This window comes from Gordionus sp. m RMFG-2023, chromosome 2 (assembly GCF_954871325.1).
Source record: "Gordionus sp. m RMFG-2023 chromosome 2, tfGorSpeb1-WG-v2, whole genome shotgun sequence".
In the NCBI taxonomy this organism is placed as follows: Eukaryota; Metazoa; Nematomorpha; class Gordioida; order Chordodea; family Parachordodidae; genus Gordionus; species Gordionus sp. m RMFG-2023.
Genome location: NC_088776.1, coordinates 14,543,820 through 14,615,908, shown reverse-complemented (window position 1 = coordinate 14,615,908; position 72,089 = coordinate 14,543,820). Strand labels below are relative to the sequence as shown.

General features: G+C 26.3%; 4 protein-coding genes and 1 long non-coding RNA gene across 8 annotated transcripts; 4 read left to right on the top strand and 1 right to left on the bottom strand.

Annotated features, from left to right (window-relative positions):
• Positions 1 to 15,751: 15,751 nt before the first annotated feature.
• Positions 15,752 to 16,945, top strand: LOC135924105 (pre-mRNA-splicing factor ATP-dependent RNA helicase DHX16-like). Its single transcript, XM_065459151.1, has 4 exons — positions 15,752 to 15,844; positions 15,895 to 16,030; positions 16,077 to 16,229; positions 16,772 to 16,945. The coding sequence occupies exons 1-4, from the start codon at positions 15,783 to 15,785 to the stop codon at positions 16,943 to 16,945; spliced, it is 525 nt and encodes a 174-aa protein (XP_065315223.1). The 5' UTR covers positions 15,752 to 15,782.
• Positions 16,946 to 17,359: 414 nt separating this feature from the next.
• Positions 17,360 to 32,126, top strand: LOC135925082 (pre-mRNA-splicing factor ATP-dependent RNA helicase DHX16-like). Of its 2 annotated transcripts, none has more exons than XM_065460245.1 (16): positions 17,360 to 17,543; positions 18,118 to 18,290; positions 18,438 to 18,579; positions 18,808 to 18,981; positions 19,402 to 19,704; positions 19,974 to 20,206; positions 20,305 to 20,446; positions 20,742 to 20,945; positions 21,365 to 21,484; positions 21,657 to 21,797; positions 22,071 to 22,196; positions 22,999 to 23,234; positions 25,849 to 26,011; positions 26,757 to 26,978; positions 27,709 to 27,900; positions 31,900 to 32,126. In XM_065460245.1, exons 1-16 carry the CDS (start codon positions 17,385 to 17,387, stop codon positions 32,038 to 32,040), a joined length of 2,871 nt encoding a protein of 956 aa, XP_065316317.1. In that variant the 5' UTR covers positions 17,360 to 17,384; the 3' UTR covers positions 32,041 to 32,126. The 2 variants fall into 2 exon arrangements, with proteins under 2 accessions (XP_065316317.1, XP_065316318.1); XM_065460246.1 differs by having other exon boundaries at positions 17,361 to 17,543; positions 22,071 to 22,184.
• A 593-nt stretch (positions 32,127 to 32,719) lies between these two features.
• On the bottom strand, positions 32,720 to 58,781 carry LOC135924890 (zinc transporter Slc39a7-like). 3 transcript variants are annotated; one of them, XM_065460016.1, is made up of 7 exons: positions 58,174 to 58,781; positions 45,890 to 46,132; positions 40,326 to 40,460; positions 39,968 to 40,090; positions 34,410 to 34,504; positions 33,214 to 33,536; positions 32,720 to 33,064 (listed from the first exon to the last, which is right to left on the bottom strand). In XM_065460016.1, the coding sequence occupies exons 1-6, from the start codon at positions 58,727 to 58,729 to the stop codon at positions 33,258 to 33,260; spliced, it is 1,431 nt and encodes a 476-aa protein (XP_065316088.1). In that variant the 5' UTR covers positions 58,730 to 58,781; the 3' UTR covers positions 32,720 to 33,064; positions 33,214 to 33,257. The 3 variants fall into 3 exon arrangements, with proteins under 3 accessions (XP_065316088.1, XP_065316087.1, XP_065316089.1); XM_065460015.1 differs by lacking the exon at positions 32,720 to 33,064 and having other exon boundaries at positions 33,071 to 33,536; XM_065460017.1 differs by lacking the exons at positions 32,720 to 33,064; positions 58,174 to 58,781 and adding an exon at positions 53,754 to 54,069 and having other exon boundaries at positions 33,071 to 33,536.
• LOC135924892 (uncharacterized) lies at positions 51,890 to 52,425 on the top strand. The gene is made up of 4 exons (XR_010571436.1): positions 51,890 to 51,983; positions 52,035 to 52,121; positions 52,164 to 52,235; positions 52,358 to 52,425. It is a non-coding gene; the product is annotated as an uncharacterized LOC135924892 (long non-coding RNA).
• A 460-nt stretch (positions 58,782 to 59,241) lies between the features above and the next one.
• On the top strand, positions 59,242 to 68,894 carry LOC135924891 (DNA-dependent metalloprotease dvc-1-like). The gene is made up of 8 exons (XM_065460019.1): positions 59,242 to 59,400; positions 59,444 to 59,606; positions 59,648 to 59,756; positions 59,882 to 59,926; positions 59,972 to 60,046; positions 67,239 to 67,488; positions 67,531 to 67,842; positions 68,372 to 68,894. Exons 1-8 carry the CDS (start codon positions 59,337 to 59,339, stop codon positions 68,539 to 68,541), a joined length of 1,188 nt encoding a protein of 395 aa, XP_065316091.1. The 5' UTR covers positions 59,242 to 59,336; the 3' UTR covers positions 68,542 to 68,894.
• Positions 68,895 to 72,089: the final 3,195 nt, after the last annotated feature.

Below are 72,089 nucleotides of genomic sequence, written 5' to 3'. Positions count from 1 at the left end.
TATGACAATTGTCATTTATCTAGGGTACATCTTCACTAAAAATTTTATTTAAACATGTTAGCAATGCTTATTTTAGCCCATTTACGTCAATAAAATTCTAAAAACTTAAAAAACAACGATTATGACAATTGTCACTTATCTAGAGTACATCTTCACTAAAATTTTATTTAAACATGTTAGCAATGCTTATTTTAGCACATTTACGTCAAAAAAATTCGAAAAACTTTAAAAACAACGATTATGACAATTGTCACTTATCTATGGTACATCTTCACTGAAATTTTAATTTAACATCTTTACAATATAAATTATATTTTTATGTTATAAAAATTAGGTATATAATCCTTGAAGCCGAATTGAATACGACATGAATATTCTTATTATAATTTTGTACTCATTAATCAGTAACCCAAAATTTAATTTACCAGATTTTATATAAAAACAAATAAATTGATCAGTTCCAGCGAGTCGACTACACGAGCCGACTAAGCGAGCCGACTAAGTGAGCCGACTACACGAGGCGACTAAGTGAGCCGACTACACGACAACTAAGTGAGTCGGCTCATTCGGCTCCTTAATCGGCTTGAGTCGGAGCCGTTTTTTACGACTACGACTCGAGTCGCAAGTCGTAAGAACTGGACTTTTTAGCAACACTAATCAGTAGACTATATTTTATTTAGATTAATTATCCATTTTTTTCTTCTTTATTAATTATGTATGTGCGCCGAAAACGCCGCCGTTTAAGAAAATCCCGCCGGCGCAGAAATTTCTTTCATATTTTATACCTTTTTATTCTAATAATTGGTCAACATCACTCTTGTAATTTTCTAATGTCAATCAGGATTTTGTTGAATTTTTATTTTATTTTAAAATCATAGTTATATTGACATCATTATAGAATTCAATCAATCAAAAATCTAAAATTCCAAAAGTTACTATAATTTTACATATTTTTAAAATGGATGCATCTACATATAATAATTCTGCAAATAATTTTAGTATCCTAACTCTGGATAATAAAAAATCCATAGTCTGGAAATTTTTTGCAAAAGAATTAGAGAAATTATTACTGCTCTAAGATATAAAACTGCAGAGATTGAATTTTAATTCCGGAATATCAAAGAAAATGCCAGTACAATAGATTTAACATCAGACATGTTAGATCTTGACAGCATTGATCCATACTCGGATACCCTTTTTCAAATTGGCAATTCCAATGATAATAATAACAATAATTTTACGCATATGAAAACCTTAAAATTAAATATCCCAGCACGTTGGCATAGTATATTAATTATGATAAAAAGCATATCTGGATTAAATAAGAATTTTTAATAATGTTTTGAAAAGAATTGGGAAGCACTTTCTCCAATTATGAATCTGATCTGGTAGAAGAACTATTAGCATTTCCAAAATTTAAAGAAACTGTCGAATTCAGTATAAAAAGGGCCTACTTTAAACTTGGCGTTACTTTTTAGAAGTGAAATTGAAACATTTTAATAGTAAATGATAGTGATATAAAATTATTTCACTAGGAAAATATGCTAAAAAAACTTGCGTTACGATTTACGGTTTGTAATCTGCAAGTAATATATAATATTCTTTTATTTTTTATTTAAGATCCAAGATTTTAAAAATTGACAATAGTGTCAAAGTATTTAATAGAGCAAAATTGCTCAGCTTCAGAATTTATATTAAAACATCTAAACTTAGAATGATGATAATCAGTTAGTAAATATAGCTAATGAGGATGAAGATGAATTATTAAATTCAAGTTATTTGACAAAATTGGCATATAAACATTTAACAAAAATATATTATGATTCCAAGTTAGGTGACTTAGAACAAGAATGCCACAGTTTTCTTGGAAGACATTCACAAGGTATAGACGTTCTAAATTTTTGGAGAAAAAAGAAGAGTGAACTTCATAATCTTTCCAGGCTCAACAAAAAAATTCTTTGCATTCTGGCGACTTAGCACACCTAGTGAAAGAGTTTTTTCTACCGCTGGATTGACGTTAAATTCAAGAAGATCATCATTATGTCCCAAAAATTTAAATAAAATAATTTTTCTACATGGATTTTGGATATAATAAATTATCTATTAAATGAATATTAAAAAATAGGCCGAGATTGAGATATCTGTTTTAAATTAAAGCAATTAAAAAAATTTATGTTATAAAAATTTATAACTGCGCCGATTTACGCAATGACATATATTATTATATGTCATTGTATTTAAGCCATTGACGGCGGCTAAAAATCGGCAAGCCGCCGGCCGCCGATAGTTTAGTCAGCGCAGTTAATGTATACCTTTTTTCAAATTAAAAGATTAAATCAGGGCTGTGAACCCTCCTTATAAAAAAAGGGTTCAATTGAGTTCTGATTTGGTGAAATATCTCTAAACTAGGTTAGGGTTCAGGTAGGTTCAGGGTACGTGGCCCAGAAAAATATAAAATTTTGTAAAAATCAGTTTTTTATAAACATTATTTTACTATATTTAGTTCTTACCATAAAAATAATTTATCATTATAATTTGAATATAAGTGAATTATTATGATATATTCCAAAATCGAGATGTTAAAATTAAAATATCTATATGACATCATTGATATTTTTATGCCTAACTTTGATAGTGTATTGCAACTTACATTTAATAAAGCTATTTTACATTGTGATAATATTATTTTCTTTGGTCTTACAATAATCCAAGAAACAAGAATAAATATTTTTAAAATATATATTATTATGTTATACACTATGATAAAAAAAGCTACAAAAATATGCTGGTAAAATTTTAAAATTTTTACATAAAATGGAGTACTCTAAAATATAACAAATAGGATTCCACTCAAAATAATTTTTCACCAAAAAATGTTTTTATATTAAAAAATAAAAAAAATCATATGTTTTAAATAATTTGCATGTTTTTTATTTAATATTATACAGTTTTATATATGTTATTTTAAATATTATTTTTAAAAATAAATAAATATTTCATATTTAAAAAATGTTATTGAACCCTGGAACCATAAATAAAAAAAAAAGGTTAGCGTTTGAGTTTGTGTTCAATCAAATATCGATGTTTAGAAGGGTTCTGGTTCACAGCACCGGCTTAAATATACAAAAGTTTATTATAACTAATAGGTCACACATGAAATATTACAATCACTTAAATTATAATAATATTTTCCATTCTTTCCTCTCTTCGGTAAAGAAAGGAACATTTAATAGATAATGTGCAAATTAATTTTGAGTAAATATTTATTTACCTTTAAATTAGCATTTATTTAGCTTACTATTATTTAAATTTTATTGATAATATATTTTTGTATGAAAACAATATTTATTTATATATATCCTTCTATACTTCGATCTCACACTATAGCAATACCTGACAAAAGTGTATACTATTCCATTGCATTGGATATGCTCTCTAGTGGGTGTTAATACTAGCCCATATAGAAAAACACTTGATATTTACTCTTCTCAGAGACGTTAATGGGTGTTTATTTCATGACCAAGCCCGGCTTAAGCCTGCCATAAAAATAATTTAAAAGAAAGAAATAAAAAACAATTTAAACGACTTCTTAACATTGAGAAACAGATGAAACTTTATAAGTAATTTTTTTCTGATTACAAAGTGAAATTATATAACGTAACAATAATCTATTACGCCACATGTTTTTTTACTGGTTACAAAATACTTATAATATTTAAATGAAAAATAATTTGATTAAATAAATAAATAGCTATTTGTATTTAGAAAAAATAGTTTCTGTTCTTGCCATTTCTCCCTCATACTCATAACTATACCTCACTCTAATGCTACAATTGAATCAGACGTACTTCTACTCATTTTGATAACTATATATCTAAGTTACAAGGTTTGGTGGTATTCTTGAGAAAAAAAATCGACATATTATATAGAGGGTGGGCTTTCATATAATTTACGTTAGGTCACTTTGGGCAGATCTGTGAACAACGTGCTACATAAGATAAAGAAGATAGGGCGGGAAAGGAAAATAAAAAATCTCATAGAAATAAATTGTTTAAATTATATTATCAAACAAAAGGAAAGATAACAGCATATTTTAATTGTACATATAGCTTGTAAATGGAAAAATTAGAAGATATAGCATAATAACTTTATCTCATGACGTAAAAAGTAATTACATTTATTTAATTATCTTATCATCATCTTTATAATAATTATGCCAAAGATCCTTATCAAATAACTGGCAAAATAAATGTCAATCTAAAACAGTAATTCTAATACATATTTAAAATATCAGATTTTAGGTATTTATTAATATAATTAAGACATTGATAGTAGAAACACTTAAGGTTATCACAATTCTATTAAAATACTTGTAAAAATTTAATATATCAATATATAATAATTCCAATAATTCATGAAAACATAAAAAACTTTACTAAATTATCGAATTTCTCAATATCTTAAATAAACCTAGTTTATCTTTGTAGCATAGCAACAATAGCTTCACTAGGGTGGTGGAGCAAGGCATATGGCCATGAGGCTGCATTCATAGTGGAGACGGATCCGATTTTTACATCCGTTCCGTCAAAAGTCAATCTCATCTCATTAAAAATGTTATATATGTTCATAGTGCGTCCGTTCCGATACCTTCCGTCTTAAAAACGGATCCGGCAAATTTTGAAGTCAAAAAATTTTGACTTTTTGATCCGGCAAATCTTATAGAGCGTTATAACGTTACTTACAATTTTTTTATAGTCTATGAACATATATATCATTTTTAATGAGTTTGACTTTTGACGGAACGGATGTAAAAACGGATCCGTCTCCACTATGAATGCAGCCTGAAGCGAAAATTTTTTTTTCTTAATGGCTCCCTAATATCCCTTTGAACTATAAATTAGTTTTTGATAGCCCCCTGAACGATTTCTTTTATAATCCTATTAAGTATTATATAAATATAAATTTAATTTTATATTTAAAAATTAATGAGGCTATCTAAATTTTTATTAAATGAGTGCTATTTATATTATTTGATTAGATTAATACATATAAATTGTATTTTATTATTTAAAAATTAATAAGATTATCTGAATTTTTATTAAATGAGTGCAATTTTATTTATTAGATTAGATTAATACATATAAATTTTCACTATATCAACTTGCAATAAAATTCTGTGTTAAAGATGGAATATCAATAACACCAGTGGCGTCGCTAGGGGGGGGGGCGCATGGGCTCGAGCCCCCTGGAAAATTAGAATAGCCCCCTGAAGCAATATTAAAATGAAATCTTAACCCCTTGAACAAAATATACAATTTTTCTTTTATAATTCTATTAAGTAAAATATAAATTTCATTTTTTTATTTAAAAATTAATAAGACTATCTAAATAATTTATTAAATGAATACTCTTTTAAATATTAGATTAAAATAATACATATAAATTTTTCACTATGTCAGCTAGCAATCAAATTTTGTCTTAAAAATAGAATATCAATATCACTCACTAAATATTAATTTAGCATTAACAGTTGATAGAGAACTGCAAAGTAATTTTTTCGCAACCCGAGCCCGACTTGAGCCCGAATTTAAAAATTTTTTTTGTCCGAGCCCGACCCGAGCCCGAGCACACATTTTTTAGTCCAACCCGACCCGACCCGAGCCCGACCCGAATAAAATTTTGCAATTTAAGTTTTAATATTATAATAACCAAAAAAAATTTTATGTGTATCTATTCAGTTCAGCCACCTTAAATAAAAGTTTATTTGACGGCCATAATCTATTCAAGATATATATTAAGTTGCATTTTATTAAATTTGTAAAAAATATTATAAAACGATTAATATACAAGCGAATTTAAAAATTATAACGATTATATAATACAATAAGCATCATTTATGCGAATATAGATATGATATAAAAGTTAATAAATATATAAAAAATATAATGAACATATTATATTATATTGACCTCATCAATATCATTATCAAAATTATCACAAAGTGAATAATTATGATATATAAATAAAGAGGCGTCCAGTTTATCTGGCTTTAAACGAGTCCTTCTCTCCTCAAAGGCCCTACCAGCAGCTGAAAACGCCCTTTCACTGCTAGCCGACGAAGCAGGGATAGCCAGGAATTTAAGAGCTAAAATACTTAAATTTGGAAACTCATAATGGTTTGTTTTCCACCATTTTAAAATATTATCGTCATCAATACATGATTTCGGATCTAGGTATTTTTTTTAGCTCGTCAACTTCGGCGCTAGCATCAGAATACGCATTGTCTCCCATAGAGAGAAGTCCAAAAACGTATCTACCACCTTTGTAGTTTCTTAAGAAAAAAATATTCATTAATAATATTAAGATATATATTTACTTTATTATTTTTTAATAAATAATTTTATTATTAATTTAATAAACCTTTATTTACTACTCTATCGGTTGAGCACGAGCTAGATGGTGAGTTGTTTAAAGACTTTTGCTCAATCACATCTCTGTTGATTTTCTCTGCATTAATCAACGTGTTGATATGTTGACACAAATCTTTATAATGTTCCCGGGATAACATTTTCATATCCCGAAATTTTGGGCACAAAAACATCGAAATTTGGTGGAATAAATCTATTTTAAATTTATCCACCAAAATTTCCCGGCATCTTAATGAAAGCTGGTTTAGCTGATAGTTTAAGCTAGGATTATCTAAAAAACTCAATATTTTATGATAACATAAAATAACTTTGTGAATAGTAGGTTTTAAATCACTCTCAAGTTCATTACTCGCAATTTTAAAAGGCGTCAGAAACTTGATCAGATCCCTCATCATTTCAAAATCAATATTTTCAAGTCTAATCGACTCTCCTCTGGAATTGAGGATTTCCAATATGTCATTAAATTGATTAAAGATCGATTCAATCATATTCAACCTACTATTCCACCTAGTCTCAACACACATGTGGAGAGTTTTATCGAGGCGATTAACTAATCTAAAATGTAATGATATATTTTAATAAAAAGTTAATTTAACATACCCACTCTGTTTCATATACGTTACTAAACTTTTACAGTCATTAAAACATTGATTTATCTCCGAACAAGATTCAATATTTTTGTTATCAAAAGTATTTCTCAATACTGTATTTAATAGATGAGAAGCACAATTTAAACGCTTATGATTTTCAAAAGCTTTAATCATATTAGCTCCTTGGTCGGTAATAATTGGAATTTCCGATAAATAGGCCCTGCTGTATCCTGATACAAAGAATACATGGATTTTTATAAATATTTTTAATAAAATCAATACCTAACAAGGTGAAATTTCTAATAATTTCCTTTTTGTATTTTCCCCTGTCTTTTTTTCCTCTTCAAATTTGCATGTAAACAATACAATTTTATTTAGTTTCCAGGAATCATTTATAAAATGAATTGTTAGAGTTACATATGATATTTTTTTATAATCACCAGTCCAAAGGTCTGTGGTGGCTATAATAAATTATTAATAATTTAACCATATTTTCATAAATTTGTTACCAGCACATCGACCCTTTTTCATATATGAGTTTAATATAGGAAATAATTTATTGCGGATACCATCAGCAGTATCTACTAAATTTCTAGAAATTGTCGTAGGATTTGGAATGATGCTTTTAACATCAATATTTCCATATATTGACCCAATTTTGGCAAAATATTGGCAACAATCAACAAAGCCTTCCCCATGAATTGTATCAAATGATCTCAAATCACGTCCACAAAATATAGTAAGCACCTTTATCCACTCTTTTTTCAATTTTGAACAACTTTTGAGTTTTTTCGGATCAGTACCAAAAAGACTATCATTTGTTAATTGTGTCTTTTTACTCTCTGCTGTTGTACTTGTATTTGTATATACCCATTTATGTCTTTTAAGTTGATTTGTGCCTAAAATAATTTAATAAGATCATATTTTATGTATAAATATCTAACCTGTTGTTATCATAAATAAATTTGCATATAATACAAATGACATAATTAAGCTTTTCTTTATTTTCATCATATATAAATGAAAATTTCTTCCATACATCGGATTTTCCATTAAGATTCTCCCTTACTTCATACTCATTTGTCTTAATCTTTTCACCAATTCTTTTTAATTTTGCATCCATTGAGATAATTTTTTTAATATGGCTGTGTCTAAAATCTAAAAAAAATATTTAAAATGACTTTAATCAATTAGATTGAAATAAGAGTTGGGCAGTACTGCGAATACTTGTATCTAAGATACATGATCCCTTTATATCTTGTACTCAGTATATTTTGACATTTTTAATAAGATACTAATATCTGTATCTAAGATCCTTAATTCTGAAAAGAATCTTGTATCTTTTTTATTTTCTTGACAAAAGATACAGATACAGATTCTTCTTAATATTCATGTTTTAAATTTTACATCTTATTTTCTTTGAGAATCTTGTATTAATTTCCTAATTTTTTTCTGCCATATTTTAAAATATTGACAGACAACCATAATTAGCTGGAAAATTTACAACTCATATTAAGGTAGATAGATAAAAAAAGAATAATTCCAAAACGAAATAAGTAAAGATTATATTTTATATATAAATGTAACTAAGAATATCATTACCAATTTTATATAATATTTTTTAATTTCTAGGATGATTAACATTTATGGTAGTGAAATTTAAATTATAGAAATAAGTTCCCCTGAATCAAATCCCAATCTTAAATTTTATATGGAAATTTTTTAAAACAAATGTTAAAAAAGACAATGTATAGGCTAGATAAATAATAAATAATGAATAAAACTTATCTTTAGTACATAAAATATGTCTTATCTTGTAATTCACGGGAAACACACAATTTAGTGATAAAATAGTTTGGTATCCGGTTGTTAGGTTTATAAAATAATAATTAATAATGACATGACATGTTAATATGATTGACATTTTAATCCTAAAATGTGATAAATATTAAATAATATGATTTTATAATTAATATTATAAATTATACTGACTATTTAAGATATTAACATTATTATTTATTTTCGGTTCGGGTCGGGTTTTCGGGTCGGACAGCTTTTACAACCCGACCCGAGCCCGAACCCGAGAATTTTTTTTTTGATGACCTACGGACAGCCCGTGCAGTTCTCTAACAGTTGAAGCTTAATTGACTAATATTATTTAAATTATTTTATAAACCTAATTAAATAAATATAATCATTTATTAATTGAAAACTAAAAAATTTAATATTGTAATTAGCAGAGTTCAAAATGACTAATCAACTGTATATTTATTTTTAAATTTTATTATCATGCCTATTCCTAAATATATTTTCAAGGTCCAAGTCCAAATAAGTATAATAAAAAGTAAATAAGTAGACATATAGTTTATAATTCTCTATTATATACAGTTGTTTATATAATATATAATAAAATGCCACTTTGATAGACGTATTTGACAGTTATAATATATTACAGCTAATATTATAATAAATTTTACTAATAAATGCTTTTAATAATAAATATAGTAACAATTTGCTTTCAAGTATTTAACGCCATCTATTTATTAAAAATTAAAAATTTTATTATTCATTACAATAGATGTAATAAATTTGATTTCTTTTCTTTTTTACGTTAGGAAAGCTATTTTTTTCTTTTCAAAAAACACTTTTGAGTTAAATTTTTAATACAAGTATATTTTTGATATTTTTAGAAACTACTATTATTTTAAGATAGAATATACCAACTAGAGGTGGTGCGACAATATATAAAATCTTAATTGTTTCATCATATCATTCTGGTCTTTATTTTATAGTTCGAAAATGTTTCATTTCTAATATGGCATCCTTGCCTTGTAAATAACTCAAGGCTTCAATATATTTGCACAATTATTTCTTTCAAAGATTAATTCTGATACTAGTTTACATCGTGAGTGTCATGGCTTTTACTGCAAATTAACTAGCATCTATTATTTGTGTTGCTATGTAATTTAAGATTATTAATACAACGGCTGAGAGCATATGATTGCATATTTTAGATAAACAATAATGGTCAACTGTGTAGTTGTTTATATATTATTATATGATAATCTTTTAGAAATTTAATATCTCACAATAATTATCTCGATTATTTATTTAGCTACCATCATGACAACAAAAGAAAGTTCTAACCACTTAATAGTTTTATGATTTGGATTGGTCTTTTATACTCTCTTCTTTTAGGCCTATAATTTTTCCTTATTAGTCCATTGTAAAATGGTAACAGAGAGTTATATTAGTTTGATAACCTTCTGTCAATGTAAGTTGCTAAGCCGCAAATAAGAGAACATGGGGGCGAAGCTCCCCATAATTTTTTTTTATTTGAGCCCCCTGAGATTGTAAAGGCTAGCGACGCCCCTGATTAACATTCATAATGTCTAAATGTTAATTATGCAATAACAGTTCAAGCTTAATTGATTTTTATTATTTAAATTATTTTATAACCCTAATTAAATAAATATAAGCATTTATTAATTGAAAATTAACAAATTAAATATTGTAATTAGTCGAGTTTAAAATCACTAATCAACTATATTATTCATTTTTAAATTTAATAACCATGACACTTTCTAAAAATATTTTCAAGGTCCAAATAAGTATAATAGATTTCTTTCTAAAAAGTAAGTAGACATATAGTTGATACTCTATTATATAAAATTGGCTATAAAATGTTATGTAAAATGCCACTTTTACCGATGTATTTGACAGTTATCGTATATATTACATTTAATATTTTAATAAATTTTACTAATAAATGCTTTTGATAATAAATATAAAAAACAATTTGCATTCAATTCTTTAACGCTATCTATTCATTTAAAAATATTATTAAAAATTAAACATCTTATTATTCATCCAACAATGAATGTAATCTTATTAGGTATTCTTTACTTCTCTTTTTTACGTGTTTTTAGGAAAGCCATTTTTTTTTCTTTGAAAAACAGTTTTGAGTTAAATCTTTAATACGAGTATATTTTTGATATTATTACAAACTACTACTATTTTAAGATATAATATACCAACTAGAGGTGGTGCGACAATAATATATAAAGTCTTAATTGCTTTCATCATATCATTGGTCCTTATTTTATAGTTACAAAATGTTTCATTTCTGATATAGCATCCTATACATGTAAATAACTCAAGGCTTCAATATATTTGCATAATTATTTCTTCTAAAGATTTTTAGTGTTTTTGGTTTATAAATTTATATAACATAATAAATTCTAAGAGTTTACGTAGTGAGTGTCATGGTTATGACTGCAAATTAACCAGCATCTATATTTGTGTGGCTATTATTACTCCAGCTGCTGAGAGCATTTGATGTATAATTTATACGAGGAATAATGGTCAACTGTCAAATCATTTATATATGATGATTTTTATTTTTAAATTTTAACATAAATGAATTAAAAGATAAATTCCGTTGTTGTTCTCTTTTCATAAACCATTAATACTTAATTTTGTTTACGTTGATCTTTCGTCGATTCTCCAGTGCTCAATAAAACTCTTTAGCGTAAAGAATGAGACCTTACAATACATGGGTCATTACATTAAGCCACACCGACCATACCTAAATATATTATTTTAAATTACTTTTTTAATTTCTCTTTTTATAATTATATATTATTTTATAGAATATATATATAGTATGTCTATTATAAATTTAATATTCTTCTGCGCCATTCTTGTAGTGTGTTAATAGTAATAGAATTCTTGCAATTTTATTTCTTTTATTTCATATCAAAATAATAATATATCTTTTTTGTTATTCAATTTCTTATGATAATATATAATAATGAAATAAACATTTTACAAATAATACAAAAATAAAAAACAATTTGATACATATCATTTATCCCCAATCTATTTGGTTTAGTTCGTATTCTTTTTGGATAACGATTCTGACTTGTCTCTTTTTCCTCCCTCTCCTTTAGATTCATTTCATCGTTATGATTTATTATGTCCTCTTTTTACTCTCTCTTCGGTTCTCTCTTCTACTTAGGGTCTCTCTTTTAATTCGAATTCTTCAGCTAATATATTTTCGGTCTTAATTGATCAGTATGACGTATAATTGTTTTACTCTTTATATTTCATATCGTAGTGATCCGAGTATGCCTTTTTAATGACCTTTTTCTGTTTTTTTTCTTTATTATTGTAAATGCGCGACACATTTTGTCATTTATCTCGAATTTTGAGTGTAGTATTCTAACTTCTCCTTTTTGTTTCGCCGTTCGAATATTTGGTCTAACAATTCTCTAGGTTATTTTTGGTAGTATTTCAGCGGAACTTTGTTAAGTTTCTACCCCTGGTTTATATCGGTAATTGTAGAGAAAAATAGCAAGACTGGTTTCTAAATCCCCACCGTTTCTTTTATTCATGCTCTGTTTAAAAGTTTGATTGTATAAGGATGGTAAGGACTTCCTTGAAATATTTGTAATCCGTTTTTTTTCGCAAAAATCATTGAATTCTTTGCTGAAAAAGTTTTCGTTCATGAATCAACCAATTTTACGCATAAGAACCCATGTCTCGATCGATTCAAACTCATTATAGGCCTTCATGCAGTTGGATTACAGGCGTAGACCACAACGATAGAAATGATAACATATAACATTTCTAATTTTTTTAATTTATCTAATGCATTGTATAATTTTTAGACATTTTAAAGTATCCTGTAAATATACAGGTCATGTCTTAAGAGACTTTTAGACCAGAGGTGGACTGGTTATTTAAAAACATATCGCACCATTTATGAAAATTTTCAGGCTATTGATGAAGTATTATTTTACTTTTCCAATAGAACTTTTAATGCTGAGGTTTCCACTCATGATTCAGTCGAAGCCTCTGGTCTTTTATCTCAATGCGTCAATATAAATTATATTAGCCATTATAATTTATTAACAATAGATTCACTTAATAAATATCTACAGTCAGTAGGTACTTATCTAGTGGATGCTAAAAGTTGTATTGATTCAACTATCAATATATTAAAAAAGAAGCGATAATTCTTTTGATTTGATTAGAATTAAAGCTGAAAAACTTTTAGCAAAATTTAATCTCACCCCACAAATCATCAAGGGTGCATAAAACGCCTATAAATTTTCAAAATTTTTTAGTCGAAACCAAATTATAATTATATTATGAAAAAGATTCCAATTGGAGTTCTTTAAAAAGGAATTATTATAAAATTATTGATTACTTTGTTTGTGTTGATCGTTTTTTAGATAGATTTACACAAGATGACTGTAATCTTCTATTATGTTTTAATACATTGTACCCCTTTTACCCTGATTATTTTATATCAGATAACATATCCCGATTAGAATCATTATTAAACTTAAATATGGAAACGTTACATCATGAAATGAAATCGCTAAAGGATTATTAGTTGCAGAAGTTAAATAAACAGATAATTTTGAAAATATCCTAAATATTATATATAAAAAAAATATCATCATGCATTTAAAGAATTGTAATGCTACTCAGCAGCATCATCATCATAGGATACCAACGGCTACTTGTGTGGCCTCTTTCTCTACAATAAAGAGAGTTCTATCGAGCACTAGAGAGTCGAAGAAAGATCAACGTAAGCTAATTTAGTATTGATGGCTTATGAAAAAAAAATAACATAAAATTTATCCTTTAATTCATTTATTTTAAAATTTAAAAATAAAAATCGTCGTATTATATTTTAGTATTATTTTGTATCATATTATATTAATAAATTTTTGTTAAAAATATAAAAAATTTATAGGAATGCTTAATTATTAGTTTTATTTTATAAAAATAGTGGCCCCTCAAGTAAGCAGGGCCCCCCTTGCTGAACATTTCTGGCTACGGTCCTGTTGATAATGATTCTAATGGGACCATTTTACCTGATAAAATAATCAGTCTAGGATGGGGGGAGGACAATATATTAAAACATGATAGAATAATATAATCATCTTGTGTAAATCCATCTAAAAATCGATCAACAAAATAATTAAAAATTTCATAATAATTCTTTTAGAATTCCAATTGGAACCTTTTTCACAATCAAATTGTAATTTGGTCTCGACTATAAAATCTTGAAAATTTGTAGGCGTTTTACGTACCTATGATAATTTTTGGGGGATAAGATTAAATTTTGTTAAAAGTTATTTACCATCCACTAGATTAGTGCCTACTGACTGTAGATACTTATTTAGTGTTTCTATTGTTATTAATATCTCCTAATGACGAATGTAACATAATTTATATTAACCCATTTAGAAAAGAGGCTTCAACTGAATTATGAGCTCTGAGTTAAAAGTTCTATTAGAAAAGTAAAATAATACTTCACCAATAGCTTCGCCTCAAGTTTTTCATAAATGATGCGAGATGTTTTTAAATGACCAGTCTACATCTGGTCTAAAAGTCTCTCAAGAGTATGACCTGTGTATTTAGATACGTTAAAATGTCTAAAAAAATTATACAATATAGATAAATTTAAAAAAATTAGAAATGATAACAATATAATAAATTTTGAACCACAAGATGCAGCTTGTGATTGTAAAAGGAACTTTATTATTAATATTTTTTTAAAGTAGGATTAGCACTCCTCTATTAGACATGAAGTTTGCACCATATATGCATGGCTTATTATATTCGTTGAATTAATATTTAACTCATTAATTTGCCTAGTAATGCTTTCAGTAGAAAGACTCTGTATATTATAATTCCTATTAAATTTTCTTGGATATATCCAGAAAAAATGTAGCGGATAATTATGCTCAGGCTTTTACAACCTGATGCATCTTTTGTCTCCTCAGTCTTAAAAAAAAGCACTCACGTTATATTTATCAGAGATATTTTAAGCACCATATCTGCCATAAGAGTATTACTTCGTTTTAAATCTGAAGTGATGCATATTGGGCATTTTTGGGTATTAATTTCATTATTTTATTTAATTCAGGATCGTTTTAGATGGTGATTTAAAACATAATTATAGATAGTCCAGGAGAATAAACGTGTTTTCATCTTTTGCAGTATCCATAATTTTTGTTGAACCAGTTCCACGAAAAGGTAGCTTCTATATGCGAAGATATAGCATCAAATCAAATATTGATCAAAGATAATAATGATTACGGTTAATTTTTTGCTTTAACAAAATTCTTGTTATCTTAGTATCCTTATTTATATTATTTATATCATGACAAATTATTATTGAATTTATATTAGCTTTTGAGTTTTCATGTTTTAACAGTCCATTTTGTTTTAAATTTGGGGAGCCGAAATTTTTTATGGGTTAAATACTTTTTCTGGGTTTTTTTGAGGCCCTGGTAATTTGTATATTTAATTATATGATTGATTATTGTAAAAAATAGATTAATAACTAATTATATAATATTATTCCATGCTCCTTTTTTTATCGCTTTATATATGTATTAAATTAATAAACTTTTGTTTATTATTCTATTGTATTATTATTAATTAAAACGTTCCTAATTATATTTTAATATATTTTCCCTATTCTTTTATTTAAAATATATACTATAATAAAAACTAAAACTAGATAGGAATCAGTAGTAATAAGATTATTAAAAAAATATTATTATTAAATATTAAGGAAATGAGGAACACCAACATGTGTGTTATCTCAAGTAAAAGTAGTCCATCGGTACTGAATATTGTCATACATATAGATATTTTTAATTTATGATTTTTGATGGCGTCTATCAATGTAAATAAAAAAAAATATTCGATATTTATGAAATTATTTATCAAATAAATGACTTCAATTGAAAGCTGGATAAATGATGAGCTATATGATATATTGGGTATCAGTGATAGGTAACCTTGAAGCAATTTTATATACTCATAATATAAATTTTTTTGTACAGAGTTATATCTAAATTTTTGCTTGATATGGCGAAATCAAGCTGTAATGCGTCAGAATTTATTGATAAGATTAAAGAGACTAATACAATTGACATAGATCATAATGTTGTTGACTTCGCGCAAACTTTAATCGATAAAGTATACTAATTTTTATTATATAAAACGTTAATAGAGTTATCAATAGTTGGCAACATTCAAAAAACAGAATAATTATAAGCCATCAATTAATGAAGATCATTACTCTATTAATATTCAATACCCATCCAACAAAATCTTGTTAGATCATTTTGACGATAATATAGATAATGATCATTTTGATATCCAGGGATCTCAAAAAGTTATATTTTTAATTTTTTAATTATTAATTTTTTATTAACATTGATAAATATGGATCATTTTTTGTTTTTAGAATATTTTTACATTTGACTAGTATATTTTATTTATATATAAATCAGAGGTATGCAAATGACAGGCCCATCGTGGCCTGGTTGGAATTTAGTTCTTGCCTGGCCAAGCCTGTCCAAATTTATACCAGATCCAGTTCCAATTTTTTTTCCTAAGGTTACCTGGCCTAGCTGGACTTTCTTATTAAAGTAATAAACACAAAATATAGGATAAGGAAATCATATTTAAGAACAAATAATCAGCAGTAGATCATCTAATCCTTAAATTTTTAAGCAAATATGAATTATTTAACAAAATAATATTCTTTAGAATCTATTAAGTACTCCAGGCATTTCTACTTTTTGCCCACTTAGCCCTTTATTTTTTTTTGCCTAGCACATCCCAAATAATTTTCTTTAGATGTTACCCAGACCATTGGTAATCTAATATATTTTCACATTTTTTAAATAAATTTATTTGCATTTACTAACACAGAAAAAATTTAAATCTCTAGAAGATAATGTTACAGCTAGGCAAAAGATTTATAGAAAATGGACACAAGAAAATGAAGATATGGAAGAAGAAAAAGATTTGACTCAAAATTTGTCTGAAGATATTGATAAAAGTGATTTAGACACAGATGATGATGTATTATCTAATATAGAGTAATCTTGAATATATAAAAAAACTATTAATCAAAATTGAGATCAATTATCTTTCTTTTAATAACATATGGGCTAGACTATTTTTTTTTATCCAAGTAATTATATTTGCTATGTTAATTAGTGCTTTAAATCATGAGAAACCACTTAGTATTCCCATTTATTAGATATTAATAGCAATTTTATATTATCAGTTAATAATTTGAATTTTATAATGTCTCCTTGATAGTGTTATAGAATTCTGGGTTTATTTGTTTTTCAATAATTTATTTCAAATAGATATGCACAGTTATTGGGAGAATTTAGATTACATTGAAAAACCATATATTTGCATAAAATTTCCTTAAAGTTGATGTGATGACAACAGTTTGAAATGCATTATTTGAAAACAAATAAATGTAATACAAAAAAACTTAATTTGTATTTATATGTAAATAATTTAAGAAATGAATCAAAAGGAATTGTCTGATGGAAGTGAAAGCAATATAGATATTGAATTATCCCAATTGGACGAAGCTGAAGCAGAAAGGATAAAGGATATCAAAGAAAGGGATGCTTTTGTCAAACGTTTAAAACAGAGGGACATTAAAAAAAGAGAAGAAAAGGTTTAATATCATTGCCCATCATGGAATAATTAAATATATTTATTTTACCCATAATTTTTAATGAAATATTTTATTATAAATTTTACACAATATTTTAATGTGTCATTTGTGCCAAATAACTTATTGAATCTCAAAAAATTGATTTAAGATTTTACCTTTTTTATTGGCTAAAAATTATTTCTTTGTTATTGTTTACCATGATTTTGAGATGACACATAATTAAATATATTCAATAAAATGATTTATTTTATTTTTTTATATGGAATATTGGCTGGATATTAAAAAAAGTATTGATCAATGAATACTAGTTCTAACTGTCAACATTATATTTTTCGTAATTAAATAAAATGCATGAGGACTTGTTTAAAATGACGATTCGTTATTTTAGTATTATAATTTGAAAATAAATTAAATTGTATATTATAATTAATAATTATCTAACCTCCATTTTTTAAAAAAATTTCTTTTTATCAATTCAACTTTTTATAAATAAAGAAAGGGGAAAAATGAGGATTCGGGAAAACTGTGAATTTAAACTATAATTATTTTTACTAACATAATTAAAATTTAAAAGAGAAAATCTAAGCAAAAAAAGGAAGGAGAAGAGTCAATAGAAGAAAAAAAGACCAAGCTCCCCAAATTGAGAATCGAATCGAGGAGGAAATACCTAGAGAAAAGGGAAAAAGAGAAAGTACTGGAGCTCGAGGCTGACCTCGTGGATGAACAGTATTTGTTCGATGAAACAGAGTAATAAAAATAATACTTGAGCATTGTTTTACTGGTAATAGGAAAGGGGAAAAGATGAGTGAAAGGAATACAGAAAAGAGAAATTTACTGGGATATTATATAATAAATTAGATAATTCCACAATATTCATATTTTGTATAATCCAAGATTGACTCTTAAAGAAAAACTGGACATTCAATATAAGAAAAAGGTACTTAAAATAGCCAAAGATTACCAAGAAGCGGATCAGGTAGAAAAGATACAACGTTACTACATTCCACAAGGGAAGGATGAACCCTCTTCCAAAAAAGTAATTTAATAAAAAATTAAAATTGTGATAAAATTTAAACATTTTTTATTCATATTTATACCAAAATAACACTTCAACTTAAAAATTTAAAAATTCAAAATTATTTATACTACCTAATTTAACATAAGCAAATTGCTCATATAAATTTAAGCCATATAATTTGAAATTTATAAACATTTTAAAATATAACAGAAGTATAGTACATATTTCATATATATATTATAAAAGGTCCTCCCTAAATACAAACCAGAAGAAGATTTAACTTTAGAAGGAACCGGGAAAGAAAAAGATAAACGCACCACTCCTTTCGGAGTAACTGATCAAAATATATGGGAAAAGTCTCAAATGGAAGCTACCCAGCTCAAGTTTGGGGCTAGAAATGCCCTCGAACATTACAGAAAAGTATTACCTTTCATCACTTTTATTAAATTGAATTTAATAAATATATTTTTATTGATGTAAAGTGATACCATTGTATTCATCCACCCTAATCCTAGAGAGTAGTAATGACCAAAGTCCAAATGTTTTTGATTTTGCATTGTTTACTTAATCAGGCATGATGCAAGAACTGGCCTTGATCTCTTAAAGTTTAATTTAATAGTCACGATTTAATATGACATTTTATGAGAATTAAATCCCCACTACCTTAAAATGTTTTTAAAGTATGAATGAGCTGATTTACCTTTAATTATTCATCATTTACTTCTTTTTTCATCTTCCGATTTTCATCAAATTCTTGTAATAACAAACTCAAATTTATTTATATTTAAATCTGAGCGAAATAATTTATGATATATAAATTTGCTGTGATCCCACTTCCAGAGTCATCCTCAAAATTACGATATTATAGTTCCAGAGGAAGAAATGAATTTCGTCAGGGGGCTTGAGTTGCCTGGTACCAGACCTCGACCTCCCAAAGACCTTACGGGGGATAAAATATCCCAAGCAAAACCTGAAATTCAGATTTCCAAGAAAGAAAATATCAGAGAGACCCGCAAAAGCTTACCGATTTATTCCTATAGGCAAGAGTTGCTAGATGCCATTGAACAACACCAAATTCTCATTGTGGAAGGGGAGACTGGTAGTGGAAAAACTACACAAATACCCCAATATTTATATGAAGCTGTTAGTTTATTTTTATATTTTATTTTTATAACAAAAAATTTGTTGTTCTAAGTAATACCTATCAATAATTGATTGAGTGTAAATTTTCATTGATTTACTTTCAATGTAAAACAAAATTTGATTATGATAAATCTAATTTAAAAAGAATAAAAAAAATTATAAGCTCATGCTTATAAACTTATACTTTTTAAGTAAAATCCGGCTATCAATAATATTTTATACCTAATAATAGTCTAGTTATTATTTTTACTGGAAAAAATATTTTAAAGGGCTACACTTCAAACGATACAAAAGTTATAGGATGTACCCAACCTAGGCGAGTGGCAGCTATGAGTGTAGCAGCTCGGGTAGCTAAAGAAACATCTTTTAGGCTTGGTAACAAAGTGGGTTACAGTATAAGGTTTGAGGACTGCACAACGCCAGGCACTACCATCATTAAATATATGACAGACGGGATTTTGCTAAGGGAATTTCTCAATACTCCCGATTTAAGCGAATATAAGTTATAATTAGAAGATAAATATTTTGCTAATCTTTGAAGGGAGAAAAAAGCCACAAAACATTTTTTTCATTAATCAATCAATCTTTTTTTGTTATTAGCGTTTTGATAATAGACGAAGCTCACGAGAGAACCCTTCATACCGACATACTATTTGGGCTAGTCAAAGACGTCGCCCGCTTTCGGCCCGATCTCAAACTCTTAATATCCAGTGCCACATTGGACGCCCAAAAATTTTCTCAGGTTTTTTCGTTAATTGTAGTTACAAATTCGGTTGCGTTGCTAGCTTTTTTCATTTAAGCCTGAACATCAATTTTATATAATTAAAAAAAATAATGAAAGTTACATGATCTCTAGATTTAGGTCCCTTATCATGGTTTTTAATAGAGTAATAAATATTCACTTTATTCTATCTTTACTTCTGTCAATCAAACTCATCTTGAGATTTCACAAATTAATTTACAGTCACACTTTATTGAAAGAAAAAATTAATGAAGAAACGATTGTAAATATAATAAACCATACTAAAAAATCTAAGTTTTTCGACGATGCCCCCATTTTCCGTATTCCTGGAAGGCGTTATCCAGTAGATATTTATTATACTAAAGCCCCAGAGGCGGATTATCTGGAAGCTTGCGTTATAACTGCTCTACAAATTCACGTGACCCAACCCGTGCCAGGAGATATATTGGTTTTCTTGTCTGGTCAGGAAGAGATAGAGGTGGTCCAGGAAATCTTGATAGTAAAAGCATCTTAGATATATATTTTTTCTTTGTAAAATATGTTACCCTGAAAATTAGAGTTCTAATTTTCGGAAATTGTAAAATAACCATCTTTTAATATAGATATTATTTTCTTAACCAAGTATATATGGATAAAAAATCGGGGATTTATAAATTATAATATGTTAGTTAGATTTGCTAAATATTTATGAGTTTTTTGAAATTTTTGGGAAAATCAAACCCCAATACATAATTAAAAAAAGGAGTTTACAAATGATATAATTTCAAATGAAATACTATTATTATTTAAAACAGTATTGCAGATTAGTATTCTCCCTATTTATTTAATTGTATAAATATAATACTTTATTAAAAAGAATATAAAATCATTTACTATTTTTATTATATTATAAATCATCTACATTTATTATTTTTACAGGAAAAATGCCGAAAACTAGGATCCAAAATCAACGAATTAATTATACTTCCCATCTATTCCAACTTACCATCCGAAATGCAAGCTAAAATATTCGAACCTACTCCACCTCACGCTAGAAAAGTGCAATATAAATAAATATAATATATGCAAGTTTTTAAATGAGTTTTAATCCGCCAAAAAATATCTGACCAGTTTTAAATTTTCGGATAGGAAGATTTGCTTCTATCGGCGTTTAAATTAATATTATAGTTTGTAATTTTTCTACCATAAGATATATTATTCTTTAAACAAGGTCATATTAGCTACCAATATAGCAGAGACATCTCTAACTATAGATGGCGTTATATACGTAATAGATCCAGGATTTTGTAAACAGAAATCTTACAACGCCAGATCCGGTTTAGAATCATTGGTTGTGATACCTATATCAAAAGTTAAATCTTTCTCAAAAAAATTGCCTAAAAGTTTAAGGTCACGTAACTTAAATAATTATAATATTGAGATCACAATTGGATGGTATGGAATGGAATTCAGTGATTTAATTTATTGTATTTGTTTATTCTATCTTTCTATCGTGAATATTTTATAATGCTAGTAAAAAAAAATATATTTTTATTTGTGCTCGTTTTGAATTAAATAATTGACTGCCAATTAGTTTGGTTTTCAAAGATTGTTACTAATATTCTCAAATTTTTTATTTACAAAGGCTTCGGCTAATCAAAGGGCTGGTAGAGCTGGGCGCGTTGCGGCTGGCAAATGCTTCAGACTCTACACATCTTGGGCTTATAATAACGAACTCCCTGATGATTCTATTCCTGAGGTTTTTTTTATAGTAAAATCTTATTTTTTTTTATTTCAACTATATTCTTTAATTTATTTGTAAAAATAACTTTAGTGTTTAATAATCCTATTCACAATGTGCGAATCGAATAGCTCATTATTCATATTCATACAAATTATGATATTTACTATTTTTATTCAATTCTAATTATTCGAAGAATTTTTTTTTATAAATTGTTTCAAACTAAAATATATTGACAGAATTTTATAATTATTAGCATGTTATTTAGTTTAAAAATTCTATTCAATAAAATGGGCTGTTAACTAAAAAGGTAATTTGAGTGATTCAATTACAAATGAAAAATTTACCTAACATCTGATTTTTAAATATTATTTTATTTACCAACTGTTCCATTTTTTGCAAATGAGTATATTGACTTTATTGATGAATCAGGATAATGTTATTTAGTATTTATATTTATAAAGAGTTAGTTATCTTTAAAATAATTATTTTTTGACCAATCCATTACATCTTTTTAGAAATGAAATTATTAAATAATTGTTTATTTATATTCGAATAATTTACTATTCTTATTCGTTACTGTCTTTTTTGAATAGGCTTAGTGTTTTATAAAGTAAATTAATTCTTAGCGTTATATTTTTTTAGAGAGTAAAGGATAAATTAAAAAAGTTGATTTCTATATGTATTTAAATCATTTACATTACATCGAAATATATAATAATATAATAAAATTCTAATATATTTTATTTTAATATGTAAATATTTCTTTAAAAATTTTAGGCAACATTACAGTATAAGAATATTATTTTATTCGAAATTTTAAATACATAAGATCCAAAGAACGAACTTAGGTAACGTAGTTCTCCTCCTTAAATCCTTGGGCATCGACGATCTTTTACGATTTGATTTCATGGACCCACCACCCCAAGAGTCTCTCGTTTCAGCCCTGGAGCAACTATACGCCTTAGGGGCTGTTAACCATCTCGGACAATTAACAACCACAGGTAGAAAAATGGCCGAGTTTCCAGTGCACCCCATGATGTCTAAAATGATATTGGCTTCTCAGAAGTATTATCATTGTTGTTAATTAGCACTTACACTTTATTTATATGTTGACATGAGTTAATACAATTTACATTTTCCCCCTTTTTCTTTATTACCAATCAAATATAAATTTGGTAAAGAAGCCACATATTTATAAAAGAAATAATATAAAAATAAATGTTTTTGAAATCTTTAAGAGACCTGCAAGCTTGTAACAAAGTGCTCTTGGGTATCTGGTCTATTTCGCGGAATTGTATGATTTAATAATCATAAAAGATAATTAGAAATTCAGGCTGAATTTTTAACCATTGAAAAAATAAGATGATCAAATATTTAGATATTCTATTAAAACATCTGTAAAATTTTTTTGAATGATAAAAATTTAAAACCCAGATTGGGCCATAAATGATTAAATTTTTAAAAAAGGCTAAATTGCCGGGACTAAAATTGGGGATCTCTGATTTATATTTTTTTGTTATAAGTTATAAAAAATGATGTTGATGGCACACTTTCATAATTATAATTTGTAATTTAAATTATATATAATAAATATCAGAGACCTGCAGAGGTATCATTTGTACGGCCCGGCCCGGATATTTAAAAAAAAAAATTTTTGGAGCCCGGCCCTGCCTGGATTTTTTAAAAAAAAATTTTTTAGGCCCGGCTCGGAATTTTTTAAACAAAAAATTGATTATTTTGTATTTTATCATATTTTTCGGCGAGTATTATCATTTAATAAGCAAGTATATTAGCTAATGTTGTTAAACGGCTCGTTTTGAGCCGATTTTTAAAAACTGCTAACTCAATATTTTCGCCAGAGAAATATTGACTAAGCCTCGAAATTTCGATACTATATGTCTAGACTTTTGCTCCTTCTATGAGCAAAATTTTCAGGCTTGCATAATATTTTTCAGCATAAAAAATTGAGTTAGCCGTTTTTAAAAATCGGCTCAAAACGAGCCGTTTAACAATTTTTTTTATTTTTATTCTAAACAGATATTTAGTATATTACAAATTGATACTATAAAAAATTTGTGTAAATAATATTTTAAAAATATACTATGTATTTATAAAAAAAAATAAAAATAATATTTTATTTAATAAAAAATATAACATACATTATATAATAATGTATTTAATCCTTTGCGTATTTATTCCACGGCAGGAAAACTATAATTTTATTATGTAAGAGATACTATGAGTGTTAGCTAGTGTTAACTTTCACCAAACATTATATCAATCATAATTATATATAATCATTATAATTATATCTAATTGACGAATTTAATAATTCATGTTGTATTAATTTTTTAAAAAAATATGGCCTGGCCCGGGTATTTAAAAAAAAAATTTTTTTTCAGGCCTGGCCCAGGTATATTTTAAAAATTTAAAATACGGCCCGGCCAGGCTTAGGGCTGGGCCTGCAGGTCTCTGATAAATATAATACATATTATATCCCCTATCTAAATTTTGTATAATAAATAAGGTTGATAAAGTAACTTACTATACTATCCTCCTTATCTCTATTCTCTAAATAATCCACTTATTTTTTTTGCCTAAACGAATTTTGAGAATTTTATTTATTTAAAAGTTGAAACTATTTTTTTCTTGTACAGAGGGAATTTTATACGAAATAATAAAAATTAGCTTTGTGCTTTTTAATTAATTCGTAGGAACTAGCTCTATTTTTGAATTTAGGAGCGTGAATTAAGTCCTCCTTTTAAGAAGTCAGCGTCTACATGACAGAGTTTTCACTGGATGCAAATTCCCCTCAAAAATCTAAGCCTACCCACCTAAAAAAAATTAACATCTTCGGCGGCAATGTTTCCCTATTATTAATTACATCTTTTTAAATTTCTAACTTAAATTATTTTATCTCTTCTACCAACTATCTAAATTTTGTGAATATAAGGAGATCTTTTTTAGATAATGAATTCAATTAAAACCCTTTCATAATGCATTGTTATAGCATTATGAGTTATGAGATTGCTGAAAATGTCAATTTAAAAGGATGCAGAAAGATTTATTTTGAAAATAATCTATGATTATTTGCAATATAAATAATTTTTGTTCTATTTCATCTCAAAATTTAATAGATAACCCCCCAAAAATTAATCCCACCCCATCAAAGGCGCCTACCCCCTACCCTCTCAAGAAAAAAATGGATGCAAACTGTTCCTACCCCTCCCGCTTAGACGCTGTAAGAAGTGTAAAAACTGTATGGTATATAGAGATTTAATAGGAAAATAGAAGATAAGCAAAAAAAATAAAGTGGATGGGTTATTTCTTAATTTAAATATTTAGCTTTTCTCACAAGCTCTATGATATCTAAAATGATATAGACACTTATTAAATGTGAACCTAGAGAGATATTTTCGGTAAATGTTTAGAATAAGTAAGTGCATAAATAAAAACTTGAAAACTATGCAATTGATAGGACAGTTGGTTTCATTTACCTCCACTATATTCCAATTCCCTCTCCCCCTATCTATGGGTGTTGGGAAGTGACACAAAAGTTGAATAATATAAAGTAATTAATCTTTTAACTAGCTACTAATAACAATATAAGACGGTTCAAATTTATTTTATAAGCAAGAGAGGAATAAAATTTTTGGTATTTTTTTTGTTCATTAAAAAGATACAATTGCGTTGCCGCCATAATAACGATAGCTTCCATGGTTTCCTTAAACAACTCCATTTTCTATAGACCCAAAGACAAAATTTTATTTGCCGATGCAGCCCGCAAAAACTTTTTCTGCCCTCACGGTGACCATTTAACTCTTATGAGGGTTTACAATGAAGTAAAATTCTTTTATTTGGGTTATTACTGTATGGAAATCTTTTTTATTTTAAGCTAAATTATATTTTTGCAAAGTACACATATTTTTTTCCAATATCAATCAACGATTATTATATCAAATTAATAGAAAATATATTATTTTTAAATATTATGAAAAATCGGATTTTTTATACCACTATTAAGAAGTGACTTATTTATTTGTTAAAATTCATATATTTTTTAAAAACCTAAAATAATTTCTTACACCATAATACATTTTTTTATATTGCTGATCGCAATCTGGTATGGGGGTCAACATCTCAAAATGTTGATGATTTCACATCATTAATCTTGTTCACCCCAGACCTGGATTGCAATGGAAATTAGCACAACCTCCTGATAAAATTGGTGGCATCTACTCCTTCCTCCCTTCCCGTCTCATAAACAATTTGCTATTATCGCCTAATTTCTCCTAATGATAATAGACTATATCAGGCAAGCGAAAAAATAGAGACTAAATTTTTTGGGGGGCCAAAAATAATTTATTATAATAATTTTTGTTGCAGGGTTAAGAATTAATTATATTCGCTCTCGCTAAAATATAAGTAAACACTTTCAAGGGATATTAAGGGTATTTTTGAATAGAGAATTAGAGAAGCTAAATACCTACCCATCCTTCTAAGTTCGAAGGTATAATATTTACCAGTGTAGAAATTAACTCCTAAATTTATATATATATATGAACTTTAAATAAAACCTAAACTTAGTGGGCAGAAACCGATTTTTCTACACAATGGTGTTACGAAAACTTTATCCAATATCGTTGCATGAAACGCGCACGAGAAATCAGGGAACAATTACTTTATTTGGCAGAGAGGATAGAAATTTACATTCCACCACTCACTCAAAATAATCAAAATGATTCTCAAAAAAATATCGCCCAACATTTAGATGAATCTACCGATTATGACGACGTTGCTATCAGAAAAGTTATAATTATATATAAAATTTTTATGTAATTTTATTGGGATATACAATATGTCACGTCACATGATAAATTACCATTTTAATACAATTTAATGTTTTTTATTATTGCTTTTATTAAACTCAAGTAAATTTGGTTATGTGATGCTTCCACATTTATTATGCTGCTTTATAATCCTGTTATATTTTCAATGTAAACACTGGGTCAACTCGTGGTGTTAATTATAAAGTTGGGACCCCATCCAATTCTATTTTTTTGTAAAAGTTTAAATTTTATTTTTATATAGATTATGTTCTAAATATTTCCTTAATTTTTCAAACCGGTTAAAAATGTTAAGGATTTTTTTTGAATATTTTCATTTTTAAAGACTAATCATTGCGCTGCATTGGTAAAAAAAAGATTTCTTTGAAAATCATGCATACCTTTTTTAAAGTGAATTAGTAAAATAATAGCTCTTTTTGTCCAAAAATGTTAATCGATTAAACTTTTGCTTGATATTGTAATTGAAATGAAAATATATGGCTAAATCCCCTCCTCATTAAAAAAGTATTTATGTGCACCTGCTAACCGAAATTTTTGATTTCAAACTACTATTTAACACTAACTGCTGTTATAAAGTAAATAAATTTAATTTAAACTCTGTCTGCTACATTTTGAAAAGTAATTACCAATCTGAAATTTTAAAAAATTCTCATTTAAATTTAGCAATTTTTCTAAAATAAACAATTCTTCAGGCAATAACTGCTGGCTATTTCTATCACACGGCTCGGTTTACAGAAAAAGGTAGTTATAAAACGACCATTAAATTCAACAATATAAACACTACCGGAGTCCTAATCCATCCTAATAGTTGTTTGTTTCAAACGAATCCTAAATGGATCATCTATTACGAGCTCGTTTTCACAACCAAAGAATACATGAGACAAGTTTGTATTGATTATGAAGATAATTAATTAATTAGTTCATAATAAATTTTATTTTACACATGTTGAGATAGCTTTTATCTTTTAGTTTATCAATAAAATTTGGACATAGATAAATTCATTATTGAGGTTAAAAACAGGGATGTGAACCCTTCGACAAAAAAAATGTCCGGGTTCGGGTCCGGTAATAAATTTAAAAAGGACCCGGGTCCAGGTTCAGAGGGAACATAAAAATAATGACTCAAAATAAGACATTTTTTCATTCATTTTTTATTTTACTTCAATATATACACATTTATAATCGAAATGAGATAATTTATATTTTAAATATTTTATTCAATCGCACAATCATGATATCTTCTAAAATATCATCCTACAGATTTCCACTTAAATTATACAAAATATATTTTAACGATAAAAATCCACGTTCTACCCTTACCTAAAATAGATATTCATTTTTATAATACATAAATTATTGTACTTGTATTCTAGACAAGGTATATAATTCTGGATATATTGAAGAATTTTCCTCCCAGAATTTTAAAATGTTTGCATCTCTATTTATTCTCTTAACTTCTAAGAACTTTTCTATCAAAGATACAATAGATATTTTTTGCTCCTTTCTATCAGATGATAATTTAATTTTTTTTCTCTATCTAATAGTAAAATTTCCAGATCATCAATATCGTTATCATTATCATTGTTATCGCTACAACCAGTAGATATTGTTGTAGCCTCCAATATATTGTAAATAATAGAGTTTTGGGTATGCCATAAATCTTCAAGATGGTCTATAGCCATTTGTTTTTTCTCACTACTTAATAAAACCTGATATCGCGGGTCTAAATAAATCGAAGTATATACAACACTATTTTGTAAATATTGTTGCTCTCTTATTTTCATATTTTCTAATACTTCATTTGAAAAAGAACTTGTTAATCTCCCTAACTCTAATCGACATCTTAACCATATGCCATAAAAATCCGATAACATAATTGTTTTGCTTGCAATCTTAATGTTGTTATTTTTAAAGGAACCAGCACACTAGTAAGCTCTTTTACTTGATTCCAATCATCTTCTGACAAAATGATTTCACATTCTCCTATGATAAAATCATTACAGAAATCTTTCAAAATTAATAATCGCTCTAGCATCATACATATAGAGGACCAACGTGTTGTGCAATCTAAAATTGCCATTTGCCTTTTCATGGATTTTAATATTTTAACAATTGTGGGAGTTCTTAAATATTTTACAACATCCCTTGCTTTATCAATTATAGTTTTAAAGTGACTATTTTTTAGGGAATCATTAATAGCCAATTGTAGGGTATGGGCTGCACATCTGATACAGTATTTTGTGGAGAAATCTTGTTATTTCCTGCAAATCAATTTCACTTATTTCCTCATAATTATCATCATCATCATCTATATCATCAATTTCTTCCAGTGAACATTCATTTAATAATTTGATTGATTTTACTAGATTGGAACCATTATCAGTAGTAATTGAATAAACGTTTCTTATAGGAATATGAAATTTATTTAATGTTTCTAATATCATTCTTTTTATATTTTCAGAAGTTAAACTCTCTTTAATCTCCTTCATAGCTAAATTTCTTAATATTATATTATTTTCTTTTATATACTGTATATTTATTCCTAGAATATTTTTCCCTAATCTTTGGGCGGAATCAATTTTTAATGAAATTAATTTGTTTTTTGTTTCTTTTATTATTTTTGCTTGTATTTTTTTCGATTCATTAACTACTAAGTCCTTAATTTTAAAACGGTTAATTGATGTTCCAATTGCCTTACTAATAGGATCAATAATTTTTTTAAAACCGGAATCCTCAATAATATTGAAAGGCCTTCCATTTATTGTAACAAGCTTAACTAAAGCATCATCAAATTCTCCTCAGACAATTGAATATGAATCCTTTTTTTAAAGCAAAATTTTTCAATATTATTTTCATCCTTCTTTACAATACTGACAGTAGACTTTGTAACAATGTCTTCTTCCAAAAATTTGGTTTTTCTATTTAAATATTCCTCAAAGATTATAGAATGATGCCTTAATCTTTCCAGATTAGTATTATGTGAACCTTTTATCATTAGGTGGCAGGTTTTGCACTCAGAATCCCCTTTAGTTGCATTATAGTACTCTAACAAAATATCTTTTAGTTTCATACTAAAAAAAACAAAATTTAATTTGTTTAAAACTTAAAAGTAGAGACACATAGAATGTATATATTTTTTAATCAGGCTACATCCAAAATCTTAAAAATATAAATAAATAAATTTTGAGGAAAAAAATTACATAATCTATTTTTAATGTAAAAATAAAATAGTGTCCAATTTCATGAAATTTTTATAAAAAATTAGTAAGTACAATTCTTCTTAATGCTGTTAATTTTATAAATTTACTACCCAAACGATTATAGCCTTTTATATTAACATATATTAGTGTCGGAAAATAATTTAATGGAAAAGTTAAGAATGCACAGGAACCTCTCGTGCAAAAATGACTTAAAAATTGGATATTCTATAGAAAATAGGAAAAACAAAACTTGAATTATGATCAAGTGATAAAGAAAATCTTAGCTGTAAAGGCTTAATTTATTAAATTATAATTTGGTAAAAATAAAAAATTATAATTTAATTTAAAAGGTGCTGGAAAATTATATAATTTCTATCACAATTTTATTTAAATAATAATTTTTTATATATTATGGAAAAATTATCTTTCAAAATAGATTATATTATTGGTTTTCCAACTATTTATTAAATATTGATATAATTATTTACAACATGTATTTATTAAATATATAAATAAAATCTAAACATAACTATTATCAATTATCAAATATGTTTATACAAAGTTAAATAACTGAAAGGTAACATAAAATAATAAATACAATTAAATATTTACATATCTTTATCAAGCATTTTGAATATTTTAATTTTTTTATAAAATTTAAATGTGTCCAAAGTGTTTTGTTATTAATTTGTGAAAATTTTAAGGATTTTTTCAAAACTTGGATGCAGCTCAAATAAAATAACTAATTTTTTTGATATGATGATTTGAATATATTTGATAATTTATAATAAAATTATATATTTGCAAAATACTGCCAATTTTGATTAATTTAAATTTACTGCTCAAAAAACATAACCTTAATATTTTAACACTGCAAAATAATCACTTAATAAAATTTTTATATAAGATATTAAAAAATTAGCTTTTAAAATTAAAATATTATTACTTGCAGTTAGTGTTGTTAAACGGCTCGAGTTGAGCCGATTTTTTAAAACGGCTAACTCAACATTATAGCCAAGAAAATATTGCCTAAGCGTCAAGATTTTATAGATGTTTAATCCTATGTACCATCTATGAGCAAAATCTTTAAGCTTACATAATATTTTTCTGTATTGAGTTAGCCATTTTTAAAAATCGGCTCAAATTGAGCCGTTTAACAACACTACTTGCCATACAAAATAATTCCAAATTTCACTTTCAAATCAAAATAGTCAAAGTATTTCTAATAAGAGTAAATAAATTTACATAATAAAATATTATTACTTACACTATAAAATAATGTATGGTATCAATATCTAAATTAAATGAAAGGTCCAGGAAGAAAAACGCGAAGATAAAATAAATGATTCCACGAAAAAAAATTATAAAAATTTTTTATTATTTTTTAAAAATTAATAAAATTATAAAATTTTTTTAAAAATTAATAAAATTATATTTTTACATTAATTTAAAAAAAAAATTTTAAGTTTAAAATTTTTAACACCCTTAACCCTTGCACCCTCCACTTTTTAAAAGGGTCCGGGTCCAGCCAAAATACGAGGGTTCAGGGTCCGGGTTCACATCCCTGGTTAAAAACATATGTAGCTTTAAAAATATCTATTTGTTGTAAAATCGATTACACAAATATCTTTTATGAAAAATATTATTTTTATGCATCGTTTAAAGAATAATATGTAATTATAGGTTATAGAGATTGAAAACAGCTGGTTACTTGAAGTCGCTCCGCATTATTACAAGGAAAAGGATTTAGAAGATAACTCGGATAAAAAATTACCTAAAGCAACAGGAAAATCTAGCAAAGAACTAAATAGGACATATGACTAAAAATAAATATTTTACTTTTGCATGGGATACAATTTACCTTATTTGATATCCTCCTTAATTAGATGAAAGAATTTTGATATTCACAAAATAGAATATATCATAGTTAAAATTTATAGACAATCCTTCATTCTGAGTACAGGGGGTAGACTTTTGTATATAATGTCCATATTATGTAAATATTGTTTTATATTTGCTAAAATAAAGAGCGTAATATAAACTAATTTTTAAAATTTATATATTTTTATTTCTACGATAGACTAAGAAAGATGATTCAAATATTATTTGAGTCATTTTTTGATGAAAGCCATCTAAATATAAAATTAATTTTATATTCCCAACCCGACCCAAAAATCAAGGTAAAAACGTTTCTTTGGCCCCAGAATAATTTTCTAACCCAATCTTCGGGTCGGTGGGGTTTACAGACCTATAGGTATCTCAATTAATATACTCCAATTAATTATTGATTAGATTAATATAAAATGTAGGGGTTCAGTTGCATAATCGATTTTTTTAAAAATAAATGTCAAATTTTTAATAATTATAATTAATATTTGAAAATTTATAAAAATTCTTTTTTATTAATTGTTAGAAAGCCCAATACTCTTTTTAGCTAAATCTTGAATGATATAAACAAGATTTTTGGATTTAACAATCAAACATATTAATGAAAATCCATATAATGACCGGCGAATCTATTTTTATTATAAGCAATTAAATATTGAAGAAGATTAGAAAAAACTGTAAAATAAATGGTATTTGTATTGTAATGCCCAACTCAGCCTCTAAAATATAATTATAAATGAAGTAATTTTAAAAAATATATATTAATCTAAATTAATAAGTAGGCCAAAAAAAAGATAATTGTTGACGTATCAAGTCATTGACAAAAATTGAAAATTTTATAAAAAAAAATATAGATATAAAAAATCAATATGTCGTGTAAAATTCGAAAATATTGTTTAAAATTTGTTTATCATCACACAACTCGAATGCGTCAATTGAAAACTTTCAATAAGATGCAAGCCTTTTATAACAAAATAAATTTTCATGTGTCAAGATTTAATTTTATAAATTTTTTAATTAATACATATATAAATGCTCTTTACAATAATAACTAAATTCCAATATAAATTAAATATGAAGTTTTAAGAATAAAATTAATTGACTTGAAACCTTAAATATTCCCAATCACCAATATAATTAAAACGCGTTCTCGTTCATTCGTAATAAATTAGCACGACCATGAGTCCAATCCCGACTATCAATGCTAAAATTTCTTGCAAACACCTAATGAGTGATCTGCTTCCCTCCTTATCTTCCTCTTTACTCAGTAATTCTGGTAATATTGTGACCGCCGCTATGTAAATAAACCCCCCGGCAGTAAAGGGAAGAATCCAAGAAGTTGACATGAATGAATGAAAATAATGCTTGGAGGCTAGACCGAGTACTGTGCCAGTAAGGGCGCCGACAGCTGTGAGGAATTGGAGTAGAATGGCCTGAAGGTTTTAGTCATATAAATAAGATTGAATAGAATAAGTGTATTTAAAATGCTAGACATTAAAAAAAAGTGATTATATGTAAAATAGAAGAGGCAGAAATCGAGAAGTCTAATTACGGGTATGACGCTAAATATTAAAATGATAAGATTTTTTTTTAAATAGCTGTAAATTTTTATTAAATTATTTTAAAAAATATTTTCATTAAAGATTATATTTGTTTTTACTCAGGGATCCGAAACTTAACTGATACCCATTATTTTTTACCGAACCTCTAAAAAAGAACTGGTTTGAACCTTTAAATATCCTAACTGTTTAAAATGTTATCAATCAATTTTGATTGTTATATATAAGTCGCCATTTTTAAATAGTTTCGTATATTGCGTTCGACGGTTCAAGCTACCCAAGTTAGCGTATAAATTTATTCTTTCTCATTATAGATCTAATTTGATTGAAAATAATATTGAAAATATTTTACTCGTATGGCTTAAGAGGATTTTGTTGGGAAAATAATTTTTTATATTTATGGTTAATAAATACTATTTATTCTATATGCAATAATAAAATAAACGGGTCATTTGCTGTCAACAAAGAAAAGTATGATTTTCGAAAGACCTTTTTAAAACTAAATTTAGTATACAGGCAAAGGCTCGCGCCCTCTATATTAGGGCTAAAGCATAGCCTTTAAGCTGTTTTACTTTTGGAATTATAAAAATGACCATTTTTTGAGTGTCGGTTTTTATTTAATTAACGATTAATTAAAAACTCGTTTTTAGCTGACCCCAAACCTGAACCAATATTTGTTACGGATCGGATCCCTGATTTTTAGATTGAAAATTTTTGCAAACAATTTTATAAAAAAAATAATGAAACCTTTTTCTTTGAACATCCAGATTGGATCAAAATGGCATAATCACCGATTTCGTGGGGTACCTCATGCAACAATATAGTTGTGGTTGCTAAAATCCCTATATATTTTTTAGATTTTTTAAAAAAAATTTGAATATTATATATAAGGTAAAATGCCTTCGAAATTTATGTGAAACTATAAATATTTAAAAATCACTTGTTCTAAAATTATGATACCATAAATGCGGAATTAATTTGAATGCAATAGGCAGAGTTGGGCAGGTCCTTCGGAAAAAGAATTTAGATACAGATTCTTTATTAGAAAACGGATCTTAGATATAGATTTCATAATATCAAAAATATGCTTGTATCTTTTTCCAAATGAAAGTATCTTAAATACAAGATACTTTTATAAAATTATCAATACCAATTTAGAATAGCTTATAAAATATAATTTTTATTATTAATTGGTGAAGAACATAACATAAGCTTATAAATATTTACAATAATTAATAGAATATTTACGAATTAATTTTAATAATTAGGCCATTTATAATAAGTTTTAGCCCATTCTTAACATAGTCAGGGAAGGGAGACTAGTATTTTTAAGGTGAGTTGAAATATTAATTTACAAAAGAGTATTTAAAATAGATTAAATTAAAATCATTATTTTTTAAGAGAATCAATTTTTCAAATAATTTATACCCTTTGCTGTTTCGGCGTATTTAACATTGTGCCTAAACTAAATAATCTTTCAACAGGAGATGATTAAGATATTGCAGTATTATATTTAAAAAAATTCTTTAATGGAAGGATAATAAGTAAGCATTTCTAATGTATTTCGACGATCTTTAAAAAAATTTAAATCCTCCAGCTTCTATGTTATTTGTATTATTGAACTCAGCAACATTTGTTTCACCAAAAGTTAAATGATCAAAGGTTTCGGTATTGTATATTAAATTTTGGTCTTATAGTTTGAGCTTGATTATATACTATTGCACTACATTTAGGGCTTCTTTTAATAATAAAAAAGTATTTTTTTTATCATCCTACAATTCTCAAGTTCTTAAAATATAGATGTGATAAAAATACCAAAAAATCCTCCTTATATTCATCATCCTAAGAAAAGAAATCCCCCAAATCTTTTGCCAATTCCCTCTTGGACAACTTTTAATAAAAGTAGACAATATTGCAACTTAAATTTTTAAGTTTACCTAAGTCCCCTTTAATCACAAATAGTATGGGCACTAATTCTGTACTACTCTGCTCTTGTAGTTTGTCTTAACAATATTCCTCAATATAAACAATATCCGTTTCTTTAATAATGGGACAATCAATTGTTTCAAATAATAAATTAAAATGTGATTTATATTTCAACAGTGAAGTCAAACTGTCGTATAGGCTATTCCACCTGATTATTCATGAAAATTTTAGTTGATTACCACCTCTTATCTCCCTTATATTTTCAGAAGATTTAGGCCTTCCAGCATTCCATAATTTTGTACATTTTCCTTTTACACCATTTCAATTTTATTTTGTGTAATTATTGGTTTTATTTTATTAATGACATTAAATGAAGCTGTTCTACTGTGAATTTTCTTTATTGTGGTAGAGTTTGCTTTATATTAGGTATAAATGCCTAAACGAATTTCTAATTTAAAAAAAATTATCATATAAATAATATACTTTAATATGTTTAACAAAATTTGCAGAGGAGTATATTGAACCTTCACTTTTTTGTGTTAACAGGTTTGACATTCAGCCAATACATTTTTTCTTGACTGAATTATTTAAAAAATTTATATCTAAAATTTTAAGATTGAGATTTGATTCAGGGGAATTTATTTACATAATTTTTCTTTCACTACCCCTTCTTCACTACCACGAGTGTTAATCATCCTACAAATTAAAAAATATAAAATTGGTAATTATATTCTTTCGAGTTACATTTAATTTATATATAAAATATATTCTTTACTTATTTCGTTATGATGTTGTTAATTTTTATCTGTCTATCTTAATGAGAGTTATAAATTTCCAGCTAATTTTGGTTGTCAAAAAAATAAGGTTATAATTTGTGATATGAAAATTTTTTAAACAAGAATATGAAAAAGAATCCGTATCTAGTGTTGTTAAACGGCTCGTTTTGAGCCGATTTTTAAAAACGGCTAACTCAATATTTCATCCAGAATAGTATTACGCAAGTCTGAAGATTTTGTTTATAGAAGGAACAAAGGTTTGGACATCTATTAGCGAGATCTCAAGGCTTAGGCAATATTTTTCTGGCTAAAATATTGAGTTAGCCGTTATTAAATCGGCTAAAACGAGCCGTTTAACAACACTATCCGTATCTGTATCTTTTGTCAGAAAAATGCAAAAGATACAAGATTCTCTAGAATAAAGGATCTTAGATACAGATATTAGTATCTTATTTAAAATGCCAAAAAGATATTTAGTACAAGATACAAAAGGATCTTGTATCTTTGATACAAGTATTCGAGGTACTACCCAACTCTGGCAAAAGGACACCGATTGGTGGGGGATAATGTTGCAAAATCGCGTCATTTAAGTATATTTAAAACTCCGAAAAAACAACTAAACCCAGTTTATAGCCGAAAAGTATCAACCAGTGGTACCGTAAGATTTAGTCGATTTTGCAATACTGGGAGGGGGGGGGGAGTGAAAATTTTGAAAGTTTCAAATTTTTCCTTTTTCTTTTAAAAAAAATCTTCAATACGTAATCGTTATACAGCTTAAATATTTTATGGATATAGAAAATATTTCATCAATAAGCGATGTTTATCTCTGCCAATATTTAATATCAAATCGATCATGATTTACTGTTTTTATTAATAGAATCAGCCGATACTTTTAAAAACCGATCCGATATCGTAATATTTTGGTGTATTATGATTGTATATGTCGTATTAAGATATGGAATCAACGGGGATTTTGGAATTTTAATTTAAAAAATCCGATTTACCAGGAAATGTTTTTCAGCATGTGTAAGTATACCTAATAAAATTCTGATAATCTTCGCTATAAACTTTTGGATATTTTTTTAAAATTTATATAATAATCACTGTAAATTAAGAGTAAATCTAAAGTTCGCGGCAGAATTAGTTGAAATTCCCAGTGTGAGTAATCTATACATATGAAAATCCATTTCTCGTAAATTCATATTTTTAAAATTTAAAAATGGCTCTCAATAAATAATTTAAAATCGAAATTCCAATCCCCATGGAATCTATATCCCAATACGACATATATATTTAGATTATAATATTTTTAATTTTATACATAATTTTCCTAATAATTAGTTATTTGCAATATTTAAAAAAAAAAGAATTATCAAAAAGGAAGAGTTAAAAATGTGATATAATATTTTTTTGTTATATTATTTGCATCAAGAAAATGATTCAAAAATATTTAACGAGTCACATTGAGATTCAACCATAAACATTTCCCTTTTTTAAGTGAGATTATTAACTTTTGGGGGATAAAAAGAAGAAATTTGCAAATCCCTCCTCAAGCTTGGCTTATTTTAAAAAATAATAATATAGGGTTTGGTTGGGCTATATATTTTTTAAAAAAAAATCGGGCCGGGCTCAAATTTTTATATATGATATCGCTCAATCTGTGGAATAAATTAATGTATTTTAAAATTCTTGCAAGAAATAGGCGCCAATATTTTTTTAAAAAATTATTAAATTTTTCTATATTTAAATAAATTCTGGCCGGGTGGACAAATAATTTTTTTATTTTGGGTTGAACTTTTCGGAACAAATAAGATTCGTTCAGGATCGAGCTGGATTAAAACAAAATTCGGGTCTAGGTGGGCTTGAAAAATCCCGATGCATAACCCTAATAAAAAAGTATAAAACCTAATCATTCGTGATAATAAACCAAATATTGTTTTAGCCATGAAAACGGAAGCTCAATTTTTCCAATTTAGCCAAAATAATATTAAGGAAGCTTCAATAATTTTTTTTAAGATGACCAAACCTTTCTAGCATCTATGAGCAAAATCTCCAGGATTGAATAAAATTTTTTGGCTAAAACATTTAGTCCGTCGTTTTTAAACATTTCAAAGTGTTTCCTATTTTGATCTATAGTTAGCAAATTTTTTTTCATGACATGGGTTCAAACATAAATGGTAAATAGAAATCAATCTAAATATCGGTTATCGGATTGGTTTTGTATGAATATAGGAGCCGATTTTTAAAACGGCTAACTCCATATTTTATCCAGAAAAATATTATGCAAGCCTGAAGATTTTGTTCATGAAGTAACAAAAGTCCAGACATATATTATTGAAATTTCAAGGCTTAGGCAATATTTTTCTGACTAAAATATTGAGTTAGCCGTTTAATAACACTAACTCATCGCTTTAGCTTTTTATTTGGAGATATTTCTTAACTTAAAGTTTTGATACTAATAAACCAATTTATTATAATTTTTTTTAAATATCCTTCATAAAAAATTTATTGATAAAGGTTACAAATTTAACGTCACCAAAATATCTCATAAATAGCAAACATTTCTTGATGAATATTTTCCTTATAATATATAAAATTTAAAAAGTATTAACAAAAGAATTTAAATAATTTATAAAACTAGGTCAGATCTAATGACCTTCGAGCCTTTCAAATAACGAATATTTGGTATAATATATATTTTTTTAAAAACATCTAATTTGTATTGGCTCAAATTTAAAAACATGATTTATTAAATATATATAATAATTTTTTTAAAATTTAATTCTAGTTTGTCTAAAAATAAATAAATCGATAATTAGTCATTTTGTGTTTGCTTATATATTTATATATATAGAGGCCAATGTCGACTGGTCCAGTCAAGTCCAAAGTCAGAGTGGACCAAAATAATTTCGTTTATTATGTTCGTAAAATTTTAATTTAGAATTCTAAACATTTTAAAATGAGTATCTTTTTTCTTTAGCCCTTCATTATATTTTATTTATCCAGTGCATTTAAGATTTTTATTTTACTAGGCATCCATCAAGAATACTAAATTAGGCTGACAATTTATTCATTTAAAGATGTATACATTGAAGTCCGCCATTGAAAGTTATTCAGACGAAATAGTAGGGATTTTAAAATGTGAAAAGAATTAAAACAACATCCCTTTCAAAGGGCGTCTATAACAACTAATAATGATATTGAATATAGCTGACTTCAATAAATGTGAATTTTTAATAAATGAATCGGCAGTCTAGGATAGAATTAATGTTATTGACCCTACCGCCAAATTTTATTTTATTCACATACTACATTTTTTAAGCCTCGTTATATATTATTAAAATTCTTTGATGATCAGGTCGGAGTCCTGTCAGACTTATAATTTTGAGCCGAATAGACTGGCACTTAAAAAAATAAAATTCGACTGGACTCGGCGAACAAAATAAATTGATTATTTGGGATGAACGAAAAAAGGACAGACTTTTTAGTATATTTTAAAAAAAATATGGAGAATCATTGAGTAGATTATATTTAACAAGAATGATTGCGTTTTTCTGTTATTTTCCATAGGATAAAAAAAGTATAAAATGATTATCTATAAACCGACAGAACTTCCCGCTATAAAAGAGGCGCTGATTGCCAAACCGTCAGTAAAATTATGAGCAAAATCGGCCACTAAGTTCAGATAAGCTGCGGTTTTCAAGCCAATATCATGAGTGGTATAATCTAATATTTTAAATTATAATTCCATAATTTTAAATAAATAAATATAATCAAGAGTAAATGTAATATATATTTGCGCCAAAGTTTTTCTTGTAATAATAAAAAAAAAATTAAATGTAAACGATGAATATAATTTTATTATCAAACTCTTCTGCTACTACCTAAATTTAAACCCTTCATCAAGTTTAGTTGCAATTTTAAAGATTTACATTTATTAATTATCATAAATGCTAATTACCATAATCATTGTTCTCGTCAGATTTTGAATAAGCTGAAGAATGATCTCCTTTGATTTTTTTGTCCACTATATCTAAGTGATTTGATACATTTTCGTTGAGTTTACGCCTTGACCTGAGTCCACTAGTGGATTGATCTTGGCAAATTATATACAAGTAGATAAATATAGGAATAGAAACTTAAAAAAAAACGAATTTATTTATGTTATAGTAATTCGCATCTTTATCTTTCTAAAAAAACTAATATACTACCCTCCGCTGAAGATGATCCTTTTTAGGGGATTTTTTTAAAATTGGTAGCAGCGTGGCTCTTTTATATATATCCTTAAATAGTATACAATAATTTTTTAAAAATATTTATAATAATATCATTTATATTTCTTACAATGTTAGCTATAATACACCCCAAATAAAAAAACGAATCATTCCACTGAAATTTTTTATTTTAATTCAATTAATACATTTAAAAAGGCACATTTTTATGGTTATTTTATTATCCTTTTTATTTTTAGAAAAAAAGTACAAATTTAATATACGCTAATCTTAAAACGAAATATGCTAAATAACTTCTTCTATTCCTAAAAATGATTCTTATGTAAATGTGAAATAAATATTTTATAAAATATTTAAATTCCAATCTATATAAAATGATATTAGAAAGATTTAAGAAATTCTGAATTCTTTAATATTATTTTAAAATTTAACAGTTAATGATTTTTGATTAGTTAAATAAAATTTCCTCCTAGTTTATTATTTTTCTTCTTTTGTATTTTTATTCCATTAATTCAAATTATATATAAATTACAGAAATTTAAAAAAAGTATAACATTAAATAACTATAAATACAATATCCAAATTCATGGAATTCTACCCATTCATGAATAAGGGAGCACAAACAAAATAGTTCAGATAATTATAAAATTAATATCAGACATGGAGTAGTCCATGATAAAAAACCTTTAATCAGGGCAAAAATATATATCCAATTATTAAAAAATAAGGAATCAAAAAAATATTAATTTATGTGATAAAAATTCTGTTAATATCCGATGGGGCATTCATCTATCACACGATAAAATTGCTTAGATTGCATTGCAAGCTTATTGCTTCCTGATTCAAAAATAGACAAAAACATAAAATGCGAAAGAACAACCCCCCCTCTATGGTTTTGAATTTCATTGATCTTGCGACTAAGAGACACATTTTAGATAATTTGAAAGGAAATTATTCATTTTATTTATTAAAGGATGCCTCAAATAATGGAAATACCAAAACATTCCTAATAATACTGCGCTATTTTAATTAAGGAATAGGGGTTTCAAGTATACTTCATAAAAATATTACATCGGACTTGGAGAAATTGAAGAATATTGAATCTAGGCTTGTATCTTGATTTTAAAATAAAAATTAATATAAAATCTTCTAAAAAATTATATGAAAAAGATTTATTTTATGTAGTGATATTTTACAATATTTTGTGTGCATATTTCTTACGTGAAAAATTTAATAAAATAATTTAAAAAATTTATGGTTAAATACTCTCACTTTTTGTTTGAAAGAATCTGACAACTCTGGATAAAACTCTAAACATCCAAATTCGTTAGATCAATATTATTTCATTAATAGATGAAATAGGCATAAGTCGTTCTACCGATAGACATATTATTTGCTTAAATATAAAAAGACAGCGGTTTTCGAGCCCACTCAGAGTCTAATGATTTCGGAAGCCCATTCAAAGTCTAATGATTTCGGAAAAATTGTTCTTTATTTCCTTCTTTAAGAGAAAGATGAAGTTTTGTTTATATTATATAGTTTAAGAAGAAACTATTTTTAACAACATTACAAAAGAAAAACATGATTGAAATTGGGCTTTAAACCAGTGTTGTAAGATTCTATCAAACCGGGAATGAGTATTTAATCATAATTATAAAAATTATTTTATTAAAATTTTTAGAATATCCACTTGAAATACTGTAAAAATCAGTATATAAAATAAAATCCTATTTATATATTTTTTTAGAAAATTTAATACTAATTTTTGTCTTAATCAAGGTTCCGCACAAGCATATATCCAATATCCTTCGATTTCTCCAAGTCCGATGAAATATTTTTAGGATGTTTAACTTGAAACTATTTCTTAATTAAAATGACGCAGTATTAATTTCCACTATTTAGGTATCGTTAATAAAAAAAATGGATCATTTTCCTTCATATTATCTAAAATGTGTTTCTTGTCCAATGATATTCAAAACTATCTTGAGGGATTTTATTCTTATGCATTTTATGTTGGCGATTTTTGAACTAAAAGAATGGGAAATAAGTTGGCAATGAAAAGTAAGCAATTTTATCGTGTGATAGATGAATAACGCTTTGGATATTTACAGAATTTTCATCAAATAAATTATTGTTTTTAAAGTATGGTTCGATATTTTTTTTATGATACTTTTTATTTTTTAAATTGGATATATATTTGTGTCTTGTTTAATGGTTTTTACATTATAGACTCCTCAATATGTCGGAATTTGTATTGTATATTATACAAACTGCATTTGAAATATGGTGATGTTAGAGGTCTGTGCATTGGGCGGGTTTTTGGACCATAAGTCCGCCCATCTAATGTTTAAAAAATTTTTAACACGCCTGTCCTTAGTTTTCAAAAAAAATATACCCGCCCGCCCATTAGTCTAAATTAGGTATTGCGTTTAAAATTATCTGTAATTTATATATAATTTAAATGAATGTAATAAAAATAGAAACGAAGAGATATATTAACTGGGAGGAAATTTCATTACTAAAAAAATCTTTAACTGATAAATATAAAAATTTTAAATAATATTAAAAAATGAAGAATTATTTTAAACTTCCAATATAATTTTATTAAGAATTATATGAAATACTTATTTCACATTCACATAAAAATCATTATCATTTTTAGAATTAGAAGAAGTGATATTCTTTTAATATTTATATTTTGTTCCTTTTTTTCTAAAAATGAAAAGAAGAATAAAATAACACACAAAATATTTTAAATGTAAATTTAAGTTTAAACTAATTTTAAGCCTTATATATGTAAAAATTTCATAAAAAAATCTCGAGAAAATTTAAATCTAATTTTTAAAAAAATGACGGGGTATTTTAGCGTAAACAAGAGTAAAAAATATGGGAGGCCTGGCACCCCTGGTTTAATTTTCTTCCTTTGAATAAAATAAAACTCTATAACTCATTTAAATAGATTAAATTATAATTTTATTTTTATAAAAATAAGCAGGCGATAATTAATTTTAATAAAGAATAGATAAATTCAATTGGCAAAGATTTGGGTGATCGTGTAGTGAGTAGAATTATATGCTCAAGCAATTATTAAGACATATTTTCCTTATAATTTATAAAAATTAAATGGTTTTTACTTTATACAAGATGCAATAGTAAACGCTTTAAGTTAGGATGAAATATTTTATTTATTGTCATAATTATAATATTAAATATACATATGAATTGCGCATATATATGTATTTTAAAAAAGGTCGAATATGTCAAGAGTAATAGTATAGCATGAACAAAATTATTAATTTGATTCATGGATATATAACATATACTCTCTTTAAGCTCTAATAATTAACAATTATCTCGTACAAGGCCTGACAGTACTTAGATGCTATATTTTCCCCAAAAATTTAATTTATCGGGATGGAATGCTTTATTTGCCTTGCGTACTACATTATTGCGAATACTCTCAAATTCCAATACAAACTCAAACCAGTCGCTAAAAACAAATTTTGACCATTCGATAAAGATCCAATCTTTATATTGAAATAGTATCGTTTTTTTCTTTTGGTTAATGGTTAAAAGATATTTTTTCTTAGCCTATAATTTAACTAAAAAGTACAGTGACGGTATAAAAATTAAATCATTTTATAAATTTATAACCCAAAGAATAAATCATTTTGTTGCAAGGATAGATAGATAAAGTCTTTTTTGTCTTATATCTCTTAATTTTTGAGTCAAGTGAAAAAGATTTGGATTTTCCCTGATAATTAGTTGCAAACTGCGTTTATCCCTGAAATTCCTGGATGTCACATTCTCGCGCCAATGCATGAAAATTTAACTGGATCAATTAATTTATTAATATTGATTTCTGCTTAGGTGGAGCTTTTCGGTTATGGCTAAATTATTCTTTCCTTTTTCACGTAAATCACAAATTATCCACTGGATAATTGGTTCAACTAGAATTCCATGGGGAATTTAAAATTCAAAAATAATTGTGACTAAAGCTTAACTATTTTTTTGTATTCATTATGACATTAGCTTGAATCATTTAAAACTGACTAAAAGCGAAATTAAAAAACAGCGTTATTTTGAATTAAAATATATTCCTATTGTTCATAACTTCAAAATTAGTTATCCTCCAAAATAAATCAAAAAATTATCATTAAGATCTTGAAATTAACATTAAATTAGTCATATAACTAAATACAAAATGTTGGGTACAAAGGGATAAAATGTAAAACAGGCGTTATTTTTGGTTTTGGGTAGTATATTTATATTAATTAAGATTTTAATTTTTAAAGAAATTAATAATTATTTTTAAATTTGAAAATTAATGTAAGCGAAAAATGAAGGGTGGTTGTATATCAATGAGGTATGGTAGTATATATCTATGTATTTTTTAAATTTAAGTATCAATAAGATAGTCATTTTTGGTAGTTTCATGAATTTATTATTTAAAAACAGGGTTCTGCACCCAGCGAAATTTTCAACCAGGTTCAATCAAAGTCCAGGGAAAACTTTAAAAGGTGTTCGGTCCAGAGAACGTTCATTAGGTAGAACCCAGGTCCAGTTTAGATCCAGATTCATAACTTTTTAAGAAAATACAAATCAATATTATATAAAAAAATATATTAGAAAATAAATGTGAGAAATTGGATTTTGAAAGTAACTTATAAAGATTTGCAAAAATTATTTATTGATAAAAATTTGAAAATTAATCTTCAAGTTATAATATTGAATTAAATTATATTTGCATTTTTATAAATCTCTTTCCCTTATTTAGTAGAGCTGTTAAAAAAAATAGTTGACAAAGAAAATCTGAGATTATAAGATTATATGAAAAACTCAAAGTAGTAATTCAAATTATGTTAGTAATTTTAATTAAGAAATAATATTTATATATATGTTATATATATAATAATACCCTTTATTTTGCTCAAATTTATAAATTTTGATATATAATTGAATTTAAAATAGCTTAAAATTTTTATGGCGCTTCAAAAAAATCGAAATAATTAACTTGTCATTTTTATATTATTTAAAATTTTTAATTTTTTGAGGAATTAAATTATTCAAGGTATAAAAAAAATTCCCGAACCCAATCTGGATCTGGGTTAAGGAAAAAACGGGTTCGGATTCATAATCCGAAATATTTTCGAGTCCAGCACTTCGGGTTCGAGAGCCGTGAACCCGGGTCCAGTGGTTCGAGTTCGTTCCAGATATTATTCAATCAAATATTTTTGCAGCTTTCCAGAATGTATGGTTTAGAATTATTTATAATTTTTAAAAAAAAATTTACCATCAGAATTATTTGAAAATGAAACAAGATCCTCTGCTTTCTCTTTTACCATTACGTCGTTAAACAAATGAGCATGGCTCTCGTGTTTATGATCGAGCGCATGCTCGAATTTAACGATTCTCATTATTTTGTCTACACAAAGAAAAGCCAAAACTCCAGATAACACCCTTATACCAACTAAATTGTACATCTTTTCCAGTTCTTCTTCTCGCGTCTCGGGATCAAGGGTGGATGATATGGAAGCTGATTTTAAATATAAAGATAATTTTTATCAATAATTTAGAAAAGGGAATAAAATAACGAGGATCAACAATCCAGTTCTATAGTCTGAACCCAAAAGCAGACCGATTTTTTGATAGAAAAATATTTTGACGACTTTGGTCCATACCTTTCAGTTTTACCAGTTATATCATTAAATGATTTTCAAGCCAAAAAAAAATAAAGGTCTTTTTTTGTGGACGATTTTGTAAGTATCTAATTTATATTGTGTTTATAAGAATAATGAAAAATAGGTCTAAACTAGTGTTGTTAAAAACCTCAATTTACTTGATTTTATAAAAAATGACTATTGCCAAACAAATATATAACCTACGTCGTGAATTTTCCCAAGAAGGAAAAATTTAGCGAAATCTTCGAGATATAGGTTATTTGTTTATATAAAATCCAAGCAAGACAGTTGGGTTATTCCATGTCAAATGAGCAAAAAAATCAAGATTTTCGGCCGACCCCTTTCAATTTCGATAAAAAGTTGTAGACTGGTTATATATGTTCCCATTAGATTATAAACAAAATTTTAGCGCATTAGCAACTATATTAGCCGAGATAATCGGGGTTAAAGGTCCAAAAAACGTCTTTTTTTGCTTTTTACTGATGTCAAATAATTAGTTTTTAATTTAAAACTAAATATGATCAAATATTGAATCTAATATCAATAGCTAAGTTAATAATTTATGATTATGGCGAAAACATCAAAATTAATCTTTTATAAAATATGGGTCATCTTATGGTCAGTTGAAAACTTGAAATTAATATTTCGAAATGTATATGATCTCTGATTTTTAATTTTTTTAAGAAATATTATCCGTTTACTATTTTTTTAATAATTTCTTCAACAATTAGCATGGCTGGATATTTATTTTAAAAAATATTGCGATTTTTATACTTTAAAAAAAATAGATGGCGCTATATATAATAGTTTTAATATGTTAAAATTTATTTTTTTATTGATTAAAAATATTTTAATGTATAATATATCATAAAATTCGATTATATAACTTTGTAAACCTTATTCCCCTGAGATATTCGCAGGATAAAAAATTTTAATAATTTTTTTAATATTTCAATGTAAATTAAAAATAATTAAAAAATCCGACTAACATGCGAACAAAAAAGCAGTATTAAAGGAGTGCAGGAAAATTATTAAGGGAAAAATCGAAAATCATATAATTACCCGGCCTACCCCCCATCCCCCCTCCAGACTAGGTCATACCCATCAAGACCAAGAATGTTATAAAATTGTCATTAACCAGAAAATTTCAAAGATTTTTAAAAAAATTTTAAGCAATATAATTAACAAAAAATTAACTAGTTATAAAATTTTCGGTATCAAATGAATTTGAGCATTCTCTATAAAATTTTTGATCAAAGTCTTTGAATTTTGAGCATATATTTAACACTGAAAAAATTAATAAAAGTAAGTCAGCTGTTTTTATCTTTTCTTAAAATTATTAAAAATAAACTGATTAGCAAAATTAATTAGCGAATTTAATCGATAAATCACAGTTGCTAAAAATACAAATTGATTTCTTTAATATTTTTTCACAAACACCGATTCATATCTTTTACATATAAATATTTTTACTTGTCGTTTAAAAATAAATAAATTTTTTTAAATGAAACCCTTAAAAGATAAGATAAAATGTTGCAATCCACTGAATAAAGTGAATCATAAAAATTTAAGATCAGTTCTTCCATGGATGCTTAATATAAATAATCATTTATATCTTCAACAAAAAATATGTAATTCGTGCCGATACCAGTTAAGTAAAATTGGTCCACACATTCCGGAAGAATTTATATCCCCAATAACCCATAATCAGGATGCCTTTGAATCGATTAATGAAACATTACACAATATTGGAGAATCACCAATTAAAAGAAAACGTTTAATGGAGAAAAAATATCCTAAAAATAAAATTCAAAAGATTGAAAAAGCAATAAAGATTAAGGTTTTAGAAATATCTGATTCCGAGATTGATAGACCAATGAAAGAGGAAATTCTTATTATATTAAAGGATAACTTTGATAAATTATCAAAAAATCAACAATATCAAATTCTTACAATTTTGCCTCAAAGATGGAGTGTAAATAAAATTCAAAAGGAATACAACGTAACATCATACATGGCAAGAAAATCTAAAATGATGGTAAAAGAAAGTGGAATTCTTTCATTTCCAAAACATAAGGCAGGAAAGACACTAAACGAAAAAACATTTAAACTCGTCAAGGATTTTTATAGTTCTGATGAAATAAGCCGACTCATGCCAGGAATAAAAGATTGTGTATCTGTTAAAAGCGAGAAAGAACCAGTTCAAAAAAGACTTATATTAAATAATCTTAAAGAAATATTCAAGATGTTTAAGGAAGAATACCCAAATATATCAATAGGATTCTCTAAATTTGCCGAACTTAGACCAAAAAACTGTATTTAGTTGGAGCTAGTGGCACACACACTGTTTGTGTCTGCGCTATTCATCAGAATGTGAAATTAATGACAAATGTAATAGATGAAATTACAGCAGGAGAAGATTACTGTATAAATTCTTACAACTATCTATTGGCGCAAATTATTTGTAATCCATCTCAGCCAAAATGTTATTTAACAAATTGTGATCAATGCCCTGGTATAGAATCTCTTAAGGGACAATTATACCAATTGTTTCAGAGAAATCGTATAGAATATGTCACTTAAACAATGGATCACGGTGGATAGAACAAATCTTGAAACTATTATAAAGTCCGTTGATAATTTCATCGATTATTTATTAGAAAAAGTTCAAATTTTACTGCGTCACTCGTTTATAGCTAAACAACAAAGTTTATTTTTGAAGAATTCCAAAGAAAATTTAAAAGATGGGGAATTTTTAACAATTCTAGATTATTCTGAAAATTATTCCTTCATTTTACAAGATGAAGTTCAGGGATTTCATTGGAACAACGTGCAGGCCACTATACATCCATTTGTAGCATATTATAAATCTGGAGAAGATTTAAAAAATATAAATTTTGTTATTATATCCGAATCATTAAACCATAATACTAGTGCAGTCCACCTTTACCAAAAAAAATTTATTAATTTCTTAACAGCCAAATTTAATTCTAAACCAGAAAAAATAATATATTTTTCAGATGGAGCCGCGTCTCAATACAAGAATCGCAAAAATTTTCTGAACATATGTCTTCATAAATACGATTTTAATATTCCTGCCGAATGGCATTTCCTTGCCACTGCTCACGGCAAAAATGCATGTGACGGTATCGGGGGAACTGTCAAAAGATTAGTTGCCAGAGCTAGTCTTCAAAAACCAAATAAAAATCAAATCCTAACCCCATTAGAATTATATAATTATGCTAAAGAAAATATTAATGGAATTCAATTTGAATATATATCCAATCAAGAATATATCGAAGGGGAATTAGCCCTTCTCAAAAGATTTAATTCTGCGCTGCCCATACATGGGACCTTAAAAATTCACGGGGTTATTCCCATTGATCAAAATAGACTAAAAACCAAAATATATTCAAATTCTAAAAAATATAATATAAAACAAGTTTCGTTTTTAAATGAAAAAATTATATTTAAAAATATTAATGGATATGTAACATGTGTATATGATGATAAATGGTGGTTAGGATATATAATCGATAAATATGATACAAATGAAGAAGTAAAAATCCGATTTTTACACCCTTGTGGACCTTCAGCCTCATTTAAATTTCCCCTGAAAGATGATATTTTAGTGTTACCTAAATCTCATATTCTTTCACTGGTCAATCCTTCTACTCCCACCGGTAGAACATATATATTATCTTCTGAAGAAATCTCACAAGCTAGCCAGGCTTTGTGTTCCTTTAGATGAAGTAAGATTTAATTAATTTATAAACTATCTTAATTAGGCTAAATTTGTGAAGATTTTAAAAATTTATGATCTGAATTACAAATAAATATATATAATGGACATTGTAATCGATTTAGTATGATATATATACATTAAAATATTTTTAATCAATAAAAAAATGAATTTTAACATATTAAAACTATTATATATAGCGCCATCTATTTTTTTTAAAGTATAAAAATCGCAATAAATTTTAAAATAATTATCCAGCCATGCTAATTGTTGAAGAAATTATTAAAAAAATAGTAAACGGATAATATTTCTTAAAAAAATTAAAAATCGGAGATCATATACATTTCGAAATATTAATTTCAAGTTTTCAACTGACCATAAGATCACCCATATTTTATCAAAAATTAATTTTGATGTTTTTGCCATAATCATAAATTATTAACTTAGCTATTGATATTATATTCAATATTTGATAATATTTAGTTTAAAATTAAAAACTAGTTATTTAACATCAGTAAAAAGCAAAAAAAGACGTTTTTTAGACCTTTAACCCCGAATATCTCCGCTAATATAGTTGCTAATCCGCTAAAATTTTGTTTCTAATCTAATGGGAACATATATAACCAGCCTACGATTTTTCATCAAAATCGAAAGGGGTCGGCCGAAAAGTGATTGATTTGACATGGAATGACCCAGTTGTAGATCTCTAATAGAGCTCTGCCGATATTCAACCGAGTGATGCAAAATCTTTCCATTTGAGCCAATTTTTAAAAATGTCTAACTCAGTATTCTATCCAGAAAAATATTCAAGCCTGAAGATTTTGTTAATAGATGTCACAAAGGTTTGGACATCTATTAGCTAAATCTCGAGGCTCATTGTTATAATAAAATTTAAAATACATTCCACTCTTATATATGTCCACCCATTATTAATAAGGGTCAAAATTTAGATCTATCTTATTTTTGGGTTGCTATATTTTTAATCCTTTCACATTCCCTGTTTAACAAATTTTTACTAAGTAACTATCTTGTGAGCATTTTTATGCTGTTTTTAAAGATTGAAATATTTTCTTCCAAATACATATTGCATTATAGAAAATGAACAATTAGCATAAAAATAGTTTCCGAAATTATCAACACATTTCATTAAATTATTTTTTCAGAAATTTATATTAATATATGTTGAATTAAAATTAGAAGATGTTAGTCTTATCCTATATCTCTTTAACCTTTAATCCTTAATTCAATTATATTTAAAAATTTAAATATATTTCAGTCAATAAAAAAATTTCCTTCTTATGAACTTCACTAAAGTTGAGCTATTATTATATTATCGAAAATGAATATACATACAAAAGCAAAACATAATTATGATATATAACCAAAAGGAAAAAATATTTTTCTAAATATGACAAAAATCCTGATTTATTTGATCAAATAAAATAAAAATTAGGGAAACTGCAGGGAAATTTCTAAGTTTCCCAAGTATTTCCCCTTTGTTACATTCTAGTCATTCCATGTCAAACCGATCATAATTTGGTCTATCTCTTTTTATTTAAGAAAGATTTTGTATATAAGCAAAGGTTCGTATAACCTATATTTGGATAAAGCTTCAGCCTCCTAGCTGTTATAATTTTGAAGATATCAGGTGCAGAAGTATGAAAAATGGTCTTTTTTTATCATGTCGATTCTCATCAATTAATGATTAAATAAACTAGTGCAATAACAAATTTAGTATTCAAATAAAATGCATAGCATACTTAATATTTTTAAAAATAAATTAAATATTTTTTGCCAAAAATAATATATAAAAATTTCATATAAGATATCTTTTTTTTGTTTAGATGATTAATAATGTTTTTATATTATAAAATAATGTATGATTTAAAAGATTCCTATCACAATTTTCAATGCCTTGCCTGTAAACAAATCTTTGGGTTAGGGTGTCTATATAAATATATCTAGTATAATAATATGTCATACTACTTTTATTAATTAATCTTTCCATTATCAAGATTTTTTTAAAAAAGCATCATGCCATATTTTAAGCATTGGAGACCTGGACACCTAATCTGGGCTAAAATTTTGGGTAGGTAAGCTAGGTACAAAATAAAACTATATTCAGATTTATGCCATAAAATCAGGGATATAAGACAACACATTCTGGGACCATTTTAGAAGCAAGGGAGTCAATAAAACCTTGAGATAAAGATTTGGTAAATTAAAATATGTAAAAATATTTAAAAACAAATATTATAAATTGAATTCTTCTAGTTAAATTTCATATTATCCATAAAATATTTTGGAGTTTCCTGGTTTATATTTTTTTTATACTCAGATTGCAAACTGAGTTGTGCAATAGATCACACAAATTGAGATTTCAAATGCTGCATTACAAACTCAAATAATTTCAAATAGCATCATGCATATTGTTAAATTTACCATTTGGTGGTAGCATTTTTCTAAATACCTTTTTTTATTCTTCATTTTGTAATATTATATAAAATGTAAAAAAAATAACTTGTATCTCAAAATGGAATATTTAGAAAAATAAAAAGGATTAAATATAAATTTCAAAGACAAATTCTTTTTTGGACTTAGTTGAATTGACAATATTAATAAAAAGACAGCCTCAATTTAAACAATGGATGCATTATGTTTTTTTTTCATTAAAAAAGTATGGCAAAATGCAAATATTCAATTTGTGCACACTATAATGCTTAGAATATTGCTACTTTTATTGGTAGATAATATAAGGAAATCAATAAAAAAATCTAGACCATATTTTACAACCCAAAACCTTTTCCATATACCCATATTTGGAAATGGGGTAATTCGATGTGAACCCGGACCCTCTGAACCCTCGTATTTTGGCTTAACCCAAACCTTTTTAAAAAGTGGAGGGTTAAAGGGTTCAGGGTAAAAATTTTAACAAATAAATTTTTTTTTTAAATAATGTAAAAATATTATTTTTAAAAAATAATATAAAATTTTTAATTTTATTAATTTTTTTCGTGGAATCATTTATTTTATATTCGCGCTTTTCTTTTGATTTTCTTCCTGGACTTCATTTCATTTTATTTAGAGATTGATACCATAGATTATTTTCTAATGTAAGTAATAATATTTTATTATGTAAATTTATTAATATGCTTTTTGCCTAAAAAAAAGCATTCATATTCAAATGTCTGAGGAGAATTTGATGAATGCTTTAGTTGAGCTTGTTACAATAAATGGAAGACCTTTCAATATTATTGAGGATTCTGGTTTAAAAAAAATTATTGATCCTATTAGTAAGGCAATTGGAACATCAATTAACCGTTTTAAAATTAAGGACTTAGTGGTTGATGAATCGAAAAAAATACAAGCAAAAATTATAAAAGAAACAAAAAACAAATTAATTTCATTAAAAATAGATTCCGCCCAAAGATTAGGGAGAAATATTTTAGGAATAAATATACAATATATTAAAGGAAATAATATAATCTTAAGAAATTTAGCAATGAAGGAGATTAAAGAAAGTTCAGCTTCTGAAAATATAAAAAGAATGATAATAGAAACTTTAAATAAATTCCATATTCCTTTAAGAAACGTTTATACCATTACTACGGATAATAGTGCTAATCTAGTCAAATCTATTAAATTATTAAATGAATGTTCATTGGACGAAATGGATGATATAGATATAAATAATGATGATAATAATTTTGAGGACATAAGTGAATTTGACATACCGGAGATAATAAAAGATTTTTCCACGAAGATATACTGTATCAGATGTGCAGCCCACACACTACAATTAGCTATTAATGATTCCCTCAAAAATAATATCTTTAAAACTATAATTGACAAAGCAAGGGATGTTGCTAAATATTTAAGAACTCCTACAATTGTACGAATATTAAAATCCATGAAAAGGCAAATGGCAATATTAGATTGCACAACCCGTTGGTCCTCTATCTGTATGATGCTAGAGCGATTAATAAGTTTAAAAGATTTCTGTGATGATTTTATTATAGGATCATGTGAAATCATTTCAGAGGATGATTGGAATCAAATCAAAGACCTTACTAGGGTGTTGGTTCCTTTGAAAATTACTACATTACGATTGCAGTCAGAACAGTTGTGTTTCGATTTTTATGGCATATGGGTGAGATGTCGATTAGAATTAGAAAAATTTACAAGTTCCTTTTCACACGAAAGAAAACATGAAAATAATAGAGCAACAATTTTTGAAAAATAGTGTTGTGTATGCCTCAATATATTTAGATCCTCGATATCAAGTTCTATTAAGTATTGAGCAAAAGCTAATGGCAATAGACCATCTCGACGATTTATGGCATAACCATAACTCTATTATTAACAATATATTGGAGGCTTCAACATCTAATGGTTGTAGCGATAGTAATGATGATAGTAATATTGACGATCTCGAAATTTTATTATTAGATAGAGAAAAAAAAATAAAATTATCATCAGGATCAGATAGAAAGGTGTAAAAAATATCGATTGTATCTTTAATTGAAAAATTCTCAGAAGTTAAGAGAATTAATAGGGATAAAAATATTTTAACATTCTGGGAGGAAAATTCTCTAATATATCCTGAATTGTATACCTTTGTCTAGATTCGTCATGGCTGTACCGGCGACACAGGTACAATAATTTATATATTATAAAGATAACTATCTATTTTAGGTCAGCGTAGAACGTGGATTTTCTTCTTTGAAATACATATTGTCTAATTTACGTGGAAATCTCAAGGATGATATTTTAGAAGATATTATGATCGTTCGATTGAATAAAATATTTAAAATTTAAATTATTTCATTTTGAATTATGAATGTGTATATATATTGAAGTATAATAAAAATGAATGAAAAAAGTCTTAGTTTTATGTTCCCTGGATCCGGGTCCTTTAAAAATTTATTACAGGACCCGAACCCGGACCCTTTTTTTTTGTTGAAGGGTTCACATCCCTGGGTAATTCCATACCAAATTGATAACTTTTCGGTACGACCTTTTTAATTTCGATAAAATTTTGCATACTGAGAGAATATCATTAGAAAGCATCGAATCCAAAATTTTAGCCTCCTAGTACTCATAGTTCCTGAGATATCAATGGTCAAAAGTGCCAAAAATGACATATACGATTTTTAAAAATTGAGATATGTTAAAAAATAATGATTTTATAAATATAAGTTATATGTCATTTTGTAAATCTATTAAAGGTCTTTTATTAAGGATTTACGATTTTTAAAAATTGAGATAAGTTAAAAAATAATGATTTTATAAATATAAGTTATATGTCATTTTGTAAATCTATTAAAGGTCTTTTATTAAATATTAAGGATTTTTTTGAAATAATATTGTTGCGGTTTTTATTTAGGTTATAAATTTTAAACATAAAAACTCCAGGTGTTTCGCTTTTCAATTTTTTTTGAATTTAATATTTTCTTATTCTCTAACCTTATATCTATTCATAAAAAATTTAAACTTGGGACAACCATGGGTTTTTTAGTTATTGGGATTTAAAAAATTAAAAAATAAATATTTTTTTTAAAAATAGATGGCAGATTATTATTTTTATAAACTTTTTTCTATTTTTAAACATAAATAGCAAGATCTTCTAACATTAATATCATGAAATGAGATTATTTAGCTGCGGTTATAATAATCATTTTTTTCTTATAAAAAATTTTAATTTTCGAAAATTTTGATATAATAGATAAATTAAAATTCATGAAATACCTATTTTCGGTTTTTCATTAAATTTAGTTTTTTTGACGCCATGATAATTTCGTGTTGCGATAAATTATATGTACGCCAGCCGTTGATAGGCTAACTATTGTTAAAATATTATTTTTTTGGTATGAAAAGGATATCTTGTGCAGCTAGATAAACAAAAGAATTTGCTAGTCCTTTAGGGTGAAAAAAATTAATTTTTACTTCATCTCTAATTACATTCACTTCTTGTACAAATCACCAATCGTTTTCATATGCACATGTTACATATCCTCTAATTTCATCGATTAACAGACCCTCAATCAAAGGATCCTCACGTGAATATACTATCTCCACAATAAATGTCTGCGAATTAGATATAGTTTAGTTAAACAATTACTCGCCTTGAAATGATTATATAATTCTTTCAAATTATTAAGAACTAACCTTTTTTGAGCGTTCACTCGTTCCCCCTTTTCAATGCTAGATTATGCAATCTTTTTTTCCTGGTAATACCCTACTAACTTCATCACTGCAAAAAAAAATTTAACAATATCAACTGTATTTTGATTGAGATATTTTTGCAGGCTTTGGATTTGGAGTTGAAAATATCCCCTTTTCTTCTAAAACGATTTTGGAATTATATGCCATATGATTATGTAGCGTTAAATGTTGTTTTTATTTTATTTGCGCTCCAATTAGGATGCAGAATGGTCAGCAATTGATATTTTTTTATTTATAGATAAATTAGGATATTGTTATTTCATATTATTGAGTAATATCATTATTATCTTTTGTACTCTATTCTGGATTGTTAATTATTATATCTGAAATAGGCTTTTTATATTTTCGCTATCCTTTTTTTTGGATAATTTTTTTCGGTTATTTTTTTTTCTTAATAGGAGATATTTCAATTTCGTTTAAAGTTATATTGATTGTATCCATTGATGTTGATGCTGTGTTGATATTATTTACATATTAACTATCAGAATAGTTATATTTTCAATATTTTTTTGTGATAACCGTTTACGACATTTATCACAAATAGAGTGTTCCGCCTCAATGTTTGGATATTGTATCATCCAGGTCATGACTTTGCGGGTTCCTTTGAAAATTAAAGTGTTTAGATCCTTTAAAAGGATTTAACGCATTTATATTTATACATTATAAATAATTTTAAAAAGAAAAATAATTAATATCAAAATATTTGTAAAATAAAAATTAATTAATATTAGGGCGTGCATGAAAACTTGCTTTTATCTATCAACAATTATTAATATATTTTCTTGTAGGAGATATCGGAATCTTAACTATCTTTTTAGGAAATTTAATAATTTATTATAAAAACAACTAATTTTTACAAGTTATCAATATAATAATAATAATAAGAAAGCCTATCAAACGATCTATATAATATTTTTATGATAGTAATGTTGGAAAATCTTATTATTTATGTTTAAAAATGAAAAAAAGTTTAAAAAAATAATAATCTTAAAAAAACATGTTATTTTATAAAGGATCGCCATCTATTTTTGAAAAAAATTATTTTTTAAATCCCAATAACTAAAAAACTCATGGTTGTCCCAAGTTTAAAATTTTTTTATGAATAGATATAATAAGGTTAAAGAATAAGAAAATATTAAATTCAAAAAAATTTAAAAAGCGAAGCACCTGGAATTTTTATGATTAAAATTTATAACATAAATAAAAACCGCAACAATATTATTTCAAAAAAATCCTTAATATTTAAAAGGCCTTTAATAGAGTTACAAAATGACATATAACTTATATTTTTAAAATAATTATTTTTTAACTTATCTCTATTTTAAAAAATCGTATTTTTCAAAAAGGTCATTTTTGGTACTTTTGACTATTTATAATTTTGGATTCGAAGCTTTCTAATGATATTCTATCAGCATACAAAATTTTATTGAAATTAAAAAGGTCGGGCCAAAATGTTATCGATCTGGTATGGAATTACCCAATGATGTGATAGAAACTTTTAGATCATTTAATATATAAAAAAAATATCATAGAAATATTATTAATCATCCATGGGAAGAAATTAAAATATACCATCTTTAGTATAAAGAATATTGTTCATTTTTTTAACTAGTTTCTATGATTTTACATATGATATTGTAAGGGCTCATCTCTTGGTTATAGTAATGTAACAGTTAGAATATGGCATGGTTCATTCTAAATCTAGGTATTGAGATAAGAAAATTAAATACATACTATGGACATCATAAATAGTAATAAAACAGATTTCTTTTATCAAAATGTCAAGTGCCATAACATTATTAATAAAATATATACCTGGGCCCATAACAAGGAGATATTAATACTATTTTCCTCTATTTTTAGCATTTAAATATTATAATTATATAATGAATTAATAACTAAGAAAATTCAAAAAAAAAATTAATTTACCACTATATTCTAGCAATGAATGGGGAATAAGATGTAAAAATGCATCTCCTAAAAGCCCACCTGCAGCAAAACCTAGAAGAATCCTTAAATAAGAAGAAGCTGAAGAGGATTTGGTTGCTAAATTAGGCAAACACATTATTATAAATATTGGAGCAATGCTTATAAGTAGAGTTGATAGCATTGAATAAATACAAATGTTCATATTTATTGGTGCATTTAAGTTATCTTTTATCACTTTATGATGATGGTGGTGGTGTGTATGGTCATCATCAAAATGAGAAGAGTGAGCATGTGCTTCAGCTTTGTGATCTGAATTCTCATTCATTTTTGAATGATCGTGATGAGAATTATGGGAGTGCTCATGATCATAGTGACTCTCTGCATCATTAGCCATTTCTTCTGAATATTTATCATGTTGAGGGTGATGAAAGTTATCAAATTTATGTGCTGCATGTCCTTTGTTAGAATTATCTTGCGAACTTTGTTTGCATTGACAAAAATAATTAGATAAGGGACAATATAATATTGCAAATATTAATATATAGTGTTTGTACATCTATGCAAACGTTTTTTATAATTTTTGGGTTGTTTCTTTTTTGTTAGAAATTCGCAAAAAAATGACAGAATCTCTTTCTGACATATGCTGAGAATTTTATAATAATTTTATTTTTTTTAATTAGATTAAATTCTATTCAATTTTATTTCTTAATATACTACTATCATATAACTATTATAATTGTATTAATTATTTTTCAATATATTATAAATATTACCCTTAATAAATTATATTTTAAAGAAATATAGTATAGATTTTAACTCTATTGAACAGATAGAGTCTTCTATAACCAAAAATAATTTTTTATCATAATTACCAAAACTTTAAAAAATATTTTTAAATGATAGTAGTTTTACAATATTAGAGAGTAGAAGTACATTAAAAAGATTAAAATGCAAATTAAATAAGTCAGAATCACTAAATTAAAATTAAAATAAATAAATATTTATATTAAAAGACTGAATAATAAGAGAACATTTTATATTATATTTCAAATAGAAAACCTAACACTTCTTTCCTTATCTATTTTATTTTTATAATATTTACAGTATAAATTTTGGATAAATTAATCACTTTTAATATAATAGACTGAAAAGTAACGGATTTTATGATTCAATTCAATGAAATCTTACATTCTGACTTTATAACTCCTTTTAATCGGCCGCAATATGGTATTCTATTTATTAATATTTGATTCCTTAATATGTATATAAGATTTAGCGAATAAATGTAAAACAATACCATCATTAGTTGATCCTCAACTTGAATATCTAGATCCTAATCCTGATATATATAAAATTTTCAATCAGTTTAACAAGGACTATTTTTATGGAACCTTAGGTGGTGTTGAAGTCAAATGGAGCAATAGAATGACACTGTAATTTATTTTCATTTTATAATAAATATATTTTATTTTAGGTGTGCAGGGTTATGTAGATATCATAGATCAGCGGGTTCTTGCAATGTTGTTTTAAGTCAACCATTATTAAAATTGAGGCCCAGAAAAGATTTAATCGAGACATTACTGGTATATAAACTAATATGTTTATCAAATTTAATTTTGTATTAGTATTCAACTTATATTATTAAATTATAACAAATATTTTTAGGTTATTTTATTATAAATTCTATTGATTATTTTCTATTTAATAGCATGAAATGATACACGCCTACCTGTTTGTTACACATAATAATCGAGTACCTTATTGAATTGCTATAATTATATATCAAAATAATATTAAGGATAGAGATGGTCATGGCCCAGAATTTCAAAGTCACATGTATAGAATCAACAAAATTACTGGAACTAATATTACAGTTAATTTTCTTTTTCAACTATATTACTGATATCTGGCTTCAATTTTTTAATAGTTTGAAATATTTTTAGGGCCCAATTAATTTTTTTTGAAATATCCAACTAGAATAAGCCAAATGTTTGGGATAGGGTGGGTTAGATATTTACAACAGCTCCTCTTAAAGCATGCTAGATCAAGCAAATCAAAAGAAGGGTCATTTTATGTCATATTGATCAAAATAGGCACATTTTTGGCCAACCCCTTTTAAAATTGTTAAAAATTTCTGGAATTATTTAGATAGGTAAAAAAAATGTGAAAGCTGTTTATTTTAGCTCACTAGCACACTTGTTACCCAAGATATAGGGTCTTAAAGGTGCAAAAAATAGTGACTTTCAAATCTGTAAAATTTTTATAATGCTTATATTTCAAAAACTATTTATAGTAATAAATATAATACAAATTATAAGTAAAAAAATCTTTAACGGTCTATAACAAGAAAAAAAATTTGCTGCCAATTTGAGTCTTTACTCATGTTTTTAAGCAATAAAGAGAGTTTGTTTTCAAAAAAAATTTTACCTTTTATTTAGTATAAATTTTTTTAAATATACCCAGGAAAATAAAATTTCAGGCTGGGACATATATTTTAAAACCAAATATTTGAAATTGCCATTATTAGCTATAAAAATAAAAATAAAATATTTAAAAAAAAATTTAGATTGGCCATGAAAATTAATTTTTTTTTAAAAAAAAAGGCAGGCTGGTATAAAACTCAGCAGGGCCAAAAAAATTTTGAAATAAAAATCCTGGCCAGGCCATGTAAATGGCACCTCTGCTAGTTTCTGATAAATATATATATAATATGAAAACCTTGTTAACACATTATCGGCTCTTTTGAAATATGCATTATTTTTTACCAAAAATTGACATTTTTATTGTCATAGAATAGATGGTGCTATATGATGCTACAAATTATGGTTAAAAATATGTTTCTAAATTAACACTAATAAGATATTTTTATTTCTTATACTAAAATATTTTGAATTTCTGGGCATCCACGTCAAAGAGATTAAAAAGGCCCATTTTAGGGTGACCCCTTTTAAAATTGTTAAGAATTGCTGGAATTATTTACATTGGCATAAAATAAGAAAGCTCTTTATTTTAACTTGCTAGTACACCTTTTTCCAACATACAGACCCTCAAAGGAATGAAGAATGAAAATTTTGACACCTTTAATTTTTATATCTCAACACTTTGTAATAAAATGATTGTAAATGAAGGAGAATATATAGTTCAGGCCGATTTTGTTTGTGGTTCAAGATTAAGTACAAGGATTTTACTACTGGAATAAAGGGAAAGTTACCATTCATACTTTTGATTAATTAAAACACACTTAAAATTTAAATCATGTAAGTAGTGTTGAACGGCTCAATTTGAGCCTATATTTAAAAATGGCTAACACAATATTTTATCCAAATAAAATAACGTAAGCCTGAAGATTTTGCTCATAGATGGTATAAAGGTGAACATCTATTATCAAAATCTTAAGGCTTTGACAATATCTTTCTAGCTAAAATCTTGAGTTAGCCTTTTTTAAAAATCGGCTCAAATCTAGCCATTTAACAACACTACATGTAAGTAGTGTTGTTAAAGTCACTTTTGAAACATAACTAGTTACATTGGCAAAAATATAACTAGTTACAATATAAGTTACTTTATACATCATTCATGCATTTTACTGAACGAATTTATTTAATATAAAAAAATTATGATATACAAATTATACATTTGTTTAAAAAAAATATTATATTTATGTAAAAAAATAAATAAACCGAAAAATATAGAATATTTACATTTACAACGAGTAAAATAATCCTATATATTTGCATTGAAAAAAAACATATTTATTTTTCATAAAAATTTGAGTTTAATAAATGTTTATTTGCTTTTAACAATAATTGGATTTCAAAATTTTTATCTAGGAGACGCTCTCGTTTCTCTCAAAATATGAGCTCTAGACTGAATAAACGCTCTACAAGAGCACTTGATGTAATAACAATATTATATTTAATAAAGAGTATTTTTAAATTATGAAAATCGTCATATAAAGATAATGTGCTGTTATTGGATTTAATAAAATTTTCAATTAATTCATCGTTATCAATAATATTCTGACGCTTTAAATAAAAAAGTCCAACATCTAATGATGTTTGTTGCTAACATGAGCCATTTGTGAGATTCACCTTGAGGTATTAAAGTATTTATTAAATTTAAAATTTCCATCTTTTTTGGTCTATTCTTTTCTTGTCTTATCCAAGGCCAATCAGTTTTAAATAGTGGATGAAGAATTGCAGCAATTATGTTATCATTATCATAAAGATCCAGAAGCCTATATCATTGTATTATTAATTTATAAATAATTATTTAATTTAAGTTACCTTTTTTTTAATACTAGCTAATAAAGCATCTTTTGAAGGTTGACAATATTTTAATTCTTCTACACCTTCCAGACAGATAAGTATCTGTGTTATTGTTGGGGTATAATAACCTTGATACATTTATTTTAGCTTTGGCTACTGGTTGCATAATCTAATTTTTTAAATTGTAAATTATTGACATTATTTTAAATTTACACTGCAATCACTATCTTGTGATGTAAATCTACACCATTTTAATTTGTCACATAATAAATCAAATTCCAACGGCATTTTATTTATAAGGGATAATATTTTAGATAAAGATGTATAAAAAGAGCCCCATCTTGTTACTATGGGATATGGCAGCTGAAAATGTATTCTCTTTTTAATTAACTCAGCTGATGGTCCAGATTTGTTTTGTGTATACCACAAACGTTGACATTTAGATATAGCAACCTTATACACTTTCCTATAATCCTCATTGTTTAAAAGTATTTTATTGGTATCTTGTGTTGCCACTAAGTTTAATGTGTGACAGGAACATCTTCGATGCCTGGGAAGGTAGTTGAAGTCATTTATATTATAATTGGTTAGCCCAGAGGAAGACATTATATCTTTTATTGAAATGTATTCAATATCTGAATCATTATCTTCCTCCATTAAAGATGGGGAGCTAAATATTCTAAGAAAAATAAAATATATAAAGTAAATTAGTTAGGCATACCGAAATGCTTTTGAAAAATTGCTTGCATTATCTATTATTGTGCAGATATTTTTATTTTGAATATGGTATTCCTTAAAAATAGCAGTTAATGCTTTGTTGATGACGTCATATGTATGCCCACCTTGTAGTCTTTGCAGGCTAAAATAGCTGAACGCCTCTCCAATTTAGCGATATCAATCCAATGTACTGTTACACCAATATAGGAGCTATTATTTATATAACAAAAGATAACCAAATGTATCATGTGCTTTAGTAAAAAATAAATATAATATTTACCGATTAAATGCTGTCCAAAGTCAGCTGTTGTACAAACAAAATTGGGCTCTAATAATTTTTCTATCAAAATATCATTCATTTTAACAAAATAATTAGTTACTCTTAAAGTTAAAGTTTGTCTGCATATTATCTTCATATTAGGTTGCAGAGTGTTTATTAGCTCAATAAAATCTTCATCATTACAGGTTGAATAAGTATGATTTCCATTTATTATATATTTAATTATTTGTGAATCAAATTTATCTTTGGCTGATAACTTTAGTATTTGATTTTCCACCAAAGTTAATTTGAGTTTGTTTTAATTTTGATGTGGGTGAATTTTTCTTATTAACTATGGTTTGTTTAATATTTATGGATTGGTTATAGTGCTTTCTCTATAGATTTATATTTTATATATATAAATATTTAATTAATATTAAATATTCTTATAAAGTTAATTCAATTACTGATTCTATATAATATTAGGTAAAACAAAATCATGTTACATATTAAAATTTATAACTATTTAAGACAAGTTTAAACTTACAGAGATATGCTTCCATAGATAAGCTGTGGATGACTTAGATGCTGAAATATATTTTTTAATTGGAAGACAAAGGAGACATTTCACAATAATATTAGTTGTATCCTTCTCCTTGTGGAATATGAAATATTTTTCAAAACTTGGCCAAGGAAGGTCCATTTTTTTGCAATTCTTGTAGAAGGAGAAGGTATAATTTCAACATCATCCTGAACTATTACAATATCATCCTCATCAGACTCAGAATTCATATTGTATTCTGTTTCTATCTAAGAAATAAAAAATAACACTATTAAAATATATTACTTATTCAGAGTATAAATATTGCCAGAAACTTGAAGGAAAATAATATGAAATATTTTGTACTAAATTTGTAAAGAAAATATTAAAATGAATTGCATACGTAGTAATAATATCGGAATCTCTCATTCATAATACAATTGCCATTCATTTATTCCAATAATATTTAGTCCACTACTTAAAAAAAAATTGAAAACTTGCAAAAAAATTCTTCCACTTTTCAGATGGAGCATCATCACAATACAAGAATCACAAATATATCATCAATCTTTGCCACCACGAAAATGATTTCGGAATAAAATCTGAGAGATATTTCTGGGCCACATCTCATGGCAATTTGGCATGTGATGGAGTCGGAGGTACAGTCAAACCTAGTGGCTAGATCTAGTTTACAAATACCTGTTTCAGAAAAAAAAACTTGTCATAAAGAATTTTTTGTCTATTCTAAGGAAAATATTAAAGGCATAAGATTTCTAATTTATTAATTATTTTTAATAAGGAATAGATTTCTCCTATATTATGGAAGATGAATATGAGAAAGAGCAAATAATTTTAGAAGAGAGATTCAATAAGGTTTGCAAAAATTTCTAATTTTTTCCAATTTCCTAAGATATAAATTTTATTCAAATTTTTATAGAATCGTAAATGTTAAATATATCATTTCACTTGAATATTAATGTGAATTTTATATAATGAAAAAATAAATGGACATATAATATGTATTTATTACAATCAATGGCTTTAATAAAAATGAATAATAAAAAAATTATACAAAAGATATTTATGATGTAAATATTAAAGTGTCTGGGGTATTTGGCCCCATTACCCCTAAGTGTAATTGGTATATTTAATAGAAATTTGAAAATTTTAGTATAAAAAGTGAAATATCCTGTTATTGATAAATTAGAAACAAAATTCTAACAATAATTTGTAGTTTTATATAGCCCCAAGCAAATGAAAATGTCCATTTTTAGTAAAAATGCATATTTCATAGTATGTGTCGCCAAGGTTTTCACACCTTATATGTATATTTATAAAAGGCCTAAATAAAAGGCAACCAAAATTTTTTTTAAAACCAACTCCCTTGCTTAAAAACAAGGATAAAGCTATGTAGGTAAACCCGGAAATAAAAGACTCAAGTTGGCGCCTAATTTTTTTCTCATATTATAGACCTAGATTTTTATACAATTTGATATATTATATTTATTTTTACTATAAATAGTTTTTGAGAAAAATTTTACAGTTCAAAAGTTTTCGCACCTTCGAAGCCCTGTATCTCGAGAACCAGTTGTGCTAGCGAACTAAAATAAACGGCTTTCTCATTTTCTTACCTATCTAAATAATTCCGGACAATTTAAAAGGGGTCGGTCTAATCGTGATCGATTTGACATGTAATGGCCCAGAATTATATAAGATCTGGGCGTGGCAAAAGGTTTAACTGTTTGGGCTGATCAATTTGTACACAAAATTTCTGACTAGGCCATCTATTTAAAACTTAAAATATTTGGCAGGGCCTCATAAATAACTGATTTTTCTTAATATTTTGATAAATACTATTTGAAAATAGTTACCATGAAAACTGTGTAACTAAAATACTAAATCTTTAAAATAATATACTTAATTCACTAATAATCAAACAAGTTATGATATGTTTCAATCCCCTACACATTACAGATATCTTACATAAATGATTTATAAAACAATTATTTTAGGAATAGAAAGTCAAAGGTCGGGACTTTTCGAAAATTTTGATGAGCCAGGCTTCATATTTAAAAATATATAATAGGTTAGGCTGGTCAACTTGTGTAAAAATTCTTAACAAGCTGGGCCAGGCTTTCCAGATATCTAAAATGTATATACCCCATCAAAGATATGACATATGTTCAAAATATAGCGTCCTTGGGAAGTGTACAGTCTCAGTATAGTCTTTTGTACACATTAAAAAAAGATAATTTTTTTATCCTTGTACATTTTTTTTAATGAGAAATAAATTTCTGAATAGAAATAGATTGTAGTCAAATTTGAAACTCCAACTTCAGAAGAAATAAAATGAAATATGTTCACACTCCCTAACCATATTTTTTAGAAATTATATTCAGTCTCAACTTAGAATCATGGATTAAGCAGCCTTTAATTATAGAAATATAAAATAAATAAAGTATTTTTATTAAATTAGAAATTTTTTAAAAAAGTTATAAAATTTATTTGCAAGAAAGTCAGATTTAGGGTGTGCCCATCTACAAAATTTACAATCCGATTAATTATACTTACAAAGTACGATTCGAATATTTGCATTATATTCGTATTCGATTCGTATTTTTGAATCGAATAATTCATTATTTGTATTCGTACGTATAATAAAAACATTTGATTAGTCGAATATTCGATTCGAAAATTAAATTCTTTAAAAATATTTCTAAAAATGAAAAAATCTTAAATTTTTTTATATTGAATAAAGAAAAATTTGACATAAGAAAAGAAAACATTATATATATGTAAGAATCATATTAACCCCGACAGATAGTGATGTAGACAAATTAAGCCACAAGTCTGAAAGGATAGATTTATATACTAATCAAAAATTAGGTCCGTATAGGGGACCAGGAGAGATTTCTTAGGCAAGGATATAGGAAGTTAGACCAAGCTTTGATTCTAGATTGAGGGAGAGGATAAATTGTTATAATTGTGGGAGACAAGGACATATGGTTAGGGATTGTTGGGAAACCCAATATTTCGAATGTGGAAAATTTGGTCATAAAACCCCTTATAGTCCGGAAATAGCTCAATACCCAATCACAAAAAAATTAAAATTTTTAAAAAAATTCTGGGAATTTTTCAAAATTCTAATTTATAATATCTATTTTTAAAAAAAAATCTGCCAGTGAAGTCAATACTACTTTATATCATCCAGAAGTTTATATAAAAACTAATATAGTTTGTAATACATTAAAAAAAATTTTTTTATTTAAAAATAATATAGATATATCATGACTTTCATAGAGAAGTAAATTCGTACAGAGTTCATTGGTGGAAATGTGATGGTCCATGCGTTTTCAAACATCCTTTTTATGGGATAGTAAAGAGGGCTATGAATAGAGCCCCAGGTCCTAATGATGATTGGTGGGCGCAACATGTGTTAACTTGTGGGGGAAATTTTACAAAATTGTGTGGGCCTGACCCTAAAATAAGAAAGCTTCGTAATGGCAAAAGGAAGAATATTGACAAAAATGGTAAATAAATTTTATATATAAAAAAAAGAAGTTAATATTTAGGCGAAAGCAACATAATGGTAAATTGGATTATTAAGCCAACTGTTCCAGCTATTGATTGCTCATCCAAAAAATCTGAGAATTCTTTTATTACTAATTCTTACACGAATAACGATATTCCCTCAAATTTAACTCCTGCCAAAAATTGTGATATAGATAAATTAAAACACTTCAATAAAAATCAGCGTCCTCCTTCTATTATCAAACTTATAACCGATTATTTCTCTCCGTCACCCACGAAATCTCACAATGCTCAATCATTTAACTTTGACATCTTTTCACCGGCACGGAAAAAATTAAAATTTAATGATCAGAGTATACATATAAATATGAATAATATTTTTTTATTATTATTACTAATGAACCCTGAAAATCAAACAAATTTCAAAGATCTGAACCCCGGGTCTAAACCCCGGGTTCGTACTTAGAGCAGGCCTGAGCACCAAATTGGGTTGTAAATTTTACGACCAAACAAATTAAACAACACTAACAAACCCTGAACCTAGTTCAGAGATATTTCGCTGAACCAGAACCCTTTTTCTAGAATAAAAGTTCACAGCCCTTTTTTTTAGAATATTAAATTATTTCTCACTACATTGAGATTAGAATTATAATTAACAATTATGCCAATTGATACAATGAATTACAAAATAGATCAAGTATTTTTTTATCTAATAAGTATAATTCAATATTTTCCATATAAAAATTATTTTTTTCGGAGAATCGCTAATTTATTCCTTATGCCATTTATGGTTAGTGAGGAAATGAGTAGATTTCCATTAATTACTTTAATTATATTTAGTTACAATTATTTTATTTTTTTAAAAATAACATAAAACTCAAGACGAATTATCAAACAACAACCCAAACACAAACGTTTATTATTTCGATAACAATAAACTTTTAAGAGAACTTCATAAGAAAAAAATATCAAGAGGAGCTAGTAGTAACAGTCATTCACACGTGACCACTAATATAGTGGACATTATCACGATAGATAGTGAAGATGATTAAACGAAACATAATTTAATATTCGAATTTTTAGCACACCATTTTATAAATTTTTATTTAATTTATTATAATAACATACTACTTACAATGAATATTATTAAAGAATAAACTACCTTTTTTAATCAATACTTTAAATTGATTTTTTTTTTAAAAAAAGGTCAACAAATTACTAACTAGACACCAGAGTTGTTAAACGCTACTTTTAAAAGTAGCGCGCTACCGCTATCGCTATTTGTCAAAAAAAGTAGCTCGCTATTAGCTACTATTTTTTAAAAGTAGCTTTAGCTACTTTTTAATTTTAAGCTACTTTTTATAAAAAAAATTTACAAACAAATTTTTTATTTTTTGCTTATAACGTTATTGTAAAGTAAATATATAAAAATCAACATTTATAAATATTAAGATATAGTTAGTTTTGATTATAAAAAAATTCATGTAATAAGAATAAATATTTATGGTAATTTGTTGAATTTTAATAATAAAATCATTTCAATATTATCATCCCCAAGTCTAGAGCGACGATCAGAAAGTATAAGTTTTGCCTTACTAAATAATCTCTCGACACTAGCACTTGAGGGTAAGGTTATTTACATATTTTTAATATAAGATAGATTATCAATAATTTTATTTGCAAGTACATCGTATGTCTGGCATCCTATTATCATTTTGAGGGCTAATTCCACAGATCTTTTTTTTAAAGTCCTAGAGTCTAGCCAATGGCCTATGATTCCCAAATAAGCTCAAAATTATTTAATCAGATCAATTTATAAATATAAATAAGTTTTTACCTTCTGTTATGTGTCCAACTATCTTCCGTGGTACATATATATGATATCTCTGATAACTCTACTATTAGAGCTTTCATCATTTTAAAGTTATCTGCTTTTTATTCATTAGTGTCTGGCGACATAAAATTGTTGTACCAGGGGATAGAGTTTTAATCATCATGGTAAATGATGGATTATCAACTAAGGACATTGGCTGAACTGTATAAATTAATCAACAATAAATTTATCAGCCAATTTCTGAGAAATATTGTAATTTGCATTATTAATTAATTTGGTGAATTGAATTAGTTTTTGGATGTAGAGTCGCTTATACCAAAATTATTTAGATGTTTCTCCATTTCCTTAAAACTCATGAACAGTCTTATAAAATAAATATTATTAGAATGTAAAAATGACAATTTACCTTTAGCTGTTTCTTGAGGTTATAGCTACTGGATTGATTTGAGGAAATATTTTTTTTTACATTTTAAACAAATAAATTTGAAACCAGTTTTGGTTATATATTTATTTTAAAAAATTTTCAAATCTAAGGAATGGGAAATTTGAATTATAGCTATTAAGAACATTTTCTTCCCTGGTATCTTCCATTTCATTAATATCATTGTCTCAATCACTTTCAACGATTTGGATATCCATAGGCAATGACATTTTAAATTAATAACACGTGATTTAGGTTTATAATACAAATGAGAATATAAATTACAAATTGAAATTATATTTCAATTTCAAAATTAAATAATAAATCATAAAAATTATAATTAATTATGATATTATATTATATTTAAATTTTTATGTTTATACTTACTTTCATTATATTTTTTATAAGTAGCGAAGTAGGGGCTACTTTCAAAAAAAGTAGCGCGCTAAAAAATTAAATAATTACAAAAAAAGTAGCCGCTATTAGCTATAGCTACCAAAAAAGTTAGCGCGCTACTTTAACAACTCTGCTAGACGCATATGCATTATTATAAATTATAACCCTACATTGGAAATATTCTTGCGCTCCTGATTAGACCCGATACGAAAACTTATTTTATGCTTGAAAATAAATTTTTTAATTTATAAAAGTTATCATCATCACAAATAGAGAATTAGAAAAGTTTGTTCGGACGCGTTGGCCGCCAATCCTTTCCAGCCCATCCTTGAAATCGGGCCGTTTTTCATGATTGAAAAATATAGTTATAAATAAATTGTATTTAAAAAATTTATTACAATACATTTTGTAGCATTTTTGCCTTTATTTTTATTTACAATTGCTTTTCAAATTTTTATCCTAAATAAAGAAATTTTATACTGCTATGTTAAAAACATGTTCAACTGGTGCGGATGATGGAAGGATAATATTATTAATAACATATTTTAATTGTGGTTAACTTTAAACACTTTTAACAGTGTGTAGTCCTAACATTTGCAATGGGAGCATGTGATTACTTTAAAAAAATTAGGGAAATAAAGGCGAATTTCTGATTTTTCAAGAATTTGAGAGGCAAATTGTTTAAAATTTATTCTAAGCATTTCATATCAAATACATTATATCTTTATTTCATAAATTAACTATTTAGGTTGTATAAAAATTAAAATATATTGCATAAAAAATGACGTAATTTATAGAATGCATTACATAATCATAAAAATAATAATATAATGCCTGAATCGTAAATCAAAGTTAGGCGAAAAAGAACTACAATATTCGCTACTAATCTTTTAAAACAATATTAGCACGTTTCCTTGATTGATTTCCGTTTGCAGACCTGTGACTTGTCAATTACATTCATAAGGTGGAAGCCGCCTTCCCATTCAGCCATACTACATGGAATTGTATTAATGAAATTTTAAATCATGGTGACATTTATTACTTTCATCATTATCAATATACCCTCATCTCATTTATTGTGAGATCCACATGAGCTTCAGTCGCAATTGCTCTTGCCTGTAACGATTATGAAGGTCTACTGGCCAGTTATCTTTTACTAAATATTCCTTATCAGATAAATTAGCTAAAAAGATAAAACAATAATTTAATATATAATATTTTTAATTAGTAGAATTATCGGAATTAACATCCATTAATTTATTTTGCATATTGTGTAAGGTATCGTTGATACCAGGGTACCTTCTGTTTTCTTTCAATTTTACTAATCCAACTTTATTTTCCTAAGCTATTTTTACATGTTCACATTTAGAAATATTGCACATTCATTTAGAAATTTTAACAGATTTAGAACCTACCAAGCATATCCCTAAACAACTTTAAAAAATGAACTGATCACTATAGATATTTCAACTTTAGTTAAACTGATTGTTCTTATCTAAAGAAGATGAATTTGATAATTCAAATAGAATATCATGAATTAAGGCGAGATCTGATAAAAACTCACCACTTTCTAATCGGGTGAACAGCCCGTTAAATTTTGCACTGTTACTAGAATTTTTGAATGCGCATACAGCAGTTACTCCAAACTGACTTAACAGTATGAGACTTCTAGACACCGATTGTACATCAAGTACCCTTCCAAACTTCAGCAAATGAATATCCAGTTCAGATGCTATTTGATCCAACGCCTTTTTATTTTTCTGGTTATATAAACCATTGTGTCAAAAGGGTTAACGCCTGGAACACTTTATTGCATTGGACATCGCTGAACGGTGATTTAAACAATACCAGTGTATGATAATTGGATATAATAAGGCGCGTTACTACGCCAGATTTATTCCATAGGTCATTTGCTTTTACAAAATAGTATGTAGTATTGAATATTATCG

Bases quoted from the DNA above. Each gene is read 5' to 3' on its own strand.
- LOC135924105 (XM_065459151.1), top strand. From the start codon at position 15,783: ATGACTTCAATTGAAAGCTGGATAAATGATGAGCTATATGATATATTG. The intron at 15,845-15,894 runs GTAACCTTGAAG...TTTTTTGTACAG, and splicing joins ATATTGGGTATCAGTGATAG to AGTTATATCTAAATTTTTGC. The intron at 16,230-16,771 runs GTTATATTTTTA...TTACTAACACAG, and splicing joins ATATCCAGGGATCTCAAAAA to AAAAAATTTAAATCTCTAGA.
- LOC135925082 (XM_065460245.1), top strand. From the start codon at position 17,385: ATGAATCAAAAGGAATTGTCTGATGGAAGTGAAAGCAATATAGATATT. The intron at 21,798-22,070 runs GTTAAATCTTTC...TTATTTACAAAG, and splicing joins TTGTGATACCTATATCAAAA to GCTTCGGCTAATCAAAGGGC. The intron at 26,012-26,756 runs GTAAAATTCTTT...ACCTAAACTTAG, and splicing joins TTATGAGGGTTTACAATGAA to TGGGCAGAAACCGATTTTTC.
- LOC135924890 (XM_065460016.1), bottom strand. From the start codon at position 58,729: ATGTACAAACACTATATATTAATATTTGCAATATTATATTGTCCCTTA. The intron at 40,461-45,889 runs GTAAATTTTTTT...TAATTTGCCAAG, and splicing joins ATTTTCAAATAATTCTGATG to ATCAATCCACTAGTGGACTC. The intron at 40,091-40,325 runs GTAATTAGCATT...TTAAAATATTAG, and splicing joins TGACGAGAACAATGATTATG to ATTATACCACTCATGATATT.
- LOC135924891 (XM_065460019.1), top strand. From the start codon at position 59,337: ATGATTCAATTCAATGAAATCTTACATTCTGACTTTATAACTCCTTTT. The intron at 59,927-59,971 runs GTACCTTATTGA...AATAATATTAAG, and splicing joins TTGTTACACATAATAATCGA to GATAGAGATGGTCATGGCCC. The intron at 67,843-68,371 runs GTATACATATAA...ATAAAACTCAAG, and splicing joins ATTAAAATTTAATGATCAGA to ACGAATTATCAAACAACAAC.